This window comes from Phragmites australis, chromosome 1 (assembly GCF_958298935.1).
Source record: "Phragmites australis chromosome 1, lpPhrAust1.1, whole genome shotgun sequence".
NCBI lineage: Eukaryota > Viridiplantae > Streptophyta > Magnoliopsida > Poales > Poaceae > Phragmites > Phragmites australis.
The window spans coordinates 5,359,052-5,428,251 of record NC_084921.1 but is presented as its reverse complement, the minus strand read 5'-3'; the positions used below and the strand labels follow the sequence as shown (position 1 = coordinate 5,428,251).

The 69,200-nt window shown below is 41.4% G+C and overlaps 8 protein-coding genes and 1 long non-coding RNA gene across 18 annotated transcripts in view; 2 read left to right on the top strand and 7 right to left on the bottom strand.

The window, feature by feature from the left end:
* Positions 1–3,749: 3,749 nt before the first annotated feature.
* LOC133887686 (cadmium/zinc-transporting ATPase HMA2-like) lies at positions 3,750–10,880 on the top strand. Of its 4 annotated transcripts, none has more exons than XM_062327762.1 (10): positions 3,750–4,159; positions 4,238–4,494; positions 5,619–5,882; positions 6,648–6,745; positions 7,256–7,511; positions 7,607–7,744; positions 7,882–8,209; positions 8,290–8,492; positions 8,871–9,067; positions 9,172–10,880. In XM_062327762.1, exons 2-10 carry the CDS (start codon positions 4,296–4,298, stop codon positions 10,579–10,581), a joined length of 3,093 nt encoding a protein of 1,030 aa, XP_062183746.1. In that variant the 5' UTR covers positions 3,750–4,159; positions 4,238–4,295; the 3' UTR covers positions 10,582–10,880. The 4 variants fall into 4 exon arrangements, with proteins under 4 accessions (XP_062183746.1, XP_062183812.1, XP_062183672.1 ...); XM_062327828.1 differs by having other exon boundaries at positions 3,750–4,494; positions 9,172–9,885; positions 10,069–10,880; XM_062327688.1 differs by having other exon boundaries at positions 3,750–4,494.
* A 6,303-nt stretch (positions 10,881–17,183) lies between these two features.
* LOC133887364 (PHD finger protein ALFIN-LIKE 1-like) lies at positions 17,184–21,446 on the bottom strand. Of its 2 annotated transcripts, none has more exons than XM_062327332.1 (5): positions 21,224–21,445; positions 21,101–21,133; positions 20,774–20,996; positions 17,719–17,839; positions 17,184–17,633 (listed from the first exon to the last, which is right to left on the bottom strand). In XM_062327332.1, the coding sequence occupies exons 1-5, from the start codon at positions 21,336–21,338 to the stop codon at positions 17,412–17,414; spliced, it is 714 nt and encodes a 237-aa protein (XP_062183316.1). In that variant the 5' UTR covers positions 21,339–21,445; the 3' UTR covers positions 17,184–17,411. The 2 variants fall into 2 exon arrangements, with proteins under 2 accessions (XP_062183316.1, XP_062183381.1); XM_062327397.1 differs by having other exon boundaries at positions 17,490–17,633; positions 17,719–17,792; positions 21,224–21,446.
* A 2,533-nt stretch (positions 21,447–23,979) lies between these two features.
* Positions 23,980–25,339, bottom strand: LOC133887594 (uncharacterized). 2 transcript variants are annotated; one of them, XR_009903627.1, is made up of 4 exons: positions 25,215–25,339; positions 24,942–25,104; positions 24,605–24,805; positions 23,980–24,143 (listed from the first exon to the last, which is right to left on the bottom strand). It is a non-coding gene; the product is annotated as an uncharacterized LOC133887594 (long non-coding RNA). The 2 variants fall into 2 exon arrangements; XR_009903636.1 differs by having other exon boundaries at positions 24,942–25,339.
* Positions 25,340–30,151: 4,812 nt separating this feature from the next.
* LOC133887496 (protein DOG1-like 3) lies at positions 30,152–31,177 on the bottom strand. The gene is made up of 2 exons (XM_062327508.1): positions 30,621–31,177; positions 30,152–30,542 (listed from the first exon to the last, which is right to left on the bottom strand). Exons 1-2 carry the CDS (start codon positions 31,119–31,121, stop codon positions 30,261–30,263), a joined length of 783 nt encoding a protein of 260 aa, XP_062183492.1. The 5' UTR covers positions 31,122–31,177; the 3' UTR covers positions 30,152–30,260.
* A 5,239-nt stretch (positions 31,178–36,416) lies between these two features.
* Positions 36,417–38,398, bottom strand: LOC133887268 (fasciclin-like arabinogalactan protein 11). The gene has a single exon (XM_062327234.1). The coding sequence runs from the start codon at positions 37,442–37,444 to the stop codon at positions 36,662–36,664; it is 783 nt and encodes a 260-aa protein (XP_062183218.1). The 5' UTR covers positions 37,445–38,398; the 3' UTR covers positions 36,417–36,661.
* Positions 38,399–38,553: 155 nt separating this feature from the next.
* LOC133887121 (probable E3 ubiquitin-protein ligase RHG1A) lies at positions 38,554–43,879 on the bottom strand. Of its 2 annotated transcripts, none has more exons than XM_062327156.1 (7): positions 43,678–43,879; positions 40,817–42,806; positions 40,067–40,729; positions 39,397–39,803; positions 39,212–39,310; positions 38,980–39,126; positions 38,554–38,885 (listed from the first exon to the last, which is right to left on the bottom strand). In XM_062327156.1, exons 2-7 carry the CDS (start codon positions 40,905–40,907, stop codon positions 38,760–38,762), a joined length of 1,533 nt encoding a protein of 510 aa, XP_062183140.1. In that variant the 5' UTR covers positions 40,908–42,806; positions 43,678–43,879; the 3' UTR covers positions 38,554–38,759. The 2 variants fall into 2 exon arrangements, with proteins under 2 accessions (XP_062183140.1, XP_062183072.1); XM_062327088.1 differs by having other exon boundaries at positions 40,817–40,939; positions 43,678–43,878.
* A 2,581-nt stretch (positions 43,880–46,460) lies between these two features.
* Positions 46,461–51,980, bottom strand: LOC133887034 (acyl-coenzyme A oxidase 4, peroxisomal-like). Its single transcript, XM_062326970.1, has 13 exons — positions 51,803–51,980; positions 51,587–51,697; positions 49,900–50,006; positions 49,583–49,660; positions 49,049–49,172; positions 48,858–48,931; positions 48,703–48,762; positions 47,810–47,919; positions 47,571–47,730; positions 47,406–47,482; positions 47,160–47,331; positions 46,971–47,063; positions 46,461–46,877 (listed from the first exon to the last, which is right to left on the bottom strand). Exons 1-13 carry the CDS (start codon positions 51,816–51,818, stop codon positions 46,749–46,751), a joined length of 1,311 nt encoding a protein of 436 aa, XP_062182954.1. The 5' UTR covers positions 51,819–51,980; the 3' UTR covers positions 46,461–46,748.
* Positions 51,981–58,539: 6,559 nt separating this feature from the next.
* On the top strand, positions 58,540–60,593 carry LOC133887164 (transcription factor bHLH30-like). Of its 4 annotated transcripts, none has more exons than XM_062327125.1 (3): positions 58,540–58,836; positions 58,959–59,352; positions 59,803–60,593. In XM_062327125.1, exons 2-3 carry the CDS (start codon positions 59,062–59,064, stop codon positions 60,283–60,285), a joined length of 774 nt encoding a protein of 257 aa, XP_062183109.1. In that variant the 5' UTR covers positions 58,540–58,836; positions 58,959–59,061; the 3' UTR covers positions 60,286–60,593. The 4 variants fall into 4 exon arrangements, with proteins under 4 accessions (XP_062183109.1, XP_062183116.1, XP_062183094.1 ...); XM_062327132.1 differs by having other exon boundaries at positions 58,540–58,861; positions 59,037–59,352; XM_062327110.1 differs by having other exon boundaries at positions 58,540–58,861.
* A 7,657-nt stretch (positions 60,594–68,250) lies between these two features.
* The window catches only part of LOC133886934 (pyruvate decarboxylase 1-like), a 4,215-nt gene continuing 3,265 nt past the window's right edge, over positions 68,251–69,200 (bottom strand). The window contains exons 4-6 of the mRNA XM_062326877.1: positions 68,959–69,076; positions 68,683–68,871; positions 68,251–68,611 (exon numbers count right to left, since the gene is read on the bottom strand). Coding sequence (XP_062182861.1) covers positions 68,441–68,611; positions 68,683–68,871; positions 68,959–69,076 — 478 coding nt within the window. The 3' untranslated portion in view covers positions 68,251–68,440. The remainder of the gene's footprint in view (positions 68,612–68,682; positions 68,872–68,958; positions 69,077–69,200) is intronic.

Below are 69,200 nucleotides of genomic sequence, written 5' to 3'. Positions count from 1 at the left end.
TAGGAAGTTTTTTTTTTTTTTTTGCAACAAGTCTTTGACAGTGGCATCAGACCTAAGGTTATCATCATTGAAAAGCTAAAATATTTAAACTTAGAAGTTACCTCTAGAAAAATAGTTGGTACAAAAGATAAAATTAATATAATGTGTATAATTAATTTTTTCAGAAGATTAGTTAGCAAACTTCACATAGTCGAATAAATTTTGTTGTGAACCTATTATATAATTTCATATTCTTTAGAGCAAAAGACAGGACAAATTAGATTTAAAATTAGAAATGTTGCATCAAGAACATGACCTGCCTCTGTCTGTGTCTTCTGCCACGTCCGCATGCAGTGTAATGACCAAATAGCCATGCAGTATTTTCGCAAAAAAAAAAAAGCCATGCAGTAGGTAACGACGGCAGATTTGAGGTGGCACTGCACGTGGCCATTTTGGTTTCATGCACGCACTGCACGTGTGCATTTTGGTTTCATGCACGCGTCTATGTATCTTGGTCACCTTCTTTCCTGCTAGCTGTTGTCTTGAGCGCACGTCCAATACCTGTGGTCAAGACTCTCGTTGACCACTGCAGGCTGAGAGATTAGATATACTAAAATCATAAGCATCCAGCATACACGCATGCATGGGTGATGGGACAAATCTACCGAGAGCACGTACAATGGAGCGTCTAGAAGAAGTGTTTATAAAAAAAATCTACAATAATATAGATGTTTAGATAGAGGTAAGATGCTTATTTAAATACCATTATTTATATTAGTATTAATAAAAATAATTAACTATATTTAATCACATGTAGTTCTTATATAGAAATTACAATTTTTAAGCATATATATTCTTTATTTATACTAAAAACTATAATTATATAGATACTTAACACTCTTTTTCTTTAAACATCTAATATTATTCATGTCCTTATACGCACCTGCACCGTCCTCAACAACTCCTGTAAATTAAGAGTTAGTGTATGTATATATATATATAGCAGCCTAGTAGGTTAAATACCAGTATGAAATATATATACACTTTAATAGCTTAATTCGTCCTAACATGTTTGGCATGACCATTCATTCACCTTTGAAAGGATTCTTCACATCGAAATATTCGAAAGGATGTGAGATTATCAATTGTACGGATGGGTCTTTCTTCTTCATTATTTCCGCCAGCAGCCAGATAGCCAGCGATTAATGTACATAAACTGCTGTCCACGTGCACGCCACTATCTGATTGGATATTTTAAATGTCATTAGCAGAACAGTAATTAGATTCCCTGTCTGGCCGCCGTTATTGATCCTCGCACATAGGGATACAAATTTTATATTTGAATGGATCTAAAACTTAAAAACTAAACTAAAGATTCACTCTTATCTAATTAAATTAAAAAAATAAACCAAGTAATAATACAGAACTATCAATTGAGTACAACTTATATCTTTACCCAGATAACTCTTATCTCTACTCAAGTCAATCCCGTTGCGTGACACGTGTTGTCTCAACGACTCCTTATCGTTATATGTCCTATGTATAACTGAGTCAATGTTCATTGACACTGTATGCATGAGGCTACTCTCAATACTCCACAATAGCTACGTCTTAGACATTAAATGCATATCCATGTAGGATAAAAATGATATAGCAAGTAATTAATAAGTAAAAGAATAAGTTAGTGTCTTATAGAAGAAACAAGCTAAGCTTAAACAACCAAATACGCATCGTGGGAAATTAGTGTCATTGATACATGTTCTCTCATTTATCTATTGTAGATATAATTAATAGGCATTATGTACTAGGACGATTGTTTCTTAGCATGTATTTCTTATATTCTCTCCTCTGAGAAATAGTTATAGGCATTATTCATTGGGAGCGGCCTGAAATCCCATCTAGCTGACATGGAGACAGGATGCTCACCAACGTAGTACTGTTCATGCTATAATATAGTCGCCATCGTTCTTAACCACATGCCTGCAATGCTATTACCTAACTAATTAATTCTTTTTTAGAGGATTCTACTACTCAATTGGTTTACTATTCATGCATGTGCAATTTGCACTACCACGTGGAGACCCAACTCACACCGCTCGAAAATCCTCATCTCACACAGTTTTCGAGCCGTAAAAGATTATTGTTCACAGATAATCGTCTTATTATCTCCGACGGATCTAAAGCCATGTGTGATAATACTTATCTGAGATATTGACGGTTACAGTCTCGAGTCGTGAGAGTTACTATTTCTAGAAAAATCAACATTTAATGTTGAAAAATTGAGGAAAAAAAACTATTTTAGCTAGGAAGCTAGTCATGTAATTTTTCGCGCTAATATGATTCTAAAGACTCAAATCCCATGACCTCTTGACTCCACACAATTGACCTAACCAAGTCACCTAACACACATTGCTAACTACAATGGGACATGTATTCCTTTTTTACTCTTGTTGTCCGAATCTTTCAATAATTATTTAGGCATCTAGATGGTTTTAAATAAAAATATTGTCAACTATAAAATTATAGATCTTATCAAGATCTACAACTTTCATATAAACTTTTTTCATACAACTTCATATGAATTTTTATACAATGTTAGTCTCATTAACTATGCCGATATTAATCACCAAAATCACATTGTCCTAATGCTAGAGTCAATGATCTTTCACGTATGCGATAAATCTACTGTATTTATCTATGGTTTACATGTTATTTTTATGGTTTATGTTTGACTATCTGCTACTAGGTTTAATTTACATAGCATTCTCAATTATTAACGAAATGTGCCTCCTAGTAGAATATGATATTAGAATAATATGCTTATTCCAACACGTGCCGTCCTGGACTGTCATTTTCGTCCACATTGGCGACACCATCTCAGCGACCCAAATCGGTAAGAAATTGACCGATATGGTGCCTTTCCCTTCCTTCTCCCTCTTGCTTTCCCTGCAGAATTATTTCCCTTATCTGAAGAAAAAATCTCTCTTTTTTGACATCCTGTTGTTCAAAAATGGTATGTATTTGTGACTGAAGGAAGTAAGATATATTAAGAGTTTTATTGTTTGGAAAGAGGAAAGTGCACTTATAATTCTTGACATAGGAGGAAATGCCGTGTAATTGCGTGGGCTAATCAAGCTAGTTGGGTAGAAATGAAACAAAAGTAAAACTCAAGTGTATAAGATTTACAATATTTCCGCTCTCCACGCTCGCCATGAAATAGATTAAGTGGTCGTAACAATTAATGGAGCTATGGTTGTACTAACTCAAATTTTCATGCATGAATTTAGAACCATGCATAATGAACTGGACATATGTCGTGAAACAGAGGGAGTATTAAGAGATTCTGTTGCCCTTAGGCACTATGTTTAAGCAAGGCATAACAAGGGGAAGAAAAGGAGAGAAAATGAACATTAAAATGCAACTAGCACTCAGTGTGAATGCTGGCATTTTACAGAAATTCCACTGAAAACAGTTTGGTTAATTTCGAAAGAATATTTGGAAGATTTCATGTTGGAAACAGGTCGAGGAGGCTGAACGAACTTTCCGGGACTGGATGAAACTGAACGAGGTAGTTGTGGGAAAGAAGAAGCGGAGGTTCCATGACAGTTTCCTGCGGGAATTGGGTTAGTGCTGTACAGTGGTCTCGATTCTCAGTAATGGCCATTGAATTCGTTTGCCTTGCGTCTCCTCTTTTTCCTCCATAAAATTTCACAAACAGACCCTAACTCTCTATCCTCTTCGTCACCTTTGGCCTGTCCCTCCCTCTCTCTCTCTCTCTCTCTCTCTCTCTCTCTCTCTCTACCCTCTGGGTCTGGGCCACCATCTCTCTCTTCTCTCTCTCGAGCATGAACCATGTGTCTCTGTCCAGGGGCAGGGGCAGGCACAGGCAGCCCGGCACTGCTCCCAAATCGCGACGCATCGCAGGATTTCAGGGCGCCATCTATTTCTTTTTACCTGGGATGGGACGATCGGCCTAATAAGCGCGGCTGGTGCGTTGCTCGTCAGCGCCCACACCACCCGCTTGTCCAGTGCCCGACGCCGAATCCTTAAACACTCGCTCGCCCTCCCCACCAGCCCCTCACCCTCACAAGCAACTTCTCCGTCGTCCTCCCCTCCCTCTCCCCGACTCGCATTTCTTGGACTCTTGCTCTTGGTGACCTCCGGATTGATCAGTCGCGAGGTAGGTGATTAACTATTGCCACCAACACCTTGCGCCGGCACGCCAAGATTGCCAAGGTTTGGTTTGTGTAATCGCCAGAGAGAGAAGGAGGCACGCAAAGAGAGAGGCTGCTGCTACAAGGAGGATCGGAGGAGAGATGGGGGACGCGGCGGCGGCCGCCGGCAAGTGCCAGAAGAGCTACTTCGACGTGCTGGGGATTTGCTGCCCGTCGGAGGTGCCCCTCGTCGAGAAGCTATTGGCGCCGCTGGAGGGGGTCCAGAAGGTGTCCGTGATCGTGCCGTCCCGGACGGTCATCGTCGTCCACGACGCCGACGCCATCCCCCCGTCTCAAATCGGTACGAAAGTGAATGATTGATGATTCATCTGGTCTGATGCCTTTCCCCTCCTCCCTCACTCCAACTCCTGCAGAATTCTCAAAAAAAAAAAAAAAATCGAGAAATCTCTCCTTTTTGACACCCTTTTGCTGGGGAAATTTGATCCGCTTGTGTCGGTTTACTGGATTTGTTTCGCGACTGCTGCCACTCGTGAGCTTTTCATGTAATCATGTGCTCGATTGACTGGACGGTGACTAGAGTACTAGAAGATCCGACCGGAGTCCCAACTGCCGCCAGGGGAAAAGGGAAAAAAATCCGATCTTTGGATGGTAACGCTCATTAAAAATGTGATGCCGCCGTGAACCAAATGCACAATCTTTCATGTCTCCGGTTTGTTTGGGGTTTCTCTTCTAAAAAAAGACGATTCGTTCACACTTCACGGCAACGCAACGGCATGTCGAATGCTGCAGACAAGCACGCAAAGTTCATTTCTTCCTTTCGTGTTCTTATTCTTTCAGGAAATTTCCAACTTGTTTTGAACGAAATTTCTAGAACTTTAGCGGTGGATGGATCAGTGTAGGCTGCATTTTTCTTGATTTGACTATGGGGACCACTAATCGTGTCATAAAGAGTTGTGAATTCCGGGCTGCGATGGAAGTATGGAACATGCTTGGCGTGAGCATAGCGACAAGAGGACGGTCCCGGTCGATCTGCACCGCTTACCATGCTGTGACGCCCGGTCCATTTCAATTAGAAATTCCTTTCAATTATGATTGCGATATGTGATGATTGAGAAGCTGAAGCCCTGCACCGATGCAAAAAAGTTAGGTGACCCTGACCTCAGTCCCCTGAAATCCTACGATTTTTTTGGTAGTTGCTGTCACGGGGAGCCTGACGTATTGAAACCTCTGGCTGAAGACCAGAGTTTGACTCGCACTGACTGCGATTTTCCGAGTGGGTTGTGAGCCTTAAGTTAACTATGCTAGTCAGTTGTCACCACCCTAAAAAAAGTACTTCTGAGATGTACTACGCAAGAACTGTTTGTTCTATGAATCTTCCAATTTTACCTGCATTTCTTGCAGCAGTCATCACAGTTGTAATATGGATGGTGGTGGAACATTCACTCTGATCTTTGCTGTTTTCAGTCAAGGTGTTGAACCAGGCGAGTCTTGAGGCGTCGGTTCGAGCTTACGGCAGTGGCACAGAGAAAATCACGAACAAATGGCCGAGTCCGTTTGTTCTTACCTGTGGAGTTTTGCTGGTTGTGTCGCTGTTTGAGCATTTCTGGCACCCACTGAAATGGTTTGCACTGGTGGCAGCGGCTGCTGGCCTGCCACCGATCGTTCTGAGAAGCATTGCCGCTGCCCGGAGGCTCACCCTTGATATCAACATACTCATGCTGATTGCAGGTAAAGAACTCCCGCTGACTCACAGGCTGACAACTCCTTTCATTGAACTGGTTTTCTTCCAGAGATAAATAAATATATAACACTAGATTCACAATCATTTAAATATTGAATAATATCCGGTGCTAATAGACGAATCTGTAATTGGTACTTATCTTTAGTTCCTTACAACTGAGTCATGTTAAGACAATAAATGTATCAGACATAAAAAGGGCCATGGTAGTTGTGTGCCAGGACCTATGGTGTTTCTTAGTGGGAGAGAGCAGAATCGATTCGGCACTTAAAAGTTTATGTCTCATTTGCCCAAACTTTCCCTTCCACTTTCCAGTGCATTAAAGGGATATGTCGCCATGATGTTTATATATATATATATGCTAAGTGAACAGAATTCTTCTTGTTTTCTTCAGTGTGGTAATGTGACCTCAATAGCGAATTTATTCCTTTTGGAAAAAGCAACGTATTGTTCGAATCATACTTTCTAGAGATTTTGTTTGTGGTATCGAGATGCTCTATTCCAATATGCCTTTAACACAGATGAAGGAATCGGTACAATATTTTGCAGTCTATATGTATAGTCATCACCACATTTCCTTGTTGGCACTACCTTCTCATATAGCTATCTTGTTGTCACATATGCTTTTCCTTATTATCATATTTATATCCGTTTATTTTTAGGTCCTGCCATGGCATGAAACCCTGGCAATTTTGGTACGAGATGATGACATGCCAAAGCCAAGAGTTTACATGTTTTATTTGCTTTAATTGCAGTTTCTGGGGCAATAGCTCTGGGGGACTATTCTGAGGCTGGGTTCATCGTCTTCCTGTTCAGTACAGCTGAATGGCTTGAGACCAGGGCAAGCCGCAAGGTCTGTCCATCTCTTTCAGCTAGTTTACTTTGCCTAATAAGTAAGAATAGATGCTGGATGGCTGAGGCCACACATGAACCCACTAACCAGTGACCAGAAAATGACATAGTTCTTTGTGATGTGTCAAATTTACGAGCACATGTTCATACTTACGCAACATAACAAGGTGTATGGATTTGGATGTGCACTGTCCCCCTGATGGATTGGTAAACAGATTCTGGTCTGCCATTTGGGACATGGGTGGACCAGAGTCAGGCCCACATTTCTGATTGTTCCACCATTTTGACATAATGATGAGGACATGATGCTGATACCCACCCCAATATTCTCAAGGGAAGACAAATAAACATGCATACACACTCAAACATATGTATAAATCATGATTAAGAAACCTAAATAAGCAACAAAGCCAACCTATTCTAAAAGAATCAACACTAATCAGTGCAGAGACACTAGTTGCATTTTTAATTTGTCTGGAAAAAATCTGATTAATGCTGGTTTGACGTGTAGGCCACTGAAGGGATGTCATCACTAATGAACATGACACCACAGAAGGCTGTTCTAGCAGAGACTGGGCAAGTGGTTGCGGCCCAGGATGTGAAGATCAATACAGTAATAGCTGTGAAGGCGGGGGAAGTTATTCCAATTGACGGTGTTGTTGTCGATGGACGGAGTGAGGTTGATGAGAGTACCCTCACTGGGGAGTCCTTCCCGGTGGCAAAGCAGCCAGAGTCCGAGGTCTGGGCTGGCACGCTCAACATAGATGGTAATATATATTGCACCACCACTTGAATTGACATGTTTGAAATGCCTAAAATGAGCTACTGATCTTGCGGTGATTCTGTATTGATGTTGTGGCAGGTTACATTGCTATGAGGACAACTGCTATGGCCGACAACTCTGCAGTTGCTAAATTGGCAAGGCTTGTTGAAGAGGCACAAAACAGTAGATCCAATACACAGAGGCTGATTGATACATGCGCCAAGTACTACACACCTGGTAAGCTAAAATATAGGAGGCCAGTCCTGTGTCCTGCTACCATAATTTTTTTTTAATTCGCCTTCTGCAAAAAGTTGCTAAAAAATTGGCATTCAGAAGTTGGACCGTATGGTTTTCTTACTGGGTTGCACCTGCAGCTGTCGTCGTCATGGCTGTGGCAGTAGCAGTGATCCCTGTGGTAGTCAGAGCATACAACCTCAAACACTGGTTCCAATTGGCCCTAGTTCTTCTAGTCAGCTCTTGCCCATGTGCTCTAGTGTTGTCGACACCGATTGCCACCTTCTGTGCTCTACTAAGGGCCGCCAGGACGGGTCTCCTCATCAAAGGAGGGGATGTCCTAGAATCCTTGGCCAAGATCAAAGTTGCTGCTTTTGATAAAACTGGTACAATTACTAGAGGAGAGTTTTGTGTCGAGGAATTCCAGGCAGTTGGCAGACGTGTTCCAATGCAACAACTTCTTTACTGGTGAGTTTGTTTCCTTGTAAATTGCTCGCTGCACAAAGTTTCTTTGGGTGTATGTGTGTTGAATTTCATGGCTGTTGCAGGGTCTCAAGCATTGAAAGCAGATCAAGCCACCCAATGGCACCTGTGCTTGTTGATTATGCTCAATCAAACTCAGTGGAACCAAAATCTGATAATGTTACTGTGTTTCAAATGTACCCTGGTGAGGGGATTTACGGTGAAATCGATGGAGAGGGTGTATATGTTGGGAACAGAAGAATTTTGTCAAGGGCCTCATGTGAAACAGGTCGGTAAAGATGTGTACTCGGTATTTCCCCCAAATATGTTGTTGATGATAGTCTGTTGCTAGTTGCCTAGTTACCATTGAACTTGCTGTTAAATAAGACAGAGAACCTACATGTCATGCATGAAATCACCTCCACAGTACATAGAAAAGGTTTTTCTTTCAGAATATGAATTAGAAATAGTCATTTCAAAACGATGTCTTTGTTCGTTCTTGTGTTGCCTGACTGAAACACGTTTATATTAGTCATTTTAAAAGAATGTTTTGTTCTCTTATATTATCTAGACAAAAAATTGTGTCTATTGAAATTTTGTTTTGCAATAAACATTACCATTTTCTTACTGAGCCCTTTAACACTTATGTGTCCTTCTTTTGTTGTAGTTCCGGTCATGAAAGACATGAAAGGAGTTACCATTGGATATGTTGCCTGCAAAAAGGAATTGATCGGAGTATTTACACTCTCGGATTCCTGCCGAACTGGATCTGCTGAAGCTATCAGGGAGCTGAGATCACTGGGCATAAAGTCAGTGATGCTTACTGGGGATAATGCTGCAGCAGCTGCATACGCACAGAATCAGGTAAAAGAATTATTTTAGGGTATGCTGGTGTTGATATTATGCACTTTCCTCGTTCTTTAGGGGATACGGCCACTTCTAATTTTGCTGCTCCTGTCTTTTGTTAGCTTGGGAACATCCTAGAGGAGGTTCATTCTGAACTTCGTCCAGAGGACAAAGTGAGAATTGTTGATGAGCTCAAGGCAAAATATGGCCCTACACTGATGATTGGAGATGGCATAAATGACGCCCCAGCATTGGCCAAGGCTGATGTTGGAGTCTCCATGGGTGTATCTGGCTCAGCTGCTGCAATGGAGACGAGCCACATCACTCTGATGTCAAATGACATCCGAAGGATTCCAAAGGCTGTCCAACTGGCACGGAGGACACACCGGACTATCATTGTGAACATCATCTTCTCAGTGATTACGAAGCTTGGAATTGTTGGACTTGCACTAGCTGGGCATCCCCTTATTTGGGCAGCTGTCCTTGCAGATGTTGGTACATGCTTGCTTGTGATCATGTACAGCATGCTGTTATTGAGAGAGAAAGACAGCCTAAAGGTGAAGAAATGTTGTGCTTCTTCAAATCATGGATCGCACACAAAGAAGCACTGTGTTTCCCGTCACTGCTCAGATGGTCCGTGCAAGTCATCAGACAGTTGCAAAGAATCATCTGCTGATAAGCATGGTTGCCATGACCATGGTCACAGACATAACCACTGCAAAGAACCGAGCAACCAGCTCCCTACAAAAAAGCATGATTGCCATGATCATGGCCATAGCCATAACCACCACTGCAAAGAGCCGAGCAGCCCACGCTTGGGAAACAAGAATGATTGCCTCGACCATGAGCATAGCCACCGCAAAGAATCCAACACTTCGCATTCTTTAAGTGAGGGTGCTTGCCATGACCATGAGCATAGCCGGTGCGAAGGACACAAGCATTCACATTCCTCAGTTGAGCATGAGCATAGCCACTGCAAAGAACCAATTATTTTGCATTCTACTGGTGAGCATGCTTGCCACGACCATGACCAGAATCAAGAGCATCGCTGCCATGCTGAACAGCAAACTTTGCACACTGCAGATACGCACCACTGCCATGACCATGACCATGTGGAGATCGAGGAATCAAAAAAGGACTGCCATGCAGAGCTACAGCACCACCTCAACCATTGCTGCCAGCCTCATGATCAGGACAACATAGCAGCTGACCCAGTTCAAGAATACTCGATATCAATCAATGCGCTGCTCCATCAGCATAGCCAATGCAGCAACCACAGTGAAGAACACAAAGAGGATGACAGTGGAAACTATCTGAAGGTGAAAGATTGCATTCCTCCCACCGACCGAACCTGTTGCAGCGTAACCACCAGCAAGGGATGTGGAAGCAAAGGCAAAGACATTTGTTCAAGCTTGCAGGTTGATCGTGCCAGGGAGACAAGCCGGTGCTGCAGGAGCTACGTGAACTGCCCCAGGACGAGCAGCTGCTGCAACCACAACATACTGAAACTGCCTGAGATCATAGTAGAGTAGGGTGGAAGAAGTATAATAAACTCATCTCAGCAACTAAGTAAACGCATCGGCGTAGTGTCGGTCTAGTTATATAGCTTTGCTGGAGAAAATGGTGTAGAAATGATCTGGATTTTGACGAAGCAGGTGTCTGAAAGGGACTCTGGTTGGTTGTTCCCATGCTCCTTTTGCGTCTTCTGTAATGATTCGAGGAGTTGCAAAAGAGACTAGTATTTGATGAGGTGCAGTGGGAATTAATTCGGTGTAAAGCTTAATAAAGAAAGTGCAACACAGATCAGTTCGTATCTGTGCATTCCTTTTTAGTTTTTACTCTTCTTTTTTATACCACAGTGTTGTGCTTATGTAATGAAACCATACTGCCACAGGCGTGTATTGAGTGTGGAATTGTAGATGTTGTATTCTCATTTCTGAGAGTATTTTAGCTGATACAGGCAGACACAAGGTGTGCTGCTCAAAAGTCTGAACTGTAAACTAGCTCTACAAAACAACAATGCTCTGTTTGATAACTAGTGCATTATGTCCGGGGGTTTTTTTGGCACACATTTATGTGCACTGTGGATGGACTAAGGTGGTTTCATATCAGTCGCTAATGGCGTTATAGATCCATATTTATGTAGAAATTTGAAGATTTAGTTGCTCCATTGTTTTAATGTTCCTGTATATATGCGTCCAACTTATGCTCATCTTCTGTTGTTTGGCTGTTTCGAACAGGATTTGGAACCCCTTCCGATATAAGCATGCTGCTGCTGTGCATAAGTTATCTTGCCAACATCTGGATTGTAAGCCCATCTACTTAACCCGAATGTGCATAAGTTATCTAGCATTCAAAGCATCCAAACAAAAAGAGGCTTTCATGTCGATTTTCATCCGTAACCATTCTTTAATCCGCATCAGGGTTAAAGTTACCGAGCGGAGCTTGGTTACCGAGCTCCGACGGTAACCGAAAATTCGCGATAACCGCTGTTACCGGTCAAAAATTCAAAAAAAAAAATCGGAGAAAATTCATTTGGCAAAATTTGAAATTTGGAAAAAAAAAATTGCGATTTTAGCCGTTCGGTAACCGGTCGGTTTGGACCGGTTACCGAGTGGTTTTTGCGATTTATCGAGTGGTTTTCTCGAATTTTCCGCATTGTCGGTAACCACTCGGTTTTCTCGATTTTCAGTGAAGTTCAACAAAAAACCTAAAAATTATCGCGATCTTTTAAAATCAATAACTAATTCATCTGAGCTTAAAATCAAGTGAAACAAATTTTGTTGGTTTCCTTGTGACATGATCTACATGATAAAAGTATTTATACTCATAAAAAAGTTCAAAATTTTCTGTGAAAAATTGTATTTGTTAAACCAAGTTAAATGCATAGTTTACTCTTTGCTAATCCAAAAATCATGAAACTAATTTTTTAGTCTTCTTACATGATCATATGTCTTTTAAAAATACATGAACTCATGAATTAGTTATTGTAACATGCATGATTGTGTAAATATGTTGCGACTAGATTAATTCATAACTGACCCATCACACCTCAAAAATTAGTGAAATCACTTTCATTAGCTTATTTATACTATGATTTACGTAGAAAAAATAATAGTAGACATGAAAAAGTTAATTACAATGCTGTTTCTTAACATATTCACTTTATGCTTGTGAACATTGTAAAAATCATAGAGAATTTAATAAAACTCTAAATAAAGTGAAATCAATTTTAAAGATTCTCTTAAAATATGTTTTACACACACAAAAATATGTGTTTGCATGTTACACTTTTCCTTAACATGAGTTAATAACTGAGCCGCACGTTTCAATTTTTTTCATTTTTTTTTCAAACTTCCTCCCTATAGAATATGATGCAAACGATATTATTTTTGAAAAAAAATTCACAGAATGTATTAGAATTGTGTATAGTTTTTTTTAAAGATTTTTTTTGAATTTTTTATTAGTTTTTATATTTTTGATTTTTTTAATTCAAATTTCGGTTACCGTTCGGTTTCTGAAACCGGACCCGATCGAGAAGATCGGTAACCGTGATTTTTGAGTGGTTACCGATGCATTTGTGAACCGTGATCCGCATTAGCCGTTGCCGTATTTGGCCTCCGTTCCTTTCATGTCCGGCACAAGGGAACGAGGAAGTTCTTTTTTCCTGGAAAAAAAAAAGATGTAACGCCAGTTCACAAATTACACGCTACAAGCCTACAACTATCTCTCGAGTCTCGATATAAATATTAAAACTTTTCTGTAAGATCCATTTGTCCTACGTGAGCTTGTCCTTTTCCGGCTTATGATTTTCAGTAGCTGGAAGCATTGGACAAGAAAATTTGTGCAGGATCGCAGGCCTAAGCCAGCAACTTTATGCGCAAACAAGGAAATTAACTTGTAGACATAATTCGACAAGTGGGGGCACTGGCGATCAACGGATCAAGCGCTTCGCCCGCCCTTTGACTACGAGCAAAAGTTGCAGTCGTTCGTCAGCAACAGAGCAATAACGCATCCAGATTACAACGAGAAAAATCATATATTAGCAACTTTTCGAATAGCTAGGCATGCAACTTTACACGGGTTTCCTCTTTTTGGTAGATTATGATTTGAATTCTTGTTAAGTTATATAAGGGACGTTTTCGATTCATATTTTGGAACAGTCCGTATTAGATTTGAGTTGTACGTGTTCATCCCTATAAATATATCTTGTAAGCTGCAAGGAGAGCTGAGAGGGTTATTGTAATTTTCTGTATTGTACATATTACTGATACAGTGAAGATCGTCAATTGGCGCTTGTGGTTTTTTTCGAAAGGATTTTTCATGTAAAAATCATATTTTGTGTTCGATCTTATCGTGCTTTATTCTTAACAAGTGGTATCAGAGCCGGATCGGGATACACGAGGAACGGAAAAAAAAATAGATTTGTTCGCCCCGGTCTCCTTCGCTCTCGCCGCTGCGTCAAGTCGCCGAATCCTGCGAATTTCGCGTCGCACTTCTCGCTCGATCTTCTGCAGCTCTGTTGCACACGCTCGCGCCACCGGCATCCATCAGGTCGTGTCGCTCCTCGCGCGTCAATACAGATCAAAAGAAAAAAAGTTATTCCGTGCCGGCCGCTCTCACGTGAAGAAAAGTGTGCATGTGCTGTCCTGTTGTCCTGAGGAGAAGAAAATCAAAAATACGGATCAAGTCCCAAGGAGAATAAAGAAAGGAGATTCTCTGCTTCTAATTGGTTCCTTGCTTCGTGCACACCAAAATTTGTACTAGGAGATATTTTGGCTTCATTGCTAAGCGTACCAGGACTTCTTCAGTTTATTGCTTGATGCATACAGGCTGTACCAGAAGTGCTACAGATTATTTTGTGCTGATTACTCTTCGCTATAACTTCTATGAAATATGATATTCCATTGCTAAATCGAGATACAAAGTTTTTTTTATAGCAAGTCAAGATACGAACTGTTCTTGTGCATACTAATCTGGATGATGCGCTTGATAATTTTAGAAACAAAGATCAAAAGTCTTAGTCCGATGAAGAAAAGAGAAAAGATCATAAGGCTTTGTCACAAATTCATCTTTATTTATCAAACAATATTTTGCATGAGTTTTACAAGAGAAAACCGCTGCTGCTTTATGACTAAAGCTGGATCGATCTGCATGTCCAAGGATCTAACCAGTAAAATACATCTGAAGATGAAGTTGCTCACGCACAAATTACATGAGGGTGGTTCTGTGTTGAATCATCTTTCGGTCTTTAAGGAGATCGTTGCTGACCTACAGTCTATGGAGGTAAAATATGATGATGAGGATTTGAGTCTTATTCTTTTGTGCTCATTATCCAGTTCTTTTGCAAACTTCGAAGATACCATATTATACAGTCATGATACACTAACTTTAAAAGAAGTTTATGAGGCCTTGCATGCTAAGGAAAAGATGAAACAGATGGTGTCTACTTTCAATGGAGAATATTTGATTGTGCGTGGCAGGACAAGGAGAAGAATTTGCATATTAGCCAAAGAGATAAAAGTTCGAATGGTTACAGGAGTCGTTCAAAGTCCAGAGGCAAAGAAAAATTCTGCAGGTATTGCAAGAAAAATAATCATGACATATCTGAATGTTACAAGTTTAAGAATAAAGAAAAGAGAAAAGGTAAATCTAATGAAAAAGGTAAAGCATTTGTTGCTGCTTCCGATAATAGTTCTGATGGAGAGACTCTCGTTGCTTTTGCTGGATGTGCTAGTAGTGGTGATGAATGGATTATTAACTCTGTTGTGTCTTTTCATATATGTATACATAGAGATTGGTTCACCATTTATAATTCTGTTCAAGATGCTGGTTCTGTTAGGATGGGTGATGACAACCCACGTCTAATTGTTAGAATTGGATCAATTATGATAAAGATGTATGATAGCATTGTTAGAACTTTGATAGATGTGAGGCACGTTCCAGGTATGAAAAGAACCTTATTTCTTTAAGTACTCTTGATAATAAAAGGTATGATTGGTCAGACGGAGATGGTGTTTTGAAGGTGAAAAAGGGTTCTCTTATTGTAATGAAAGGTGATTTAAAGTCTGCCAATTTATATCATCTCCGAGGCACTACAATCACAAGTGATGCCGCTGTAAGTTCACATTCATTATCAGATTCTGATGCTACTAATCTTTGGTATATGCGTCTTGGGTATATGAGTGAACTTGGTTTGACAGAATTGAACAAGAGATGTTTTCTTGATGGACATAGTATCGGCAAGCTAAAATTTTGTGAGCATTGTATTTTTGGCAAGCATAAGAGGGTGAAATTCAACACTTCGGTTCATACAACAGAAGGTATTCTTGATTATGTGCATTCTGATTTATGGGGACCATCTCGTAGATCTTCACTAGGTGGTTTTCGTTATATGTTAACTATTATTGATGATTACTCGAGAAGAGTTTGACCTTATTTCTTGAAGCATAAACCAGAAACATTTAAAGAGTGGAAGGTTATGGTTGAAAGGCAAACCGAAAAGAAGGTAAAGAAGCTTTGCACTGATAATGGGATGAAATTTTGTTCTAATGAATTTGATTCATGTTGTAAGTCTGAAGTCATTGTGAGATACTACATTGTTCCTGGTACTCCACAATAAAACAGTGTAGCTAAATGTATGAACAGAAATATCATTTCGAGGGCCCGTTGCATGTTGTCTAATGCAGGTATGCATAGATGTTTTTGGGCAGAAGTCGCTTCCACTGCTTGCTATCTTATTAATCGATCACCCAACATTATCATTGATAAGAAAACTTTAATTAAGATATGGTCTGGTTCTCCAGCTTATTATTCACAATTGAAGGGTTTTTGGTTATCCTGCTAATACTCACGTTGATAATGATAAATTAGAGACTAGAGCTATTAAGTGCATCTTTCTTGTTATAAATCTGGTGTTAAAGGTTATAAATTGTGAAATCCTGCAACACAAAATGTGGTGATTAGCAGGAATGTTGTCTTTAATAAATCTGCTATGTTGCCAAATCCTACTGTTCAGAGTCAGCAGAGTTCTAGCGTGCAGGTAGAGCATTTTATTAATGCAGAAAGTACACCAGATACCGTTATCCAAGATACACATATTGCTGAAAATTTATTTATTGATCATGATTCATCTAATGCTCCACATTTTTCATCCGTTATGCAGCCTACATAACATTCTATTATAGTTGATAGGCCTAGAAGGTAAATTAATCCACCTAAGAGGTTAATTGAGGAGTGTAATATTGATGTTTATGCTCTGAGTTGTGCAGAAGAAGTTGAAGGTAATGCAGAACCTTCTAATTACAATGAGGCTATTACTTCTGTTGATTGCAATAATTGGATGACTGCAATACAAGATGAGATGAAATCACTTGAAAAGAATGATATTTAGGATTTAGTCAAATTACCAAAAGAGAAGAAGCATGTTCGTTGCAAGTGGATTTTCAAAACAAATGAGGGAATTTCTCCTAATGAAGCAGCAAGGTATAAAGTAGGGTTGGTTGCTAAAGGCTATAGACAGATTTCAGGTATTGATTATAATGATGTCTTCTCCCCTGTTGTGAAGCATAGTTCTATTCGCACTTTAGTCAGTATTATTACTATGCATGATTATGAACTTAAATAATTAGATGTTAAAACTGTATTCTTACATGGTGAGTTAGATGAAGACATTTATATGGATCAACTTGAAGGTTTTGTTATTTCTAAAAAAGAAGATTTTATCTGTAAATTAAAAAAATCTCTTTATGATTTGAAACAGTCTTCTAGACAGTGGTACAAGAGGTTTGACTCTTTTATGCTCTATAATGGTTTTAAGCGTTCTGATTATGATAGTTGTGTCTATTTTAGACTATTAATAGTTTAACTATTTATTTATTTCTCTATATCGATAATATATTGATTGCTGCAGAGGATAAATCAGAAATAGACAAATTAAAATCACAGTTGAATAATGAATTTAAGATGAAAGATTTAAGTGCAGCAAAGAAAATTCTTGACATAGAGATCATTAGATATAGGAAAGCTAGCAAGTTTAAATCCTAGAGATTATTGGCATCAATAATATTTATTATTGAAAGATGTTTATTGGTGTTAGGAATAAAACATGATAGGATCGAACACGTAACACCTTTAACCAAGGGTAGTCGAGTTAAAGTGAATTAATTGTCAAATGTCAGTTCACAACTGATATCTATTGATCTTTCCTCACATTAGCATCATGATAAGGTAAGCGTGAGGTACAACAAAGACAGCACGATACTACTAATCTTGCAAATGGAGCCTCAACTTTGAAATGCCGCCATGCCCCGCGCCACTGCTGCTTGCATACCTTTGCATTCTGCAGCAGCCATAAGTTCTGCTACTGCCTAGATCTCTTAGAGCTGCAGCTCGGGCACTTGTAATGTTTTATACTTTCCGCCTTCACAGGAGTTATCTTGACGCACCTGCCGTGGTACCACCTTTGGCAGATGTCACACGCAATCCAGAACTCATCCGCACCGCTATATATCCCACCGCAGGTTCCGCATAGGGTTTCACCGTGATCACTGTCATCTTCATTTGCTTTTCCGTTATTTTCTATCTGCAGATCATGTGTGTGTTGGGATGTAAGAATAAATTGAACGTAGAGAAACCGATCAGTAACAGCAACAATAAATATCTTTTACCTTTATTGCGGGCTTGGCTCTACCAACATTGTCCATACTGGACCTCTCCTTAGATTGTCTCACACCAGAGACAACTTCAAAAACAGTTTTCAAATCATTAATCATACCAAATAAACGCTTCCTATTGGATGATAGTGAAAACAATGAGATATCAGCATCGGAAGCCATCTTACGAAAAAAGGAAATGAAAACAAACTAATGGTAATGCAGCATATCTATCCTTTCAAATTTACACCCAAAAGCATAATCTAAGACTATGTTTACAATACTTAGATCATTGTGACAATATTACCATCATCGAAAGAACAGACCTTGTAGAACTAAAAAACCAGACTATTGCCAAGTCCGAATCCATAGAAGCAAGTCATGGGAAGGCCTAGTCTGAGGTGCTACTGTTGGTGCAACAGGAACTAAAAATTCCATGCTGGTGTGGGTTCACATTGATTTAAGATGATTAATCCACAAGAACAAATAACAAGAGCTCTCCCATTAACAAGAAGCAAAAGGTTATCCTCCAAATTGCTAGTACATTATTCTCACATATTACAGTATTTCTATGGGTAATGTCATGAAACAAATAACTGCAGATTGCAGGCACTAAAATCCTGTGGGCATGTGCATTTGTACACTTATCGCAATGTGTCAAAACAGTAATGCAAGTTCACATGGGTTACGTTCGTAATGCTGCAAGATATCTCCATGGATGAATTTATGATGAGAATAAATATAGAAATGAATAACTGCAGCATTGCAAAACACAACTTAAGAACTTTAAATCCGTAAAATTAAGGATTAGAAAGTTATATAAGATAACTGATCATGAATGCCAGCTATGCGCTCCTCTTATTTCCACAAACATCTCGACCAAAGTAAGCTTTACTATTTAGTAAATATAATTAACTGCATCTTAGCTCTTCACAGCACACCAGCATAGCATATATTTCAGTATGATCTATTTTTTTCCAAAAAACCATTGCCCTTCGGATCAGAGAAACTTGTATTGATGAAGATACAGCTTTCAACAAATTGCACTTTATGTGTTGGTTCTCTTTGCAAAAAGTAATATGCACAAAAGGTGATGAGATGGGGGGCTACTTGCTGTTTCGAACTTCAAATATATAAAAAACTTCAAGTCCTTCACTTTCAGTAAACACTATGCACTGTTGCAATGAATAATCAAAACTATCATATGATGTAGTGCTACAGGTGCCTCAGAATAAGAGTTGAGTTGCATATAAGAAAAGGAGATGTTAAAAAGAATAACGGAGACAATATCTGCATAAGTGCAAATTGGTAACCACAATTGGCACAAAAAGTTATGATTCTCCAAATCCATACCAAGCATAGTTGTTATGGCAATGTGGCGAGGCATGACGACTCACCACCTTCACACCTTTACATCGCTTATGACACGTCATGGCGACACCATACATACATCGGTGTGGCGAATACAAACATCATAGTACATGATAGATATGCATTAAATATATTATATATAAGTAAAAGAAAAAGAAAAGAAAGGGGAAACAAAGACAAGGCGAAGGCACTAACTAGTTAAATGGGTTGTTAGCCTATCCAACCCACTAAACCGGCCTACAAAACAGCTTAATCATCAAACCCCTCTACTATCTATAACCTTAGCCCATCCAGCCTAGAGCCCACCAAACCGCCAGATCATGCAATCTTGAGGTTTGGACCGTCCCATCACCTACGCACGAGCTGCACCCCGCAGCAGCGCCGCCTCCTCCTTCTCCCCCGCATCGAGGAGCTCCTCGCATCGCCACCTCCTTCTCCCCAGCACGCATGCCCCCGCAACAGCGCCGCTACCTCCTCTCCCCACGCCACTGCATCATCTCCCTCCCTCTTCCTCGCCGCGCTTCTTCCCGCCGCCGTCGCCTCCTCCCGATTCCGTCACCGTCGCGAGCAGCCGGATCATCAGTGGGGGTGGATGGGAGACGATAAGGCGGAGGAGATCCAGACGGGAGGCGAAGCGGATGGCACAGGCCGCAAGAGCGACGGCGGACGGCGCAGGCGTGGCGAGAGCCAGAAAACCGCCACGCCGATATGGCGACAATATGGCATCACTATACCGACGCCATAACAACTATGATACCAAGAGCTTTAGGCTCTACGCATGAAATGCTTCCATTGACAAAAATTTCCTTACAGTAGAGAGGAACCTTTAACTGTTTGGACATAATCCATATCATCTCTAATTAACTGAAGACCTCATAAAATGTTTCAATCAGCTAAGAAAAAATATCGCATAAATTTAATAAGATGCACAACTAATGGAAAATTAGTCAGATTCACAGCTTCCACCGAATATTATTTCTCCCTGTGTAAAGGGCCTTTTGAAAGTTGGCATAAGATAAACATTGAAGCCAACTTTCAAGTAGCCCAAGTTCACACTGGGAGTCTGGGATCACTATTACAAAGCTAGAGCACAGAAGATTTCAGTACAAACATGCGGCTACCAAAATTCGAAACTCACTATCATCACAGAAAACCATGAAAGCAACCACCTTTTTCACCAAGTCATTACTTTACGACCTCATAGCCACACCTTTCTCCAACTACTCACAGTAAACAACCGAACTTATTTATTTGTCTGTGAGTCTCTGGAGTTGTGTGTTTCTTTAGAAAGCAAGCACACCCAACTTACCCAAGACTTCGTAACACACATAAACTATCACAGTAAACACTATCAGCAGTGCCCTTTGCGTCAAAACTACTACTGGGTAGAGAGGCAATAACATTTACCTTCTCCACTTTAAGTGCACAAGTTGAAATCCTCTTAAGGAAGGAAACATCTATCAAACTACGCATGCCAGTAACATCATTGACAGCAACGAAAGACATCTCCTTTTTTATCAAAACTATTGCTCTATGAGGCCCACTACCTGACCACATACTCCAGAAACCTAGTTAGTTCATTGTGAAATTGCATAGATATTTTTTTTGTAAAAGGAAAAAAAGGAACAAAGCTCCCAACAGCAACACCATGATGATAGGATAGGAGTAAGACAATGGGGATCGATCCGGGGCAGCGTACCGGTCGTTACTACTGAGCCGGGCGGCGTAGTAGAAGGCGACGGAGAGGAGCCACGAGTCGGATTGGGCGGCGACGAGCGCGAGCCAGTCGCGGCGGTTCATGCCGTCGCGCGCGAAGTTGATCCCCAGCGCCGGCTCCGGCAGCTCCGTGGGCACTTCCTCCGCTGGCAGCGCCACCTCCCACGCCTCGTTCGCGTACCCGTACAGGCACAGGTTCTCCTTCTCTGCTCCCCACACCACCCCCAACCCAAAAAAATCACACCGAAGTCCGCCAGGAACAAGGAAGGGATCGCGTCGGGATCGAGAGGCCACGGCGATGCGCACTCACCTGGATCGCACTGCACGTAGAAGTCCTCGACGTCTGCGACGGAGCAATCGGGCGCGGTTAGGTCCCGCTCGGCGAGGGTTAGGGTTCGGGGAGCGAAAGGGGGAGGAGAGTCCATTCACTGACCGTGGGTGAGGGCGCGGAGGATGGCGGAGCGGCGAGCGCGGTAGTCCTTGAAGATGTCCTCGACGGAGCGGGGAGGGTAGACGACGCGGCCCCGCCCGGAGGCGGCGTCACACATGGCGTTGGCGGCGACGGGGTGCGCCTCCTCTCCTCTTGCGATCTCCGGCGAGGTGGCGGGTGAGGTGGCGGTTCGCGGAAGAAGAGTTATGGAAACAAATTTTATAAGAATTTGTCCCGTAAAAACTTCTCTCTTATACGATGACATATATTAATTCTCTCATCTCCAGTTTAACTATTAGATTAATATAGATAAAATCTCATAAAGATTTTTTTATAGAATATTTATAAAATTTGCTTTTGTGAGGTGAGGTCAGAGACAGTCCAGATTAGATTAGGTAAAACCTAGTTAGAGATTGCTGGATACACGATCGTAAGATCATCTTTAACAGATACTTTAAAAATTTATCCATTATAATATTATTATAGTATCTCTTAATACTATTACAGCATCATCTATTTTTTTATCTCTAACAGCTACTCTATTTCCCACCTTCCATTACTCTAACTTCTTCCCTCAAACCCATATACATACTGTGTGAATAGTGATACGGATGCTATAGGGTAATAGCAAATTTAGAGTAGCACATTCTCACTTCGTAACACTGTTCATCTTAATACCATAATTGTTGAAGGTAAAATTCTAACGCAACAGTATTTTTCGGGTTTCTGTAGCAATGGAAACCTCCCTCGTTAGAGGTGACCTAAGTTAGTTAAAATTTATTTTGAAGAGCTCTCTCTACGCTAGCAAAAAATACAACTCCACATCTCCTTACACACGCGTAATTATCGTCTATTACTCTTATCTAATATTTATCTTTTTATTGATCCTATTATTTATCTTAATTTTTTCAGATACTCCTTTTAATCTAAACCTCAATGCAAATAAACTTTCTCATATGCATGTTCGTACGCTATGCTATGCATGTCACGAAATTTATGAGCTTTTTTTATTCAACTCCAAGTACGTTTGTCACGTGTCACGGCGTGTTTCTTTTTCCTTTTTGCTCTATTTTGCCCTCCGCCTTGGATATTAAGAACGATAATGACACGGGATTAAAAGTACAACCTCGAGAGCTCATTTAGCTAGATGTGTCATCTCGGTTTCGAAGGAAACGTCCTCAACCAAATGCCACTATCAATTAAGGAATTATTGCATGTTTGCCACTGCCATGAGCCTACGACCTCCAATTGTAGATGCTAAAACAATATCTATTTTAGGCCCAAGGGAGCACCCATGAGCAAATGATTATTAACTACAATCATGCAATGCTAGCAGCAGTGGGTGACACCGTGACAGCACAGGAAGCATAGAAATGCAGTTGTCTATATCGTTTTATGTTCTAGTAACTCACAGAAGTGATAACGAATATATTATGACAGCATTTGTTCATATACAAATTACAACAATGCACGATGCAGACAGTTGTTAACTTATAATGATACAAGAAACAAAACAATGAAATCATTCACTATCATGGCTCCAATCCTCCAAATATGAATCCCTAAATTGCTATTTTATTGTTCCACATCTTGATACCGATTATTGGGCGCAAAAGAACTCTATAAGGGTATGTTTGGTTCGGATTGGTGGGACGGGATGGGACAATCCTATTTTTGTGGTGTTTGGTTCAAAGACAGCAGGTATGAGATCATCCATTTTAGTAAATATTCTCTTAATATGCTAGATAAAACTATCCCTCGAAATCGGTGGAACGAAGCCATTCTACTTTGCTAATCGTGCTCATTAGTAAAATGATTAGTGATATTAGTATATATTCTATAAGATTAGAATTTGTAAGGGTTAATGTGCTAATTAGTGGTAATCAATGAGCTAATTATAGTATGATTAGAAGTAATTAGCATATTTTGTGGTTAATTACTAATGACTATGGAAAAAGTAACATTAATACACGTTAGTATGTGTTGATTAATATATTATTAATGATCATTATTTAAAATTAAAAGATATAATTAGTTGATAATTCTCGTCCTTATCCGTTCTCGTCCCTCCAACCAAATAAAAAAAAGATTTATCTCATCCATTTAGCTAAAAAAAAAGAAGATCATCGCATCATATTTTGCCACTAACCAAACACACCCTAAACTTATTTTTACAACATCGCAGTCCTCGGATGCCTTTGCCTGGCTCCGTTTGGGCACATTTGCAACTTCCACAGCGGGGATCTAAGCGGCAAGCACAGGAAATGAGCACAACCAATAACTACAAATTTGGTTGCTTTATGGTAAACATTGCAAAGAATAACAGAATAAAAAACGATGTTATGCTACGATGGAAATATATTGTACCTTGTTCTCCTGATTTTTCCGGAAATGCAACTCTGAAACTGGCACCTTGACATTTTTTCATACAGTTTCCACCACATGCAAGTAAGCCAACTCCAAACTGACTTTTTGGTACTTCTTTTGGATCACGACCAGACTTACGATATTCCTTGAGGAGAGGACACCTTGACATATCCACTCTTGTTTCAGAGTGTTGCACGAACAACGGACATTGACCTTGATAGATACATGATACAGGTAGTGGAATAAATATGACTTAACAAAATATAATTTAACTACATATTTAAATTGGAACTGAACCTTCTACTAAGCAAAATATATCCAAAAACTTCTCAAGGTACTCCAGTTCCAGCAGATGAACATTGTAGTACCACATATCAAGCAATGATGGCTAGTTGGTTACCGCTTGCACGTTACTTCAAGTTATTCCACGCTAAACAAATGTGAATATAAATATGTTGAGAGCCTCAGACCATATCTTCTTCATGCACTGATCAACCGAAGGGCATGTACCAGGGTGACATACTTCCAGCACATATGGGGGCAATTTGGTAATTTCCTGTTCAAAGAACATGCTCAAATACTTGATACAATATAAACCCAGTTATGGAAGGAGCAACAGTAGAGAAGTTCACCAACATTCAGAACAGAGACAGTTAGGAGCCAAGAAAAGATTTGGTAACTGACCTATGACATGGGCCACCACATGACTTTGCTTTAAGCTGTTCCTTACCATTTAAGTTGTTAAAATACACACACTCAACAGCATGTACCATAGCACCACAGTGGCATATATGGTCTTTTAACAAGGAATTTGCAAGGTGGACAATCGCTCAGATGGCAGGGCAAAGGGCAAGGATGTGAACAAGGAGGCTCCCTAACCTGAACCAAACATACTAGTAAATATCCTGCACCGAGCTTAATCGAAGTATATGAAACCATGGTAGCATCGTCGCATTAAACTTTATAAAAAGAACTAAACTGAAGTTTTTGCAAAGGAAAAGAGAAAGAAAAACTGACCCTTTGACAAGGAAGATCACATTCTTCACATGGCTCAGCAAGTTTGTTCTTTCTACTGATAGATACTATAGTATCTCCTTCAGGCTGATTCAATGGGACCTCTAACACATGGCAAGGATTTGTGCAGTAATGGTTGCCACAAAGGAGAGGATTCCGACATAAATTTTGACAGGGAAACGGCCTCCAATTGGAACAAAGCATCTGCAAGAAAAGGAAATGAATTGTATGTTTTCTGTAAGTTGGTTTGCAAACAGGCGCTCGCGTGCACCACACACCAGAGGGAGAGGCGAGGGGATAATAAATCGACCAAAGGATTACAATGTCACTGAACACTTACAGCACGTTCTTGGCTAAGATGCTGTCCCTGGCATGCCACCAAAACAACCTCTTTGCATGGTGGGCACGGTGTTCCAGGCATGCATTCTATGTGCTTTATAATTTTCTTTTTTGTTGGTTTCAGTGTGAACTCAGGGTTTGGAGGAGAAATAGGGCCATGACACCTGGTTAGTGTGTGAAAGATTGTTAAGACATCAGAGAAAGTAGTATTCATTTCTTTACATTGAATCAATGGCACATTCAGTAAAGTTGAAACACAGAGCTTTCTTTACACCTGTGGCCACAAGAAAGTTCTTCTCCGCAGGTCAGTTTGCAAGGTGGACATCCATAGTGGCATTTGTGGGGCTACAGGTAGAAATTAAATATCATGTAAATTCTGTTAATCCGTTTGTAACAGCAAAAGCAACCGAACCTACTATCATTACAATATATCTTTGATTCGAAGTGCAGAGTTCAGAAAATACCTGTGGCAAAGCGAAAGGCATTTATGGTTGCCACATCTGAGCTTCCTATCACAAATCTATAAACAGATATATATTTCTTTTAGTTCTTGATAGGCATGTAGTATCATGGCCAAAAAAAAGATGTACCTCTGAGCAGGGTGGGCAATCCCCAGCACAGCAACGTCGTTTACAAGCATGGCAGCCACAGTTTCGCGAACGCTGACATTTCTCAAGAAAACTTAAGAATTTGCATCCTACTAATTAATAGCATATAAGTATACCTAACACGCTATGGCATTCAATATTAAGAGAAAGGATGGCACATAGTTAATACTCCTCCGAATCGAGGAGAATGGAAAATGAGAAATCGCTACTTACTGTTACTCTGTTAGGTTGTTTGCATAGAAGGGTCAAAAAATCAATTACCCAAAGCAATTTGAAGCACAGAGGCCTCTAAACGTCCAATGTAGGTCCATTGAGCTAAAAAGAATTGTATGTAAATTATCTACAAAGTTCCGGAACTTAGTCATTACATCTAACAATTACTTGACATCGGCATTCTAAGAACTATCCTTAACTGTCACTAATTGATTGTTGCGTTTTAGACAACCAAGGAATCTGTTTATTCAATTCATCTGCTTACATGGTTTGATTCATCAGAAAAATGTTGTATAAGATATGTACCTCCTTCAGACCCCCACAACGGCAGGACTTTTTTTTTTTGGCGGAAGGGCTGGATTTATATTGATATTAAAAGGATATTACAACCCAGCTGTTACAAAGAGGCCCCTGCAAGAACTGGAAATTACAAAGGAAAGCAGCACAGGGCCTCCTGTTCATCTTCTCCACCTCCGACCCGTGCTTCCCCCGCTGCCATACCAGGAACCGAGAGAAACAAACGCCGAGGGTGAGGAAAGAAATCTCCTTCCAAGCCGGTGAAGAAGCTCCAACCCTTGGAAACGCCGCAAAAGACAGCACGCCGAGCTCACCATCGACGCGCATAGAGACCACTAAACAACCATCGGCAGCTTCGTCACTAGAGAAGAAGACGGAATCCGCCGCCGTCAGACCGAAATCCACCGACGCGGAATAAAGTCCACCCAAAAGGGGGAAGCATATCCACCAACCCCACCGCATGAGATTGAGGAAAACGGACCTCCCAGAAGGGTCGCCCGGTAGAGCGCCTTCACAGACGCCATCGCCGGAGATCCGCTGGAGGAGCAAAAGCCGTCGTGGAGTCGTAGATGCCTGGCCCTCCCGGAAGCCGGACGAAGCCATCATCACCAACGCCACCGGTAAAACTTAGAGGTAGTAGTAAAACCTAGTACCTATATACAGATCGGCCGAGACCGGGCCGATTCCCTCCCCTCCCGGCGCCGGAGATGACGCCGGGGAGGAGGAATCGGCCGGATCGCCGCCGAAGGAGAAGTCGCCCTCTTTTTTCGCCTCTCCTTACTGTAGCACCGAACAACGGCAGGACTTTGTAATCACAAGCCGGCAAGTCTCATCACAAGGACCACGATGGCACCCCTCAGGGCACCTGTGTCGCCCGCACCCAAGCACCTCCTCGCAAGTCGATCCCCATGTGGCAGCCGCCGCATCACAATCCATCTTTCTTTCCACACGGGCAAGTGCGCCGACGGCCGACCTCGGAGCGGGCATTCCTCACACTTCCCCCATGGCACCCCTCTCACACGGTTGTCAGAATCCTGATACGGATCTTAGAACCTTACAATACTATAAAATCAAAACGATATTGATCTTACCATATATCTTGTATCATCATCATATATGAGAGTTCTATATAATTCTACAAAATCGTTAAGATACTACATAGACTCCTAATCCTAGATCTTATAGGAGAGTTCTGTAGGATCCCACGTAATCGCTAAGATCTATATATAATTAAGTTTTATTAGTTTAATGTAACATATTTTATTAGTTGTATCTTGGGAGTATAGATTTAACGATGTTTCATACTTGTTAAATATATTTTTAACATAGAAAATAAATTAAACTTTAAAAGTAAAAAACTTATAAGATTGTTATCCTATATCCGATCCTGCTCGGCAGAAAAACATCCTAACTAGGATCCTGCTGCTTAAAAACTTTGCTCACGACATCCCACCACGCTGATGCGCGCAGCGACGGGGCTCCCGGTGCGCCCCACAAAAGCACCGTGCGTTAGGGACAACAGCCGGGGATGGTGGGCATGGCCCTGGTGGCACAGCAGGAGGTAGGTGTGCTCACAGCCAGAGTCGGGATTTGCATTGAGGCGGTGACCGCAGACGTCGCCACAAGAGTGCGGGAGGATCCAGGGGTCTGGAGCCGGGTCGACGGTCTTTGAGCAGGGGCAGAGGTAGGGGAAGCGGTACTTGGGGCAGCCCCAGGTTGGGCAGGGCGCGGCGGTGGCGACTGATGGGCCCATGACTGGATGCAGGGGAGGTGGATGATGGCAAAGCAGGAGGAGGAGCGGGACCAGACTGGGTCCGAAGGGCGAATGGGATCGAAGCAGATCAGACACGGCGGCGTGTATCCGGCTGGGACTCTTGCCCTCTTTGCTTCGTCTCCGGTGATTGCGACGGCTCCGGCGTGGACTTCTGAAGACAAGCTCTGCAGGTTAACTTCCTCAGCCTTTATGCGGAAGGGCTGGTTGGATTCGATTTCCCCTGGTTGGGATTTGTTATCTGGGCTATCGATTTCGGCGGCGCCGGTTTCCTGCCTGCCTACGGTTTCGACGACGACGGCCGATGTGCGCCAGAAGGGAGACGTTTTGCGATATACCAATGTTTGGAGGTCTCGTCGAACACCTTGGGTGTGGTTTCTTAGCACCGGTCTGAGTGCTTCGTCTTCATCTCCGGTGAGGTGGTGACCAACCCCACCGCATGAGATTGAGGAAAACGGACCTCCCAGAAGGGTCGCCCGGTAGAGCGCCTTCACAGACGCCATCGCCGGAGATCCGCTGGAGGAGCAAAAGCCGTCGTGGAGTCGTAGATGCCTGGCCCTCCCGGAAGCCGGACGAAGCCATCATCACCAACGCCACCGGTAAAACTTAGAGGTAGTAGTAAAACCTAGTACCTATATACAGATCGGCCGAGACCGGGCCGATTCCCTCCCCTCCCGGCGCCGGAGATGACGCCGGGGAGGAGGAATCGGCCGGATCGCCGCCGAAGGAGAAGTCGCCCTCTTTTTTCGCCTCTCCTTACTGTAGCACCGAACAACGGCAGGACTTTGTAATCACAAGCCGGCAAGTCTCATCACAAGGACCACGATGGCACCCCTCAGGGCACCTGTGTCGCCCGCACCCAAGCACCTCCTCGCAAGTCGATCCCCATGTGGCAGCCGCCGCATCACAATCCATCTTTCTTTCCACACGGGCAAGTGCGCCGACGGCCGACCTCGGAGCGGGCATTCCTCACACTTCCCCCATGGCACCCCTCTCACACGGTTGTCAGAATCCTGATACGGATCTTAGAACCTTACAATACTATAAAATCAAAACGATATTGATCTTACCATATATCTTGTATCATCATCATATATGAGAGTTCTATATAATTCTACAAAATCGTTAAGATACTACATAGACTCCTAATCCTAGATCTTATAGGAGAGTTCTGTAGGATCCCACGTAATCGCTAAGATCTATATATAATTAAGTTTTATTAGTTTAATGTAACATATTTTATTAGTTGTATCTTGGGAGTATAGATTTAACGATGTTTCATACTTGTTAAATATATTTTTAACATAGAAAATAAATTAAACTTTAAAAGTAAAAAACTTATAAGATTGTTATCCTATATCCGATCCTGCTCGGCAGAAAAACATCCTAACTAGGATCCTGCTGCTTAAAAACTTTGCTCACGACATCCCACCACGCTGATGCGCGCAGCGACGGGGCTCCCGGTGCGCCCCACAAAAGCACCGTGCGTTAGGGACAACAGCCGGGGATGGTGGGCATGGCCCTGGTGGCACAGCAGGAGGTAGGTGTGCTCACAGCCAGAGTCGGGATTTGCATTGAGGCGGTGACCGCAGACGTCGCCACAAGAGTGCGGGAGGATCCAGGGGTCTGGAGCCGGGTCGACGGTCTTTGAGCAGGGGCAGAGGTAGGGGAAGCGGTACTTGGGGCAGCCCCAGGTTGGGCAGGGCGCGGCGGTGGCGACTGATGGGCCCATGACTGGATGCAGGGGAGGTGGATGATGGCAAAGCAGGAGGAGGAGCGGGACCAGACTGGGTCCGAAGGGCGAATGGGATCGAAGCAGATCAGACACGGCGGCGTGTATCCGGCTGGGACTCTTGCCCTCTTTGCTTCGTCTCCGGTGATTGCGACGGCTCCGGCGTGGACTTCTGAAGACAAGCTCTGCAGGTTAACTTCCTCAGCCTTTATGCGGAAGGGCTGGTTGGATTCGATTTCCCCTGGTTGGGATTTGTTATCTGGGCTATCGATTTCGGCGGCGCCGGTTTCCTGCCTGCCTACGGTTTCGACGACGACGGCCGATGTGCGCCAGAAGGGAGACGTTTTGCGATATACCAATGTTTGGAGGTCTCGTCGAACACCTTGGGTGTGGTTTCTTAGCACCGGTCTGAGTGCTTCGTCTTCATCTCCGGTGAGGTGGTGGGCGGCGCAAGGATTGTGTTCGATGGTGATTGAGACCCAGTTATGCTTACGTGCAAATTCTGTGTTTTCTGGGGTCTTCGGTGAAAACGTGGGACTGGGAAGCTTTGTTTGTGGACTGTTCTGTAATTTCTTTCTTTCCCAGGGTGCTGTGTGCAAATCAGGCGTAAGCACTGTGCTTTCTTCAATATAATATAAACGGGCTTCCAGCCTCTTACGCAAAAGAAAAAAAAAGTACACGACAACGAGCATGCGCGCGTCACTCCAGCGGCGGCGGCGTGGCGGCGACGTGCCCGTCCTTTCGCTTCCCGAAGTAGTGCACGGCGAGGTGGAGCTCCGCGGCGGCGAGGAGGAAGTGCACGGCCTGCGCGGGGCGGAGCAGCGCCACCACCTCCCGCACCGTCTCCAGCCGCAGCGCGTCGGCCATCTCAAGCACCTGCTTCATCCCGTCCGCCTTCGTTTGCATCTCCTGCTCCATCCCCTCCGCGTCCATCCCGCCGCCGCCGGCGAGCTCCACCATCTTCTCCGTCATCAACGCTTCCTGTGTACGCGTTGAGCTCATTGAAGCGGGGAAAACAAGCTTGGATGAAAGTTGAAAAGAAAAATGTACTCAAATCACCTGTACGCTCGCGGCGGCGTCCTCGATCTCCCGTTCCCTCTTGATGGTGCGGCGCTGCAGCTGGTCGGCGGCATGGAGCTGCTCGGCGGAGAGGTCGCCGAGGTTGGGCTCGAGGCTGGCGCCGTTGAGGAAGGCGGGGAGCTGGCTCTCGAGCTTCATGCCGGACTTGGTGTACAGCAGGTGGAGCGCGGCGGTGGGGCGCCAGCCGCCGCACCAGAGGAAAAGGTTCTCGGTGGTGGAGGTCCAGGACGGGGAGAACATGCGGAGCACGTCGTCCGCCGCGGCGGCGGCCTTCGTGCGGTAGTAGTTCTCGTAGTGTGCGACCACCTGGTCGACGAGGCGTCGGAGGTCGGCTTCGGGGGTGGCGGGGACGGCGGCCTCGGCGGCGCGGAGCGTGGCGAGGTCGCGGGACTGCTCGGTGATCCAGCACTCGAAGAACTTGGAGAAGGAATCGGTGGAAGGGAGCGGGGCCCAGCTGCCGTGGGAGGAAGGCGTCGCCATGGCGATGGATGTGGTGGTGGCTGTCACGGATTCGAAGTTAACGAGAGGAGGGGCTGCTTATAAAGGTGGTCCAAGTCGGCATACGGAAATTTTCTCATGGTCTTCCCACACATTTTATTAAGACTCATATTAGAGAAATACGAGAAATAATTGTAGTATATAAGAGGAGAATTAATATATATATATAAGTATTTAGTGAAAAAGATAAACAGTTATGATAAACTATGTGTATAAGTATATGTAAATTTACACAGCTTCTCTCCATGTCGGCCCTCACATCACATGGGGCTCCGGCTTTTGTCTATACAAAAATACTTATGCATCTTAGGAGCAATGTTCCATGTAAGCATGGGCATGGAGTGGGACCCAGGAAATCTTTATCCGTGGCGTAGCTGGGTACATCACCCTTAGCCTCTTGATACTATCTAATTCCTTTGGGCTTTATAATAAGCGGATTTTCTTGGTTATTTGATCAGTTTTGATATCAATTTCTCTGACCTTGATGGTCAAGGTAGTCAGTCCATAAAAATTCTAGTATATTAGGATTCGTCTGAGATCTCCACTCCTTCCTATAAGCACCCTTCTCGAGTGACGTGGCAAAAAATAATTTTAGTTTCTTTAACGTAAGAACCGCCTCTAAACATCTACATGCCCAAAATAACATGTATTTATAATGAAAAGTAATATAAGTAGTGCTGGGATGAACACGGTAGGTCTGGTTTTATCGTGTCTCATGTCCGGTTGTGTTATATTTATTAGACATAATTGATCTATCGTGTCGTGTCGTACTGACATAAATTAACTTTAGAAAGGTCTTAGCATGGCTCTCGACACGTCGTATCGTCATCGTGCCGTATCGGTCTAGTCATAATCCTACTCCATATGTATAATAATATATACATATTTATCTCTTACAATCTCATATTTATGTCTGTCATGTTCACACATGTCCTATATCATCTGATATATATTTATCTTTTATTATCTCACACTTGTATCTCTTATACTCACACATCTCTCTTAGTGTCTCACACGTATATTAGAGGTATTAGAGGATAAGTACAAGAATAGTCATACAGATTGTGTTATATTTTTTTCATGCCATGTTGACACACCTCCCATCCTAAGGTCTTAAACGCGGTACGGTCCTTGTGTTCGCGCTGTGCCGATCTAACTTAAAATAGTTTGTGTTGTGCTGTGTTGTAGATGGTACCAAAACTCATACCATGAACAGCCCAAGAATGAAACGGTTAAATCCTGACCCTACTTTCGGGTTTATTGGTTTGGATCTCTCGACTTCCCGTTAATATCAAGACATTTTTATATCAATATTAAGACATTGTTTTTTGAGATAAATATCCAGACATTTTGATGAGGATGGGAAACCGTTATCACTGTTTTTTCCTGGAGAGAGTTGTCATGTGCTTTTTTCTGCCAGTGTTCACACCAGCCACCGTCTGCAATTGCGCGTCGTCACTGCGCTGGTCTTTTGCGATAAAACAAAACTAAAACGGATCAAAGAGTTTCCCGATGCCGCGTTAAAAGAGTCTGAAAAAGCGGATGCACCTTGCCAAAAGAAGTAGCTCTCGTTTCTTCCAGAGTCCAGACTCGTTGGTTCCTTGGCAACGAAGGGAGAAGAGAGAGAGGACGAGAGAGTGAGAGACGATGAGGTACTCCACATGCTTCCAAGTTCCAAGACGCGCTGCGCTGCGCTGCATGTTCCTATGCTCCAGCAGTCCAGCGTGCCTGCCGACAGGGTAGGGGTCGGTGTTTCCGGCGCAGCAGGTCGGCGACAACAGAAACCGGCTCCGCCCACAGACGTAATGCGAGGACGGCGCCGGGAAATGCAACTCGGAAACGTGGTGAGTACACCCGGTCTATTTCATCGCTTACGATTCTTTTTAGCGCTCTCACCTTATGATTCTTTTTACCGAAAATTGCATCTATACCATCACTTTGAAGCCCATTTTCATCCATACCACCACCCCGTACCACTAACACATGGGCCCGGGCCTATTTGTCATGGACACGGGTGATGGTATGGATGAAAATGGGCTTCAAAGTGATGGTATGGATGCAATTTGCCCTTCTTTTTATATATCCTACGGGTTTTTTCCGCATATCACATCTAGCATAAATCTCACTGTAAATAAATAATTTTAATAAATTATACTTGCATGCCATATTATAGAATTTACAACTCTAATTAGAGGAGCTCTGTTAAACTGTAATTTATATTTTTAGCTCATATAATGATTTTATGAAAATGATTTCTTAAAATAAACTGAATGCTGAAAGTAAAAAACAAACTTATCTTAATTCACTTCTCCTATAAAATTATTTTCAATCACAAAATCACTATCCATATACCATCGTTTCTCTAGAATGGTCAGGGTTTTCGTTACCGACCAGAGCTCGGTAACCGAGCTCCGATGGTAACCGAAAATTACTGATTACCGCGGTTACTTGTCGAATTTTCAAAAAAAATCGGACAAAATTCATTTGAATAAATTTAAAATTTGGGAAAAAATCGTGATTTTCGAGCGGTTACCGAACGGTTTTTGCGATTTATCGAGCGGTTTTCTCGAATTTTCCATATTATCAGTAACCGCTTCGTTTTCTCGATTTATCGAGCGGTCGATTATCAGTGAAGTTCAAAAAAAAACTCAAAAATTATCTCAATCTTGTAAAATCAATAACTAATTCATCTTAGCTTCAAATCAAGTGAAACAAATTTTATTAGTTTCCTTGTAACATGATCTACATGATAAAAGTATTTATACTCATAAGAAAGTTCAAAATTTTCTGTGAGAAAATGTATTTTTTAAACCAAGTTAAATGCATAGTTTACTCTTTGCTAATACAAAAATCATGAAACTAATTTTTTTTAGTCTTCTTACATGATCCTATGTCTTTTAAAAATACATGAACTCATGAATTAGTTATTGTAACACGTAGGACTGTGTAAATGTGTTGCGAGTAGATTAATTCATAACTAACTCATCACACATCAAAAATTAGTAAAATCACTTTTATTAGTTTATTTATACTATGATTTACGTAGAAAAAATAATAGTAGACATGAAAAAGTTAAATACAGTGTTGTTTCTTAACATATTCACTTTATGCTTGTGAACTTTGTAAAAATCATAGAGAAATTAATAAAACTCTAAATAAAGTGAAATCAATTTTAAAGATCCTCTTAAAATATGTTGTACATAAGAAAAATATGTGTTTGCATGTTAAACTTTTCTTTAATATGAGTTAATAACTGAGCTGCACGCTTCAACTTTTTTCATTTTTTTTCAAACTTCCACCCTATAGAATATAATGCAAACGATATTATTTTTAAAAAAAAATTCACATAAGATATTAGAATTGTGTCTAGTTTTCTAGAATTTTTTATTTTTTCGAATTTTTTGAATTCAAATTTGATTATCGTTCGGTTTCTGATACCAAACCGGATCAAGATGGTCGGTTATCGTAATTTTTGCTCGATAACTGTCGAATTTTCGAACCCGTTCTTGGTTTGGACGGTTTAATTGGTTTAGGCACGTTGGACGGTTGTGTTGTTGGTTTGCCGCCATCTCCATGAACTCTCGCGACTCATCGTTTCCGTAGGCCCATCTGGACGACCGGTGCGTAGAACGAGCTCCCGAAGCAGCCCGAGGCTGAGCATGCTCATGGACATGGCCAGAGACGCCAAGGCTCGTGGGTTGGTTCTCTGCAGCGGTCTGAAGCTCGGGTGTTGGAGTGGACAGTGGACGAGTGGTGGTTTGGTCATTTGCAGAAGAGAAGAGATGAGAAGAGAAGCCGTGGATTGTGAGTCGGTTTCTAATGGGTTGAACCCATTGTTTGGTTTGGTTTCTGCTGAATGGACATCACGGTTTGGGCTGGTTTGGTTTCTGCACATGGAGGAATGGTCTAAGCTGGACTGACAAAAATTGCATGCTTGAAGTGGGTTGGTGTGGGTTCAGATTGGATCCTAAACCGTTAGCAGGGTTGCACACGAGCATACCGTTGCTCCTCTTCGGCACGAATCTTGTAGCAGTGCCAAGGGTTAGATATAGTGCATGCTCGGTAAGGTACGTCGGTTTTGCATTCCCTCTATGGAGAATCTATTGTATTATTATTTAGTGTTAAAAGTAGCTGCCATGTTCACTCTTATAGTCACAAAATTATCACATTAATAAAAAAAATAAAAGAATCTGTATCACTCGTTATTACGAATATCTAACGGTCTAGAAAACCAAAGAGTCAATATAAAATACGATTAATAAATAGCTAAATACAGAATTAAAATTTATGAAAAATTAGTAGTTCTATTTTCATACAATTTGTGAAGCAAAATATCTAAATAAAGAGTCTAAATAAAAATAAAATAAATAATAATTAAAATCATGGTTAGAATAGAAAAAAGAAGGACCCATATCAAATATAGTCTTAGAAAAAAATTAAATTATTATAAAAAATAAATACCTAAATAAAGAGTCCATGTAAAATATAATTAATCAATAGTTAAAATTTATATTAAAAATAATGAAAAATTTCAAAATTCTTATGAAGATAATAGGTTAAGAACTATCATGTAGCTTAAGGTCGTCGTATCAAAGCAGGTAGCAGATAAGTCACAACACGCAAGTAAGGCAAACATATTTTGATCTTGATTGGGTTGCTTATACCTGACACACGTTTTTGGCAATTGATCAAAATGTATACGAATCGAACTAATACATATATACGATTCAGGTACAAGTTTGGAGCATAGTTAATTTTCTCATCCACTAACATAATTTTTATCTCTTTTTCTAATATTATGTGTTTTGTAACTAAATGACAGTAACATCATAAAAAAGCTAAAACGATTACTCAAATGTTATCATGATAAAATATTACAATGCGGCTAGCCATTCTATTAGGGTGGGCACCTTGCTAGTTTGGGTCTGCTAAGCAAAGCTCTAACTCTAAGAATTTTTGAATTAAGATATTCCCAGCTACAGAAATTCATGAAGTTGAAATTAAGAGTACACTGAAGGTGTTTAAGTGAGTAATCTGGTTTCTATTCTAAATTAAAAATAATTACTTAAACCACTTTATATTAACTTATAAACACCAAATTTTACGTGAAACTGGAAACTAGAGCTCTGTCAAATGAGACCTTTATATATGAGTTGTCGGGTAAAGTGGGAAGATCCACTAAATGTAGATCTAAAAAAATAGAAATTCTATTTTTGGCACAAAATCTCCGAGCAAAGGGCTTTGACCAAACAATAGAGAAAAGGTATCCACTCAAAGTAATCCGGAAGACCCTGCATCTGCATGACTGCAATATACACAACACGTATTAATTTAGTAGCATTACGTAAAAATGCGACGCCAATATAACATGACGTACTCCTAGCTATTGCAATGGCGTTGAAGAACAAATCATCCAAAAATGGCCGAAGGAATAACGAAAAGACCAACAACACCTTAGAAAAGTAGACAAAAAGAGAGATGGCATGCGAATTAACCACCGAGACCTCACACTCTCATCGACGTCACAGCCCCCACCACACTCCGGCCAACGCAAGCACCGCCGCGAGGCCACCACCCGTCACCCTCGCCGCCGCATGCGACGCGGTTGCGTCCGGGGACGCGTCGGCGGCGTCGGGCGCGTCAGCGACGGACGCTGGCGTCTTCCCCTTCTTCTTGGCCGGCGCGAGCGGTGCGGGCGCGGGAGCGGGCGACCCGAAGAGCGCCGCCGGCAGCAGCACCTTATTCACCTGGTAGACGACGAGGTTGTCGCCGGAGTAGAGCGAGTTGTCGACGGTGGCGTTGACGACCCCCGTGGAGATGTTCACCTGCTGGCCCTCGGCGGTCACGTTGAGCGGGTACTGCCCCGGCGAGTTGTTGCCGGCCTGCGTCCGGAGCGGGTTGCTGACGGTGTCGAACTGCGACATGGGGATGAGCGTGGAGAGGACGTGGAACTGGACGAGCGCGTTCTTCTGCTGGTCGGAGAGCGAGTTGAGCGTGCCGGAGGGGAGCGAGGTGAAGGCGTTGTCCGTGGGCGCGAAAACCGTCAGGCCGTTGCCGGAGCTGCTGAGCTGGTTGTCGATCTGCTCCGCCACGCCCGTCGAACGGAGCAGCCGGATGAACGTGTTGAACTGCCCGGCCTTGGCCAGCACGCCCGTGATGTTCGTCGTCCCGGCCACAGGAGCCGGCGCCACGGGGGTCGGCGTAGGCGTCGGCGTGGCCGGCGCCGCCGTCGGGCCCTGCGCCGACGCCGTGGTCGCTACGGAGAGCACGGCGAGGAGAACCACAAGCCTCTGCATGGCATGCATGGTGTGTTGGTGATCACTACCGCTCGTGACCGGCTTTGTGCATGCAACCAACACAACGCAGTGAGTGCAGTGCAACTCAGTGTGACAGTGTTGAGAGAGGCTTGTGATGCTGCCACTTATAACAAGGTGGTTGGGTTAGGGGAGAGCAGGAAAGGAGTGAGCTGTAAGTCTCACAGTTACAGGGCACCAAACATTCAGGTGAGCTGCCATGCCAAGGTGGAACAAGCTAACAGCCGGGTTGCTTCAAGCAGCAGCAAGTGTATGCGGAGGGGCCAATTTCCTCTCCATTTTCCTCTTCTTTTTGACGATCAGAGCGGTGATGATGGTGATCTATTGTGTGCAAGGGCCACTGATAAGCTGTTCTTTTGGTAGGACCGATTAAATGAAAAGATCTCCCGATTGACGAAACATGAAACGGGACAGATGTTCCGATCTTAGGCTCTTAGCCGGGTGAAGATCGAGCAGAGATAACTTCAATAAATTTCGCAGATCAATCTTCAATCCTCCTCGTGAAGCCAGAGAGAGTGCAAGCCAGGATCTACCAATGTTCCTCACCACAAAGACACTCTGTCCGGTGGTATCATATCACCAAACCAACATGAAAGATCAGATCGATAACCAGGGAATATTTCTACGGCCAAAGTAAATGGAGCAGCTGGTGCATTTCTTTCAGAATGAATAGCTGGTGCATCTACCGATTATTCCGGAGAGTAGCAATGGGCCTTCGATTCATTCAGCTTGACAACAAAAAAAAACGACTACGATCGAGATGCATCATGCACAGTAGGTTCCGGTATGCTTTAGCCTGCTAAGATGCTAACATCTGATCCAACCGTCCCCATCAGCAAGGTGGTGCGTCCATGTACATGTACATAACCACATAACATGTCAATGGCAAATAGAACTGTTGGTCCAAAATGCCAATGACGAATACAGTTGGAGCTTAAACATCTTGAAACCCAAGTTGGCAGACACCAATGCAATGCTGCCTGCCCCCTAAGCAACTTCAGCATCGAGTATAACTTGTGATATCAGAATTCTTGCATCAAACCTATCATCCAGGTAAGGCTAGCAGAGAAGTACCTCTTAACTAATTCGAAGTGTCGACATGAACATGTAAACCACTTAATGGTTAATTGCTTTCACAACTGGCTTGTTACAGTACAACAAAAGAATTTCGGTTACTGCCACCGACAAAATAATTTACCTTAAACCATTAATTTACATGACTAAGAGCAAAAGAATACAATTGACATAATTTGAGACGAGCCTAAAATGAATGGAGAGGAACATAATTATCGCTCCCTCTGGTGTCCTAAACCGCAGCTGCTTTGCACACTGGGCATGAGTTCTTCACCTGCAACCACTTCTTGATGCAGTCAGCATGGAAGTCATGACTGCATTTCAGTACTCCTAGTAAATCCTTGTCATTGTAATCCTCCTGCCATAATTTAGTCCATCAGTCAGAATACAACAAAGTTTTTAGCCATGGTTGTAAATTATTAAACATGGAACTACCAGTTTAAGAAATATACCAGACAAACGACACAGCTCCCATCATCTTGATCGTTTTGCGTTGGATCGGAACTGCAACAGACTACTTCTCTGACACAATTTGAAATTTTTTCGTCAGCCAAGCCTGTGTTGACATTACCGATAAATTCTCCCAAGGCCAACAGGTCCTGTAGACAGCGGAAGGGGAGTTAAGAAAAATGCCTCAAATTTCTGGGGCAGAGGTATGGAGAAGCAAAGTGCAGTCTTCTTTACCTCGTAACTCATGTTGTCAACGTCCAGCCTCATGTCCCTGTGGGGGTCAGCTGTTTCTCTTGATTCATAAAAGACCAACTGGTCCAACATCATAAACCGCTTCACAAATAGCAGCTAGATAAGTTCCAATTCTAAATCAACACTAATTTAATTTCATGGAAAACAGGAAAGAAAAGGCCATCTACCTCTGCCTCGATCATCGAAGGATGTAAACCATAGTAAGAGCTCCTAACCCTTCTGTTCCTTCCATTGTTAGCATGCCCTACGGCTACATGCCTTGCATATCTAGAAGATGCAGCAGTTCGGGTTGGAAATGGCTGACCGATGGGCACGGACATAGGGGTAGCTGCAGAGGTAGCAGGTGGATAGCCCCGAATGACCGTCTCATGGGGCATTGCTCTAGAGCCAGAAGAAGCAGCAGAAGCCGGATGAGAGAATATGGGAACAGTGTCACTATGAACAGCCCTAAGAGCATAGCCACCATAAGCAAATGTTGCACTGCCAGATGAACCATGCACAGTTGGGACAGGAGCACTTCCCATGGAAGGATAGTAAGGCCTCTCCATCAAAGCCCTAGTGATTCCTGGTGCACCTGCAAAACCATCAAAACATGTGTGCTGTGAGTATGAGCAACTGTAAACAAACAATAACAGACTGTTATCATATAGAACACAAGTGACTGTTCAGTTTAAATTTTAATGTAAAACCGCAGCACAAGACTTAAATCAAATGGCAGGTAAGTATCATGTTTTCAATCAAGCCACGAAAGCAACTCCCAACCAAACTTAGAAGGGCCATCCTGTGTTATACGAAGATTAGACATCTAGCATATTTAACTAAGAATTTAATACTAACCTGAAGGTACAGTACTTGTTGGCACAGAAACAGGTGCTTGGTTCCTTTCCACTGATGTACTCAGGGAAGCACTTCCAGTTGAACGGAATGACGGCGGATAAATGCTGTTTGCTGTGTAAGTTGAAGCTGGTCTAGGTTCCAAAGAAATACTATAATTGTGGCGTGCTCTCACATTCCTCTGAAACTCTTCTTGCTGAATTAATTGTTGGCCTTCCCAACCGCTATGGCCAATTCTTAAAGGCATTTGAGGATGTAAGGGCTCAGTAAGTGCGGTAGGATTTGCCTGCACACAGTTAGATAACTCAGTATTGGAAGAGCTTCCAACATAATAAGCACCAGCACTGGTCCCATCCGCAGGATAAATAATGGGAGTTTTTCGTTTCATTGAAGCCCTTCTGTTGTCCAGATGGGAACTCGCTGGAGCAAAGCCTTCCTCCGATGGATAACTCAAAGCAGATTCTGGTAAACGGCTTGTGGAACTTCCAGAAGGACATTGAACAAAGGAAGCATGTGCGGTCCCTGGGTTCCCAACTCTATAACCTGGGCATTGCGCAGCACGACTTGAAGATGGAAGGTCATTTGATCTAAGTGCCATACTACCGTGACTTGAAGGAGCGATTCTAAGCGGTGCATCACTTTGATGATGCACTAGAAGCTTCTGATCTGAAATTAGAATGGAAAACAGTATTTATCTTGTCACAATTCTGATAAATGTACACAAGTATAGAGTATTGAATTAAGTCCAGCTACCTAAAGGCAGGGGTTCATTGCGATGGCCATTCTTGGGTTGAATATGATCCATCTCGGGCAGCTGGAGATGGTTGTGATTATTTCTAGCCATAAAACAAGCAATCTGGTCTGGATGCCCTTGACCTGGAAATGACAAACAGAATCAATATCAGTAGTACCAGCATCACATAACATTGAAGACCCAATGAAACAATACATTAACACGAAATTCATCACAAATATTACCAGGTTACTGATATATGTTGTGTCAAATATCACAGCATGGAAGTAACTACAGAAGTACTGAAATAATTCAAGTTCATCCCATATTTCATTGTTTGATACAATCATGAATCAAAGAAACAAAACACAATTCCAAATGGGCATTACGATGCACAGCAAGACAAATCAGCACAAAAGTACAATAATCCAGAATATCCATCTACTCATAAAACTGCAGAGGTCACCCTGAAAATATGGAAGAACCACACTTACAAGATATTAACCTAATGGAACCACTGGTACACAATCCAAATGATAACTCATTTACTTGACAGATAAATGAAACCACCGGTAAGTAGACTATGGAATACAACTCTTACACTTGAGAAGTGTCCTTATCATTCACACTGATAAAATAATAGATATAAACTAACAAAGGAAGAAATCTTATTAAAATCAGGGACATGGCACCTAAAAGACACAAAATGCTCTATGATAATGGCAAATAGAATTTCAAAATATCATAGTGGTTCGAGAAACTCAGAAAATAATAACAATGTTGATGTTTTTGCCCTTCCAGCAACAAATCTACTTTGAAAATTTTAACATTTGCTGGAAAACATGTAGATCGAATAGAGTTTACAGTACTCATTTTCTCCTATTGCAGGCTTGCAGTACTTGCTCTACATGAATTTATAAAAAACATTTTAAGTGCCAGAAAGATAAAAAAAAAGGAGCTCAGGATAATAACAGGTGAAATAACCAATCTACCTTGGAAAAAGCCAAAATAAAAACAACGGTAAATACTAAATATTTGTACTGCTGAAAAATAGGAAGTCAAATGTTAAATAAATTACAACCACATTGTATATCATATCATTCCTTCCAATCTTTTTCATACATTCTTAATATACAAAACAAATCTAACTAAGTTATTTATACTTTACATAGCAGGAAACACAATATACAAGAGAAAAGAGAGGAAAAAAGAAAGATTGAGTGGATTGTAACTGGAAAAAAGATATGATCCAAGCAATATAAGCCCAAAGCCCCAAACTCTGCCATTTCTATAATCCTCCAGTGGAAGTGCTTCTGTCCTTCCTCTGTTCGTTGGTAAATCCACCTCACTTCAACATCAATGCCAATCTAGCTTGGATTTCTTTCAAACAAGATTCATCTTGCAAATAATAATCAGAAACTAACTTCCTCAGCATGCAAAACTGGAGACAAACGCAGTTTTCTAGTGTACATTAGTTATCCTCATCCTTTCCAGTTCTAAATAACTGAGTGGTTAGATAAATGGTAGTGCCTAACCTTTAAGCATGTCCCCTTCTCCTGACCATTTTAATCAATCTAATTTATCTAGATTCACTACAACCTAAAAACAGGCTACAAATGATAATGTCCGGTTCAAGGTTCAAAATATAAATAAAGCACCAATATAGGTTAGATTCAAGGTGCTAAGGCATCAAATGTAGTATAAATCTAAGTCCTGAAGAGGACAAAGTTAATCAACTCATCACATAACCAGCTGAATATATGACTATCAAATAACACATGTCTCCATAAAATAACATGACTCCACCAAACAGCATAGACCAACCAAAATTGCATTAAAGGAACGATTATTCATCAGATGTCTAGTGTAGAAGTATCATAACTACTGCATTCCCTTGCTGTGAGGACAAATCCGATGATGTTGAAGTATGCCTAAGACAGGTCTTCAAAAGGCACAGTAGTAGAAATTGGAAGAACTCTTCCACATATCCGATTGGAGTAGCTTCATGTCCTATTGGAGACTTGAAGTAGTCAAGAACAGAGAGGCGTAAACATATCCAAGCACCGATATCGATCTATTTGAAGTTAGTACATCCTCAATCAATGGAAATCAAGATGTCAAAACAGAAACTACATATCTAAGGGCTCTAAGGATTGAAAATAAAACTCTAGTAAGTCTGAAGTCACTGATTATAATGCAGTATTAAGTTTCCTATTGCTAATGCTAAATCTCATCGTTGATATGCATTTCAAGTTTCAACGCAAGTAATTTTTTTTTTGTCATTTTAACAACACAAAAGAATTAAGTGGAAGCTATAAAGTATGGAACAAGGAGCAGTCGAAGATACAGAAGACGTGAAAAAGATTATTGGACCAGAAAAAATTGAAAATTTGAAGAGGTTCCACACAAATGCATACTAGCTAAGAAAAAATATAAATTTGAAGAGCTACCACAAAAAGGAACGCTATACCCTAAGAGGAAAGTATATGCTCACTTCAAACAGAGCAAACTTTGGCCGTAGAATTAAGTACATCGCGTTCTATCATTTTTTTTTTTTGGGGGAGAAAACAATCAAGATGGCTTATGGGACAGGCACATCTATCTGTAATTATACAGGGCCTCTCGATTTACAAAACACATCAAAATCCCAACCACACATCATCTTTCATGGCGCGTCAAATCGTCTCCCTATCGCTAGCATCATACCATCTCACGCGCCAACTCCCACAAACATCGACGCCTAGATACGGACTCCTCGCTACACAAAAAAAAATCTAGTCAAAAGAAACCGCCGATCGTTTCACACCACCGGTCAATCGCGCCAAAACGAGACTAAAACAGCAGAATCACCCGAAACCAGCACCAAATCGAAGCGCCTTACCTCGCGGGTCGACCGATCCGGCCCCCAAATCGGCGCCGATTCCCTCGGCTCCGGTGGAAATTTTGGGGGCGAGTCCCTGTACGGCGGAAGCTTCGGGGCGGAGACGCAACTCGCGCCGCTGCGTTGCTGTAAACAAAGAGCAATTTTTTGTCCGTGGTGAGGAGGGGAACAGGGCTGGGAAGGGGAGGGAAGGGGGTGGAAGCAGACGGGCTATTTATAATGACTTGGCAGGCGGAGCGGGCGGAGAACGGTGAGAAGGCAATTATAGGGGGTAAGAGGACGTGTGTTTTTTTTCCATTTTTTGTTAGGTCTATTTGGTTGGTGTCTAATTTTATTTTAATTAAGGTTAGATAAAGTACGTTTGTTATAAAAATATTGCGAAGAAACATCACTTTATTTATGATTGAATTTAGTATGAAAATAAGTCTAGAATATATAGAGCAAAAGACTACAAATATTTGGTAAATTATAATTATAACGTTGAACAAAACATACTTATCAGAAGGTGTAACACGCCTCGCATGTGATGTAAGTTGTGGCGAGTATCAAACGCGCCCTAATAAGAGCATCTCAACTATATTTCTTTTATTTTATTTTTTTTCTGATTTCTATTTTTTTATTTTCTTTCATAGCTAATAGTTTTTTTCGAATAGTGTTGTAAAGGAAAAGAAGAGAAAATTATGTCTTAGAGAGAATAACCTTTAGAAGTTATTCTTAACGGGAACCATTAAAAAAATTGTTAGAGCGTTAAAAGGAAAAAATTCTTTTGTAATGAGATTCTGACCCACGAAGTGAATCGCTTAGATACTATAAAAACACATGTTGGTATACTGTATACGGTGTATGCATCCCATGTACGTATTGTGTTGGCGATGGGGATAAGACGAGACGTGAAGCATGGGCACGTTGAGTAAAATGTTTGTTTCACTCACGCGCATGCGCCGCGGCAGAGTACCGGTGCCTTATTTGCTGCGATTTTGTTCTCTTTAAAGTGAGCGTGGGACAGATGGTGGTGATCGAATTTTCTGCACGCAAAAGCTGGGATATCGTGCGGGGATATTCTGCCTTCGTTCCCAAATTTCAAACTTGGAGCAGGGTGAAAACTGGCATTGGATTCCATCCTGACGGGAGGAGAGAAAAATAGAAAAGACTCGGTTTCTTTCTATCGATCGATGGGACCGGAAAACCGATGGGCCGCGGCCGGCGCAGAGCTGCCGAGTGCTATGTTGACCTTCTACTCCCTCCCGTGAAAAGTCCCATCGATCACCTACGCGGATAAGCTTTTGGATGTCCATTGGCTCTCCTCGAGTCCAGTCTCCTCTCCCCAATACATGCACGCACCGTTCTCCTGAAGGTGGGCCCACGCATCCACGAGCCATGGGCAGGATCGCTTGTTTGAATCTTGTGTCCACCGGCTGAATGGTTTTTAAAAAATTGAAAAGTTAGTTTCTAAAGAAAATAACTAAAAAGTGATAAGTTAATTGAGACAGGTTTTTTAGTTTTTCATGCGCTTAAAAGCTTAAAATGTATTATAAAAATCAATAGAAAAAAGCTAAAAACCAGAAACCAAAAGCAAGAAAAATAGCTTTGAAAAAAATAAAAAACCTAAACCTAACCAAACAGAGCCCTATATACTATTTGCCAAATGGGACGTGCTGTGCAGAAGACGGCAAGCTTGGCCCGCCAGGCAAGGAGCGGTGGTACAAAAGCGGCGAGAGCCGCAGGGGGGGAAAGGAAACGTGGCCGGGTCCGGGGCAACGGCACCAACACGAGACAGACGCTATCGCCCACCGCAGCGCCACCCCCCGCGACCGCGTAGTTATCGCGGCAACCAGGCAGGCGCGTCACGCCTTGCGACGCAACGGCTCACGTGGAGGAGGAGTAGGACCACCGGGGCAGCGGGCCGGGCACGCACGCACGCACGCGAGCAGCGGCGCGAACTCCACATGGGCTTTTGCTTTTCGCCATGTGAGTCCACCCGTCCGCCTGGAAGCCTGCAGCGCCAGAGGGCGCGTCGTTCACGCCGGCACGCGTGGGATGGGGATGTGGGCTGACCGGCCGCGTGGAGAGGTCGCCGCCGCCCGCCTGCTCCACGGACACGGAGCCACCGAACCCACCCACCTCGGGCCCGAGCATCCACCACCAATGGGTCCTGGTTGCTGGCTGGATGCTTGGGTTGATGTAGATGGATGCCGCCACGAAAGGTACTAGCCCGTGCGGCTACAAACGCAATTTGCTTTTCCTTATCTATATACTACTTAAAAAACATCTACACTTTCTTTTCCGCTCACCCAACGTTTTACTCCGAAAATCCCGCTCACCTTTGTGTTCCGCTCCACTCTCCCGTCCACGCTCTCGCACTCCCGTGTGGACCCGCTTCCCATGTGCTGGCGGCACACGCTCCCGCCTATATGCGAAGTATGTACATCAAACTAGTAATAAAAAAAACGCAATTTGCTTTCGCACCTGATATACTTTTTTTAAGATACGTATCTGTATTACCCTGCAAGGAAAACAAACACCGACGCGTACAAATACAGGTACAAACTAAAAGGATACAGAGTAGATATACTTGCAAGAAAGTATATAGTTACTCTGTAGCTCAGATATACTTGCAAGAAGAGATGGAGGGACAGGCGCTCACGTCACCTTCATCGCCTCTGGTTTGGCGCATAAAGCTATCGCCTGCTTGCACTCAAATGGGGTTAGTGCTGTCAGGTCACTCTCGCACGTTAGCCAAAGCATATACATCATCTAGCCAGAAAGGCGAGATACACCATCTATACTCCTGTATTTGACCTTTTTTTTATTCAAGCTCACATGGTGCGCAGCAATAAAACACACGAGATTGGCCTGTGAGGCCAGGTTCCCTCCTATCCTAGTTCGGGGGAAAGAAGGAAAACACAGGAAGATTCAGTTTACAAGGCGGAACTAATATCTTTGAGCATTTTTTTTTATCCTCCACCAGACACAAATTTACAACGCTTCCAACCATCAGAACGTTGGGAGGCCCTGATTTATTTGCTTCTCACAGCTGCAGGATGAGAAGGATGCCGTTTATCTTTGGAAAATTACAACCGGGCTTTCGCTAACGCAGCAGGTTTGAAGCTGGCGATCCCGGTGATCTCTCTGCCAGTCACCAGGCTATTGATGTCGTATGTGCCTTCATATGAGTAAATAGGCTCCAGATCGCAGAACGCCTGTAAAGATTGTGTCAGTTATGAAAATAATTAGAAGGCTTTATGAATGGTTGGGGTATAAGGCGCGCATATTTCAATATCAGGTCTCTCTACCTTCGCTACTAGGAAATCGGTCAAAATTCCATTTCCACCCAACAATTCTCGACCAAGAGATACCACCTCACGGGCCATTCTGGAGTTCCAAGCCTAAATTGACAGCCAGGAATAAAATGTTAAACTTCTGACGTATCAAAGCAACACATAGTTAATAGGTCGAGTGCATTTGCTAGCTGAGTCACAAACCTTTCCTAGGCTAGCATGGCCTGGTGTCATTTTCCCTGACTCATAAAGCTTGCATAGACGCCAGCCAACAAGCAGCATTGATTGGATGTTACCAAGTATCCGGACAAGTTTTTCTTGGTTCAGCTGAAAAGCGGCTAGAGGAACTCCAAACTGTTTCCTTTCTTTCAGATACCTGTTTCAATTTAGATGAAAAGTAAAATAACTGCCATTGACAAAAGAAGTACAAGATCATATGGTGGTCCGTACCGATGGCACACATCAAAGACCCCCATTGATATGCCAATTGGTTGCCATGCCACCATAATACGTGAAATAGCAAGGACCTGATTGAGTAGTGAAAAGTTTGCAAGGGAACTGGATTACTACACTGAACAACATAGTAATTTAAAACCAGAAAAATGTGACCAGTACCTTGCTTATATCTTGAAATGAATTAACGCCTGGCAATCGGTCTTCCTCAGGAACAAACACTTTATTAAAAACAATATCACCATTCTGAACCATCCTAAGACCAATCTTGTTCTCGATCTTTGTAGCTTTCAAGCCTGGAGCTCCTCTCCTCACAATAAATCTAGACACATTTAAATGCATTGCTCAGTTTGATGCTTCAAACAGAAAGTTCATCAATGGTCCAAGACAAGATGATTTACCCATTTAGTTGTTTTGTATCTGCATTCCTAGCTAATACCACGAGCACATCTGCAAAGGTACTGTTACCTATCCAGCGTTTTTGACCATCTATGTGCCATCCACCATTTGCCTGTTCCACAATAAGCCAACATTTAAGGTACATGCTACAGCTTGCCAATAAAAATAAATAATCCAGAAATATCCGAAAATACATCAAGAATATCAATTTTAATAGTATTGCAATTGAGGAGCATGACAAAAGAGTCAAATATGGAATTGCAACAGGTGTTCAGTCATTGCACATTGCAATTTGCACCCCAAAACTTAACCAAGCAATACCATCTGAACAGGCTTGCAGTGTGTTCCTACCAGATCTGTAGGTTTTGGGTTTAATAAGAGAAGTTTATGGTCACATTCTTATGTTCATATGCTTTTTCGAAGAAGATGCTTTTTATCTGATCTATGCATGCAGGCAGATCAATGGCCAGATGTCAAAACTAGTGCTGGGCTTTAGGGCTCAATAAGGAAAATACATTCAATAGTAGTGACCTTATAACTGTATATAATCCTGTTCTTCACTTTTGCTGCAAGAAGGCAGCAAATGAAAACTAACCTAAATCCCTACAAAATAGGAAGGAATGAAAATATGCCCATACATTGTGGTGTCTCAATTGGAAGTGGAATAGAATGAAATACAGCCACTTTGGTATCTTGAGATCCTAATTGCCATGGTTTCTCTATATAAGGGTTTGCCGTGGGCCAAATATCATAGGCCATCCTGTGAAATGCTTTGTCATGCTCCCCTGCTGCAATACATCTATAAACTGAACCAAAGCAATATACTTGTATAAACTGTATTGGAAATCCTTCTTTGTAGATTATTAGAAAAATTCTAATGCTTCAAAGGCTTAACCTTTGTCGCTGTAGTTATCAAGGAACTTGCATCACTTCCATGATTTGGCTCTGTCAATGCCTACAGAAAGGAGAAAGAATTAGGAGGAGACTCTTGTCATTTAGTCATTTGTATGAGTTGGTATGGGCATCAGAATGTAGAGTATTGTAACTTACCCAACAACCAACAGTAGTAAGTTGAGCAAGGGATGGCAAGTACTTCTGCTTCTGAGCCTCAGATCCACAAAGAGCTGTTCTCCAGAAAAAACAGAGCAAGAACGGTTCAGCTCTAGCATAATCGATCTTGGTAGTTGGTAAAACTTCTTAACCCGGATAGTATCAATTAAAAAGAAATGCAGCTTTTGAACCTATTGTCACCATTGCAAGAGAGGAGTGCACCAGTATAAATGTGGAACAGCTCGCATCTACCCGTGCAATTTCTGCCGTAGTAACAGCGCTTGCTGTAATTGAAAGTCCTGGGCACCCATAACCCTGTAGTAAGCCAAAGACTCGCATTAAATTTGACAAATGTTGGAGCATTGAAACATCGAAACAACACAACAAACGTAAACAATCATGTTTATATTAAGTGATAAAAAAATGTGAAAAGGTTTGGCAATTGGCAATGTTATCCTCATGAAAAGTAATGGGTCGACACCATTTCCACATATGACTCTTTTAAAAATAGTAAACTTTTCTTAAGGTGGCGTACTGAAGCAAACCCTCAACATACTTGCTCCATTCAACTTAACAGCAAAAAGACATGGTTCATAGATATATGCTGAGCTTAAATTGACTAACCCACAGATTGCAATAAAATTATCCATACAGGGAAAGCTAATTTCCAAATAAAAAGGTAACTGCAATGTAAAAAGGTAACTGCAATGTAGAGAATTCATTACCTTTATTGTACCTCCAGCAACACCAAGGCTTGCAAGGTTAGGAATGGCATTAAATGGAAACTCTGCCTTTTCCCAGTACTGAAGTAGCAAATCAACAAAAAAACTATGTTATCGTATATAAAAGGATAACCAAGAACTGTGTTAATACAAACTATAGTAAGAATGTGATTTATGGATAAGTAAACTGCGATGCAGTCTAACAAGTTATCTAGAAATGAAGGCATGTCTGGCTATGATTTATGTGATAAACAAACAATTCCAGACAGTAGTCATTACAGAATGCATAGACAAATAGACTAGTTAAATTTTTAACATACCACTGCCATAATGGGCGCAATTTCTTTCTCCATAATACCCCTGACCTTCTTTCTGATAGACCGCTCTTCACTGGTTAGCAAATCATCAAACTGGTAGTAGTCCGATGCTGTGGATGAGGGTGGAGATAACCACCAAAATTATCACACAATGCTGAACTTTAGGATCATGTATCTAAGTTCACATTGTCAAGCCACATAGAAATGTTCAGTAGTCTAGTCCCTGCCCAAACATGGTCAAGGTAATGCTACAATTAAAGCAGAACAGGTCGGGAAAGAAGAGGACGTGATTATACGGTTATGGTTGCACATTTAAGCTATGAAAGCAACCCATCCAAGAGTGAGCCCACTGCCCACCCAGAACAGCAAATCTCTATTCATGCCATGCCAACGCGATGCCAAATTGCCAACTCTAGAAGTCTAAAACTATCTAGAAAAGTTCAGCAGCGGTGCCATTTAATTTGAAAGGAAGCTACACATGCTATTTCCGATGGGACCTATGTAATAATAAAAGAAGGTGATTGGAACTGCAATAAAACCACCAAACAGTACTAAAACTAGACAACTGAACCAGTAGATAAAAATGACCAGGCAATTGAATAGTAGTTAGCCAAATTATACTACGATCATAGGGAAAAATGCAAAAAAAAACCCCAAAAGTCACTTGGATTTTGACTTTCCCCCCCAAAAGTTGTTTTGTTGCAAAAAAAAAACCCTAAAGGTTTGGTTTTATTGCAAAAACACCTCAAAAAATTCAAAAAAAATTAAACAAAATCACAAAAAATTCTAAAAAGAATAGAGACAATTCTAAGACCTATTGTGAAATTTGTTTTCAAAAATAATATCCTTTGCATCATATTTCATGGAGAGTAAGTTAAAAAAAACGTGCAGCTCATTTATTAATTCGAGTTAAATGCATAGTTAATTATTTACTAATCCAAAAAACATGAAACAAATTTTTTTAGTCTTCTTACATGATCCTCTATCTTCTAAAAATACATGAAATTTTGAAATAGTTATTGTAACGTGCAGAATCGAGTAAATGTGTTGCAGATAGATTAATTCATAACTAATCCATAACACCTCCAAAATTAGTGAAAACACTTTTATTAGTTTACTTAAACAATTATTTGTGTAGTAAAAATAATGGTAGACATGACAAAGTTAAAATAACATGAGTTAATAAATGAACTGCACATTTCTCTTTTTTTTCCAAACTTCCTCTCCATGAAATATAATGCAAATGATATTATTTTTGAAAACAAATTTCATAGAAGGTCTTAGAATTGTCTCTAGTTTTTTTTAGAATTTTTTGTGATTTTTTTTTTGAATTTTTGGGAGGTTTTTTGCAACAAAATCAAACTTTTGAGAGTTTTTTCAAAAAAAAACAACTTTTAGGGAAGTCAAAATCCAAGTGACTTTTGAGGAGGTTTTTGCATTTTTCCCACGATCATATCATCAAACTTGAAAAAAAAAATTCTAAAGCCTGCTAATCTCCACAAATCCGAACAAAAATAGTTGGCGAAAAATTATGCAATACATGGATCCAAAACTTGGCTGGCAGCCACATCCGCAGTTCTAGCAGGAACCCTTTCCATCTCATTCCGTATACCACCCACAATTTAACAGCCCAAAGATCACGATCTCCTTAGTCCTTATCCCAACAAAATCGAAGGGGGGAAGTTCTCACCGGAGGGCGGGAAGATGGAGGCTGGTGTTGCCTGCGGGAACGCGAGGGCGAGGTCCATCGCCGGGATCCCGGCCATGGCGCTGTCCTCCTCCCGCCCATCGCCGCCAGTGGCTGCACTAGAGAGACCAACCAATCAACCGAATGACTCGGGCTCAAGTGAGATCACCCAACTCCGCACCAAATCGAGCCCGTTCCAGATCGCAGAGGCCGACCCACCTCGATTCCCTGCCATCCCGGCGGCGGGAACGAACGATCGGGGGTGCTCCGCTGGGGTTTGGAGTTTTGGAGGTGGGAGGAGGAGAGCCGGAGAGGGAGAGAGAGAGCACGGTGGAGAGTCGTCGTGTAAGGCTGGGCTCTCGGCTTGGAGCTTTCCGCCGTCACGTAGGTGAGTACGGCACGGCGGTCTAGTAAGCTCGGCCCCACACGTCAGTGGGTGCTTGACGAGTCGTGAGGACGAGATACGGCAGGAGAGTAGGGCAGGTTTCAGCAGAGTGGAATCGATCAAGCTCTGTCAAACTATGATTTATAATTTTAAGTTTTTAAAGTTATTTTATATTATTTTATAGGAGTTATTTTTTAAAATAAATTAGATATAAGGTTAAAAAATCAGTTTTCTCTGATTTATTTTTTCACAGAATCATCTTTTTCTAAAATTTACTTAAAGAATCATAAAAAAATATTTTTCCAAAAAAATATTTTCTTTAAAGAATTTAAATCGGAAGAGTTCTAACAAACAAATCATATAAGATCAGTCCCATATGTCAGGGTAGAGAGCTCATAGCCCATCTGTTAAATAAGCACAACTGTGCCAAGCAGGACGCACGCATGTATTCGTAAGGAGTATTATCTCCAGTTTTCACGAATGTGCGGGATGATAATTGTATCCCTTCTAACTTTTATCCAAGAGACTACTTGTGAAATTCCCTACAGCACTTGTGAAACTCCCTACAGCGATGGTCAAGAAGGTTACTGATCTGATTGATTTGAGCAATAGGGGTTGGAACCTAGAGGATCTAAAATTGAATATGGTGCAACCGAACATTGATGCTATTAAGATGATCAACCTGGAGGGAATACAACTCATGATGTCTTAACATTTCAATCTACGGTGAGAAGAACAATGATAACAAGGTTAAAGGAGGGGGTTTAGCTCTAGAGGAGGATTCATTGTCACCAAGCTTAGAGAGAGGGTCTTAAGAAGACAGGCTACTGACATAAAGGTGGTGATGGGTGGGGCGGCGAGGACACCACCAGTTGGGAAGGGGGTGGGGGCGAGGGCGTGTCGGGTTAACATGGTGACGGCCAACGGAACACAAACGGGGCAAGGGACCAAGTGCCTGCACGAGGATAAAGAAGAGCATCGTTAGGCAGAAAGGGGTGAGGAGGAAGAAGGAAAACGGTGCTAAAGATAGGATGTTTGGTTATATCGGTGATACGGATATCTAGTTAAAAACCGACTGGAACGTAATGATAAGGCCGTAGAGCAAGAACTGATCATCGTCATAACTCCTGACATAATTACTTTTTTCAAAACCGATCGTGATGACGGACGGTTAGTGAGCCGACTGGATTAAAGGTTTTTTTTACGGTGTTAGACCCTGACCTTTACACGAGAGGTCTAGCATGACGGCATGCATGCGCGCGAGCACGGTGGCTTGGCCGTGCCCGCTGCCGGACGCTTGTTGAAGAGGATAATGCTTTATCGAGACGGTCAACGTACACAACTGTGCAGGTTTTGCTTGGCTCGATTGGAAGCGCATCCTTAGGTTATTATACGGCCTTGCTATTCATGGCCCGGCACACTTGGTTGGTCTTGCTGTTTTCTTTTTGGCAACCTAGTTTTCTTGATCCGGTTTCGCGTGTAGTCACGTAACAAGCAAAAAAAAAAAAAAGTGTTCTGACTTAGTAAAGAGCACAAAAGGTTAGTAGTCTCGAAAACCCGTAAAATAGGTATAGAAAGTTCAAATATCTGTACTTTCATAAAATAGATAAGTTATATTAAATTCAAATGATAATCACCGTACATGGTACATTATCAAACAGTCTACAATGAAAATTGGTCCCCGTCTCCTCCCCTCTTAATTGTTTAGAAACTTCTAATCAATTTAGAAACCTACAATTAATAGATGCTATAAAAAAATATTGATATATAATTATTCTTTCTATCTATATCCAATAGCTATAATCAACCTATATCTTCTATAATAATTAGATATAGAATACAAGAGATATACATGAGCTTTTTATATCTACCGCATATGAGTTTTAATCACATGACTCAAATTTGTCCGTAGAACCTACTAATGATAGAACATAATTAAATTTCTTGATCCTCTCCCCCAAACAACAACTAATCACCTCGCACATCTTGTATGATCGCATCTAACTTCAAGCCCGTTTCGCCATGCTACACGTCGGAGGTTAGCTCGATCTCCTACAGTTTCATTTCTTTCTGTGCCATTTCCTTTCCATGTGCAAAGAAGAGTATGCTTTTGCTATCTTAAGTTTAGAAACTTTTGGGACGCATCCTATTTTAGTTTTTTTCAAATATTTTTTCTATGAATTTTTTAGCCTCCATCATAATATTATTGATTTCACGTGTGTGTAACACATACGCTGTTGCTACTAGTCATATAAAGGGGATGAAAGGTCGTGTAGAAGAACATTTGAAAGATGCAGCTAAGTTTGTGTCGTTGTGAATAAGGCGTGCCATTACCATATGGTTAAGGGTCTGTTTATTTTTTATTACGATTCTAATAATCCAGATTTTGATTCTCACGATCTAGAATCTGACTGGTTAGAATCTAGATTGTGCAATCTAAAAAAACAATACTAAATTATTAGAAATTTTCTCCTCTCTCTCCCTCCCCTATAGACTCGCTCTCTCCCTCCTGGAGTCTCTCTTTGCTTTCGCCATTGGAGGCCAAAGTTTGCCATCAACTGCTGTCTGGGTGACTGGCCGAGATAGTGCTCCTTGACTCCATCATCCACTTTGATTGAGCTTGGCTGACGACGGCAATGTGCTACTATGAAGGAAGGAGGAGGAGGAAAGCCGTGCGACGCTAAGTGGAGCACGACGAAGCCCACCCAGGGCTCAAAGTCGAGGAAGGAAGTCGGCGGCCGGGAGATCAACGGTGAGGTGGAGGAGCTCACGATGACGGCTACCAGAGAGGAAGAGGGAGGTGCGGGCAACAGGAGCTCGAGTCGGCTTCAGTTTGGGGAGGTCATGGACGAGCTTGAGGCGCGGCTCCTCCGCTAGATCGAGGCGGTAGATGGCGAAGAGGATGATCAAGGCGGCTGCCGGAGAGGAAGAGGGAGGCGCGGGCGGCGGGAGCTCAGGTCTACTTCGACTCTGGAAGGTCGTGGATGAGCTCGAGGTGTAGCTTCTCTGTTGGATCCAAGCGGTAGACGGCGGGGAGGATGGTCGAGGTGGCTTGTTGGCGTCAAGTTGGTGCTCTGCTCTACTATGGCGGCTCGGCTGAGTGGCAGCAAGAGGGAGAGAGCAGGGAGAGAGCGAAGGAGTGAGTGGAGAAAGAAGTGAAAGGAGAAAGAAATGAAACGAAACGTTATAATGGTGAGTAAATATGTGTCATAATCTAATAAAAGTAATATTTTTCTGGATTGTAGATTGTGCATCTGGATTATAGAATCGTTCTGTTTATTTTAAATTCTAATTTTACAAGCTAGAATTTATAATCAGAATAAAAACTAAATAGACCCTAACCCTAAGTGTGTCCAGAAGGCCGCAATTTTTCTCGTCACAGAACGTCAAAAGATACAAAGGATCCAAAAAGATCATGAACTAGAGATTACATGGTCCCCATCTTTGAACTTAAGCAACAAAGCCAAATGTTGCAATAAGCCAAAGAGGTATGACTAAGATGCACATGCAACTCTGAATTAAGTATCACCCACACTGTCTCTATCAGCTTCATTTGGCACTGTGTTTGGCAAATGAAGTTTATATTCATATGATAGTGCCTCAACCAATACTAATATACAATATGTAAATATTATTTCTTTAAGAAAATGTAAATACTTCGAGACTCGTGAACGTAGGAATAGGGGAAATACATAAATTAAGTGATAATACAAGTGCAAAACAGAAACCACGAAACATAATAATTACAAGAATAAAGTAGAGAGATATTTTGACAAGACTATGTCTCATTGCTAAACCCTAAAATATCAAACAAGAAAGAACATTTTCCACTCTAAACACATATAGCCAAAGAGAATCCAAATGGCATAATATACTATTTTAACTGACCCTATCCGTTTAACTAAAAGAATTGAATGGTCTAGAATCTAGTAAACTTTCTTTGTAAAGTCGCTTTATGCACACGCAACTCCATGCAATTTATATAGTTAAGTAGAATTAAAAATGCATGAATTATCTTACAATGTCGCGTGCATCGTCGTGCAGACTCAATTTTTTTTCCATTATCTAAAAAAATGAATCATGGCACAAAGGAATTTCATATGCCAAAGTGTAGATTCAGATACAATATGTAAATACTATTCCTTCAAGAAAACGTAAATACTTCGAGAATCCTGAGCCTAGGAATAGGATAAATACAGGAATTAAGTGAGAATACAAGTGCAAAACAGAAACCACCCAACATAATAATTACAAGAATAACGTAGAGAGAGATTTTGACAAGACTAAGTCTCATTTCTAAACCTAAAATATCAAACAAGAAACAACATTTTCCACTCTAAACACATATAACCAAAGAGAACCCAAATGTCATAATATACTATTTTAACTGACCCTATCCGTTTAACTAAAAGAATTGAATGGTCTAGAATCTAGTAAACTTTCTTCGTAAGTCGCTTTATGCACTCGCAACTCCATGCAATTTATATAGTTAAGTGAATAAAGAACGCATGAATCATCTTACAAGACTACATGCATCGTCGTGCAGAGACTAATTTTTTTCCATTATCTAAAAAATGAATCATCGCACAGAGGAATTTCAGATGCCATAGTGCAAGTTCAGACTCAAGGACAAACAGATCGTACAGGGGTTTAGTCATTTCTTGCTCCTAAACAGTGTTCTCGGCGGTTTCTTGGGCAGCTTGTCTTCCTGGTGCACTTGCAGGTCCACATGAAGAGCATCTGACGTGCCAAGGGAAGGAGCCCAAGAGAACCGTCCCTCTGTTTAACCTATTGAATCATGCATAGTTTTGTCATCAATCCTATCCTTGTTCATCGGTCAAACAAGAAACCATTTCAATTGTGCCGTGTCAGATCTTCAACTACTCTGAACAAATAAAATGCCCTGCAAGTAATATTTGTTATTTTTTACTATTTTTAACATGCAATTTTCATAACTATTTATTTTAGAATATAGTTATAATATCTAATAAATATATAATATTATAAAAATATTTTTCAAGATAAATCTACACGTATGATTTTTATATTTTTCAAACTAATTATTTTTTAGGCTATTGACACACAAAAATTAAAATGTTTTATCGAATCTTGATTTTGATCGGAGAGAAGTTATAATCTCACATGTTCCTAGGGGAAAAAAGGAGTGCAAGACGACAAAGATTAGTGTCTGTCAGAGGGTAAATTCGGGCTAACAGTGTTTTTACTGTCTGATTGAGACAGCAAAATTTGTGCATTTTGATGAGGGCGTTGATTGTTGAAACTGAATCATATACAGGAACAAGAAGACCTGTCAGTCGATCAGAAAGGATCCTAAGGCCTCTGCTGCGAAGTTGCTTGCTCAGTAGTGTGAAATGACTGAAATCGAAGTGTGGCTTCGTCTCAATGTGCGGCTGCAGCTAAACGCCAAGCCTGCAGCTGTTGGAGCTTACAGTTTACGAGAACGAGCCAAGTCAAGTCAAGCCAAGTGCTAAATATTAGACACAGTAATATTTATTATAAATTTAAAATATAATGATGTGAATATTTTATGAAAATGTTGTTGAACAAATACGCTAGTCTGAAAAAAAAAAGATTATTCGTTAATTTTTCTCTTAATTTTTTTTATTTTTATTAGTAAAAATGGTTGCATATCTGTAGCCGGTAATAAGACGTGAAGGTTGAAAAATAAGGATAAATGGTAAAAGTGAATAAATTATTCAAATTAAATATTTTTTTTATTAGATAAGAGAAGAAGAGAGAAAAAGTTAACACAAGAAACAACTCATATTTTATATAGTAGAGATTTATTTATTTATTCCACTTGTTCATGAGGTAATGCACGGAACTCTTGTCAATGGATTGCAAATACTTCTTTTCATGACCTTCCAATTCCAGAAGAGGAATCCTGTGGTCTGCCCTCCGTACTTTCAGAAGGTTTTGGAGGGTAAGATGTCCAGGGATTTGTTCATGAAATTAGGGTCGGTCCACAAGACACTCAAATGTTTTGCTGGGGCAAAGCACTCGATTTTTGGACCGTCCAATCTTTGATCCGACGGCCAAGGAGCTTCTTCTTCCTCCGGTCTTGTTCACACAAATCTCTTCGTCCTCCCGATCTGCTCACCAGCGAGCTTCTCCACGGCACCGTCGCGGGCTTCCCTCTAAGCCTGCCGGACTCCGGTGAGCCCTGAACCCTAACATCGCTGGAGTCGGAGAAGAAGCCGCAGAGCACGAATCTCGGATGAATCTGACGGACACGAAATCGAGCGTGGAGGGGCTTCAAAACACTCGATTGAATTATAGTTTTTCCCTAAAATTAACGTGAAGGTGATCCTGGAACAGATATGGTTACTGCTAATAAATTACTGCGAACCATCTAAACTTCTCATCTACTTCTCTGTTTGTCCTGTGTTCTCCTTAAGAACACAAGGACGTTGCAGTTCACCTAACAGTAACTAAAAAAGATTCTTTACTTGACTTTCCCGTGGTGAAAATTGCATGTGATAATTCTGGTAACAGACATATGGTTACAGTCTGAAGTCATCTGAATCCTTATCAGAACAGAAACCTGCCAGGCAGCTACTGAAGTCCTCTATTTGGCAGGCTTTTTCTGCACATCCTACTCATGGCACACTCATGCATGCCACCTCATCCATTGGCCCCAGGAGCACATCCATTCTGATTCGAAGAAATTTCTCCTAGTGGGGACACATGTGGAGAAAGAAAATGCATATGTAGAGGGGTTGGCCAGTAAAAAGTATAGTAAACTGCAACACTCCTATCATACATATCATAAGATGATCACATCTCACATACAAGCATGCCTCCAAGAGATGAGATGAGATGACAAGACCTTGTTGCACCACTTATTGTAAGCAGCATCAGCAGCAGCATGAGTAGCTCTCTCTCTCTCTCGCGCGCGCGCTGCTTGCTTTCATCTCAGCTCCTCTTTCTGATCTTGTTGCTTGATGCATCATTTCTTGCAATTTGCAGTCGCTGTTGATGCTGTTCAAATTTGGGTAGCTGCTTCTTTATCTGATTCAATCAACGCATTCCCCTTTCCTGTCGCAGTGAGGTGAGTAGGATGCTTTGTTGAATGGCTGCATGCCAAGCTCTACAAGAAGGGAACGAACAGCAAGAGCTGCAGCCATATGACGTCTGTGATCCTGCCGCGTACAGAATCCCAGTTCTGCTGCCCCGGCAGGCCAGCTCGGCCCCTCTGGCGATGTCGGTAGCGCCGCCGAAGATGTCGTCCTCGTTGGGGTCCGGTAGGAGCGCGACGGAGGCGAGGGCTCTGAAGATCCACAGCGAGGCCGAGCGGCGGCGCCGGGGGAGGATCAATGCTCACCTGGCTACGCTGAAGAGAATGATCCCTGATACTACGCAGGTCTGTGTAATTCTGACACCTCATTGTTTCACTTGTAAAGCACTTGGCAATATATCTGCAGTTTCTGCACCAATATGTGCCATTTCAGAGTATGTTCACATTTGTTTTACTTTCTTGTCAGTCCAGTTTTCTGTCAATTAGGCTGTTACATGAGTAGTACTTAATAATTGCAGTGGAAGCTAAAAAATTTCTTGAAGTAGAAGTATAAAAAAGTTGATCTTCATTACTATCCAGAAACTTCAGTTTGAGAGAGATATCCACAAGTGCTTGATCAAACTTTTTCTGAGTCAAAATTCATGGAGAACTTTAGGTTTGGAAGGAAACCATGTGAAGGGAACCTTTAGACTCACATTTGTTCGCATTTCATCATGCTTTCACTTTGGAAATCTCTAATAAGACAAAGTGCAATGCTATGACATCTAGGAGCTTTTGTTTTTTCCTGCACTGCAGATGGACAAGTCCGCCCTGTTAGCCAGAGTGGTAGACCAAGTGAAGGCCCTGAGGAGGAAAGCAAGTGAGGCCACTCAAGGCATGCCCCTCCCACCGGAGACCAACGAAGTCACCATTGAATGTTACACCGGCGGCGACAGCGGTGGCGCCGTCGGCACCGACAAGATCCTTTACATAAAGGCATCTATCAGCTGCGACGACCGGCCGGACCTCATCGCCGGGCTCATCCAGGCGTTCCATGGCCTGAGGCTGAGGACAGTGAGAGCAGACATGACCTCCCTGGGAGGAAGGGTGCAACATGTGTTCATACTATGTAAGGAGCAGGGCTGGGGCAGTGAAGGTGCAAGCATCAGGTCTCTGAAGGAGGCTGTGAGGCAGGCATTAGCCAAGGTTGCTTCTCCAGAAATGGTATATGGGAGTAGCCCCTTTCAGAGCAAGAGACAGAGGATCCTGGAGTCACATTACTCAATTAGGTCCATATAGAAGATTTCAGCTTCTGGCGATTTATGAGCTGAATGTCTGTAAGAAATGATAGAGAATTCTGCTTAAGAGTACTAATTGTGTTGTGTATCAGAAATGGCTTTTTTACTCTATTTTTTTTTAAATGAACTGTGGGCACTGCTGCAATAAGTTTGCAATCCACATGGTCATGGCCCAGGGTTTACAACTTTACATGGGGTGTGCTGTAGTAGGACTGTATGCATGCAGAAATGTCCTTCTGCAAAGTCATATGATTGGCTTGACATTTCAGAGTTTGCGTGAAAAGACATTGGCACCTTTTGAGTTTTGAATGGCTCGCCGACTACAATCACGGTTCACAAATGCGTCGGTAACCGCTTAAAAATCGTGGTTACCGAACTTCTCGGTTCGGTCCGGTTTCAAAAACCGAACGGTAACCGAAATTTGAATTTCAAAATTCGAAAAAAAATAAAATCAAAACAAATCTTAAAAAAAACTAGACACAATTCTAAGACCTTTTGTGAATTTTTTTTTCAAAAATAATATCGTTTGCATCATATTCTATAGAGAGAAAGTTTGAAAAAAATTGAAACGTGCGGCTCAGTTATTAACTCACGTTAAGGAAAAGTGTAACATGCAAACACATATTTTTTTTTGTAAAACGTATTTTAAGAGAATCTTTAAAATTGATTTCACTTTATTTAGAGTTTTATTAAATTCTCTATGATTTTTACAAAGTTCACAAGAATAAAGTGAATATGTTAAGAAACAGCACTGTAATTAACTTTTTCATGTCTACTATTATTTTTCCTACGTAAATCATAGTATAAATAAGCTAATGAAAGTAGTTTCACTAATTTTTGAGGTGTGATGGGTCAGTTATGAATTAATCTACTCGCAACACATTTACACAATCATGCATGTTACAATAACTAACTCATAGTTCATGTATTTTTAAAAGACATAGGATCATGTAAGAAGACTAAAAAAATTAGTTTCATGATTTTGGGATTAGCATAGAGTAAACTATGCATTTAACTTGGTTTAACAAATATAATTTCTCACAGACTATTTTGAACTTTTTTATGAGTATAAATACTTTTATCATGTAGATCATGTTACAAGGAAACCAACAAAATTTGTTTCATTTGATTTGAAGCTCAGATGAATTAGTTATTGATTTTACAAGGTTGAGCCCTTTTTTGGCTTTTTTGTTGAACTGCGCTGAAATTCGATAAAACCGCTTGATAAATCGAGAAAACCGAGCGGTTACCGACCCAAACCGCTCGGTAACCGACCAATTCAAAAATGCGAGAAAATCACTCGGTAACCGACCCAAACCGCTCGGTAACCGACCAAAACCGAGCGGTTACTGAACGGCTAAAATCGTGATTTTTTTCCAAAATTCAAATTTTGCCAAATAAAATTTTCCCATTTTTTTTTTAAATTTTTGACCGGTAACCGCGGTTATCACGTATTTTCAGTTACCGCCGGAGCTCGATAACCGAGCTCTGGTCGGTAACTTCAACCCTGATTACAATATAAACACCACGTTTGTTGGTCTCTACATTTGAGTTTTCCTGCTTGCTGCACACAACTTGGAGGCGTGACTTTAAGACTTATCTATGTTGATTGAGTAAATTTTAAAAACCTACAATTATTTTACTATATGTTACAGAAAACTATAAATTTTAATATTTATTTTAAAAACTATAATTATTTTGATACATGTTAAAAAAATTATAACTATTTTGTTATCCTTTATGACATGTAATAGAAGAATTAACCGTGGGCTCCTGTTGTCAGAGGGTGACAGATAGGCCTACGGTGAGAAAGTTATAATTTTTTACAATATATGTTAAAATAGTTATAGGTTTTTGAAATAAGTAATATAAATTGTAGTTTTCTGTAACATATGTCTAAATAGTTATAGGTTTTTAAAATTTACAAATTCTAAATCAATGTAGCAGAAGTGTGGTTCCGAGCAAACATATAAGCATATTCAAATATTATACAAGTTTGGCCCCTTGCAAAAAGAAAAAAAAAGGAAAGGAAAAGAAAAGAAAAATGTTTGCTAGAATTTCGGCCCAACTGTCAGATGCAACGAGAAGCAATCTATTTCACAGAACCAGTCTTCGCTGCAATAAACTTATAGTACTGTACGTTTGTCACAACTTTTGTTAATGCATTTCTTTCGAAATAACTGATGTAATATGCCAGACTGTGGGGCAGCTGCCCATAGGTTCAGAAAATCTGCTTTCTTTCACGAAACAGAATTTGCTTTCTTACCAATGTGACTTTTGCTTTCGATAGGAATTTTGATTATATGCCATGGTAAGGCATATTGCTCTTTCAGTTATACTGTGAGAAAAATGCAGGCCTCAAACTTCTTCGTGACTTCTGACAGGAGGAGTTTGAGAATTGAGACTAACTGAGCTCTGTGCCCTCCTTGCCACTTTGAGTAGTACTTTCAGGTGCGGGACAGAACGTGGTGGATAGTAGATATACAAAGTACAAATGCTGGACTCACTCATGAAACCAATTCGGAGAGGCACAGATCGCTAGATGCAACGAAAACAATCTTCTTCACAGAAACAAAATTTCATTTCTCAAAACGCAACTTTCTTCCTTACTGCAAAAATGTTGCTTTCCCTAAGGGATACCGCTGTCAGACTGAGAGACAATGCCAGCCTGATTTTTATTGCTTAACTCGAGAGCACGAGCGAGATGCATGTTGGATTGTGATCTAAATTCTTGTTGGGTCAAATAAGGAATGTCTTCGGCCCATATTTTAGAATAGTTCGTATTAGACTAGAGTCGTATGTGTCCACCCCTATAAATATATCTTGTAAGCTATAAGAAGAGTCAAGACGTTCATTGTAATCCACTGTATTATACACATCCCTGATACAGTGAAGATCGTCGATTGTCGCCCGTGATTTTTTCCCGAAAAAGTTTTTCATGTAAAAATCGTATCTCGTGTTCGATCCTATCGTGTTTTATTTATAATAAGTGGTACCAGAGCCAGATCAGATCTACACGAGATTAAAAAAAAATCGGTTCATCACGAATTTGGAGTCTGCATCTGCGTTCACGCGATTTAGTGCCATCGATCTTCGTCGTCGCACGCCGCCGCCTCGGATCGTGGCGCTCACAGTTGCGCAAGCAATTTCTCGCCTCTCGTCGAGATTTCAACGTCTCCTGCTGCACATAGTGCTGTCCGAAGCTGCCTACGATTTGGATTCGCGTTGCCGTATTGACATCAAACCGCCGGATCAAGTACCGAGGCACCTCACTCTGATCCGAGCGACACCAGAGGAGGCCCGCGCTGATCCCATCCGCCAAAGAAGATCCCGGTCAGCCTAAATCAATCCAGAACGTGATTTGTGCGTGCCCACGTGAAGTCTGACCGTACTGCATCAAGCCTTTTTTGTCCGGATATTGCTAAGTGCACACAGATTAGCACACAGGGATTTGCTCACAGATCTGTTTTGGCCAGAAATTTCTATACGCACTAGCTCGTGTACCAGGACTTCTACGGTTTATTGCTTGGTACACACAAGCTATTTTTTTTGCTGATTACTTTTCGCTATGACTTCTATGAAATATGATATTCCGCTGCTAGACCGAGATACGAGGTTTTCTCTATATCAAGTCAAGATACGAGCTATTCTTGCGCACACTGATTTGGATAATGTGCTTGATAATTTTGGAAATAAGAATCAAAAGTCTTGATCTGATGAAGAAAAGAGAAGGGATCGTAAGGCTTTGTCACAAATTCATCTTCATTTATCAAACAATATTTTGCAGGAGAAAACCGCTGCTGCTTTATGGCTAAAGCTGGAATCGATCTGCATGTCTAAGGATCTGACCAGTAAAATGCATCTGAAGATGAAGTTATTCACGCACAAATTACAGGAGGGTGGTTCTGTGATGAATCATCTTTCGGTCTTTAAGAGGATCATTGCTGACCTACAGTCTATGGAGGTAAAATATGATGATGAGGATTTGAGTCTTATTTTTTTTTGCTCATTACCTACTTCTTTTGCAAACTTCAGAGATACCATATTATACAGTCATGATACACTAACTTTGAAAGAAGTTTACGAGGCCTTGCATGCCAAGGAAAAGATAAAACAGATAGTGTCTACTGATGGCTCTACTTCCAATGGAGAAGGTCTGATTGTGCGTGGCAGGACAAAGGAGAAGAATTCGCATAATAGCCAAAGAGATAAAAGTTCGAATGGTTACAGGGGTCGTTCAAAGTCCAGAGGCAAAGAAAAATTCTGCAGGTATTGTAAGAAAAATAATCATGACATATCTGAATGTTACAAGTTGAAGAATAAAGAAAAGAGGAAAGGTAAATCTATTGAAGAAGGTAAAGCATCTATTCTAATAATAGTTCTGATGGAGAGACTCTCGTTACTTTTGCTGGATGTGCTAGTAGTGGTGATGAATGGATTATTGACTTTGCTGCGTCTTTTCATATATGCATACATAGAGATTGGTTCACCACTTATAATTCTGTTCAAGATGCTGATTCTGTTAGGATGGGTGATGACAACCCACGTCTAATTGTTGGAATTGGATCAATTATGATAAAGATGCATGATGGCATTGTTAGAACCTTGACAGATGTGAGGCACGTTCCAAGTATGAAAAGGAACCTTGTTTCTTTGAGTACTCTTGATAATAAAGGGTATGATTGGTCAGGTGGAAATGGTATTTTGAAGGTGAAAAATGGTTCTCTTATTGTAATGAAAGGTGATTTAAAATCTGCCAATTTATATCATCTCTGAGGCACTACAATCACAGGTGATGCCGCTGTAAGTTCACATTCATTATCAGATTCTGATGCTACTAATCTTTGGCATATGCGTCTTGGGCATATGAGTGAACTTGGTTTGACAGAATTGAGCAAGAGAGGTCTTCTTGATGGATATAGTATCGGCAAGTTGAAATTTTATGAGCATTGTATTTTTGGCAAGCATAAGAGGGTGAAATTCAACACTTCAGTTCATACAACAGAAGGTATTCTTGATTATGTGCATTCTGATTTATGGGGACCATCCCGTAGGTCTTCACTAGGTGGTTCTCGTTATATGTTAACTATTATTGATGATTACTCGAGAAGAGTTTGGCCTTATTTCTTGAAGTATAAATCAGAAGCATTTAAAGAATTTAAAGAGTGGAAGGTTATGGTTGAAAGGCAAACTGAAAAGAAGGTAAAGAAGCTTCGCACTGATAATAGGATGGAATTCTGTTCTGATGAGTTTGATTCATATTATAAGTCTGAAGGTATTGTGAGACACTATATTGTTCCTGGTACTCCACAACAAAACAGTGTAGCTAAGCGTATGAACAGAACTATCATCTCGAGGGCCCGTTGCATGTTGTCTAATGTAGGTATGTATAGACGTTTTTGGGCTGAAGCTGTTTCCACTGCTTGCTATCTTATTAATCGATCACCCAACATTGCCATTGATAAGAAAACTCCAATTGAGGTATGGTATGGTTCTCCAGCTAATTATTCAGAATTGAGAGTTTTTGGTTGTCCTGCTTATGCTCATGTTGATAATGGTAAATTGGAGCCTAGAGCTATTAAGTGCATCTTTTTTGGTTATAAATCTGGTGTTAAAGGTTATAAATTGTGGAATCCTGCAACACAAAAGGTGGTGATTAGCAGGAATGTTGTCTTTAATGAATCTACTATGTTGCCAAATGCTCCTGTTCAGAGTCAACAGAGTTCTAGCGTGCAGGTGGAGTATTTTATTAATGCAGAAAGTACACCAGATACCGTTGTCCAAGATACACCTATTGCTGAAAATTTATTTATTGATCATGATTCATCTAGTGCTCCACATCCTTCATTCATTATGCAGTTTACACAACATTCTATTGCAGTTGATAGGTCTAGAAGTCAAATTAATCCACCCAAGAGGTTAATTGAGGAGTGTAATATTGCTGCTTATGCTCTGAGTTGTGCAGAAGAAGTTGAAGGTAATGCAGAACCTTCTAATTACAATGTGCTGATTGCAATAATTGGATGACTGCAATGCAAGATGAGATGTAGTCACTTGAAAAGAATGGTACTTGGGATTTAGTCAAGTTGTCAAAAGAGAAGAAGCATGTTCGTTGCAAGTGGATTTTCAAAAGAAAGGAGGGTATTTCTCCTAATGAAGCAGCAAGGTATAAAGCAAGGTTGGTTGCTAAAGGCTATAGCCAGATTCCAGGTATTGATTATAATGACGTCTTCTCCCCTGTTGTGAAGCATAGTTCTATTCGCACTTTACTCAGTATTGTTGCTATGCGTGATTATGAACTTGAGCAATTAGATGTTAAAACTGCATTTTTACATGGGGAGTTAGATGAAGATATTTATATGGATCAACCTGAAGGTTTTGTTATTCCTGGAAAAGAAGACTTTGTCTGTAAATTAAAGAAATCTCTTTATGGTTTGAAGCAGTCTCCTAGACAGTGGTACAAGAGGTTTGACTCATTTATACTCTCTAATGGTTTTAAGCGTTCTAATTATGATAGCTGTGTCTATTTGAAGACTGTTAATAGTTCAGCTATTTATTTGCTTCTCTATGTCGATGATATGTTGATTGCTGCAAAGGATAAATCAGAAATAGCCAAATTGAAATCACAGTTGAGTAATGAATTTGAGATGAAGGATTTAGGTGCAGCAAAGAAAATTCTTGGCATGGAGATCATTAGAGACAGGAAAGCTAGCAAGTTATATCTTAGTCAGCAAGGTTATATTGAGAAGGTCCTTCGTCGTTTCAATATGCATGATGCAAAACCAGTGAGTACTCCATTAGCTACTCATTTCAAATTATCTTCAGCTTTATGTCTTGAGTCAGATTATGATGTTGAGTGCATGTCTAGAGTTCCATATTCTAGTGCAGTTGGTTCACTTACGTATGCTATGGTCTGCTCTCGTCCTGATTTATCTCATGCACTGAGTGTTGTTAGCAGATTCATGGCTGATCCTGGCAAAGAGCATTGGAAAGCTGTTCAGTGGATTTTCAAATATCTGCGTGGTAGTTCTAATGCTTGTTTGCAGTTTGGAAAATCTGGAGATGGACTTGTTGGTTATGTTGACTCAGATTATGCTGGTGATTTGGATAAGAGGAGATCTCTCACAAGTTATGTTTTCACCGTTGGTGGTTGTGCTGTTAGTTGGAAAGCATGTTTGCAAGCTACTGTTGCTTTATCAACTACTGAAGCTGAATATATGGCTATTTCTGAAGCATGCAAAGAAGCTGTTTGGTTGAAATGTTTGTACACTGAGCTTTGTGGAGATAATTCTTGTATTAATATATTCTGTGATAGTCAGAGTGCTATTTGCCTTACAAAGGATCAAATGTTTCATGAAAGAACAAAGCACATTGATGTGAGGTATCATTATATTCGAGATGTCATTGCTTAAGGTGATATTAAAATATGCAAGATAAGCACTCATGGTAATCCTGCTGATATGATGACAAAGCCAATTTCTGCTACTAAATTTGAGCTATGCTCAAGTTTAATTGGTGTTACAGTTTGAGTTATAGAGACTTTTGGTGCCGGTGATATTTATTATTGAAGGGAGTTTATTGATGATTCTTTATTTGCTACATGATGAAATTCGTCTCAAGGTAGAGTTTGTTGGATTGTGATCCGAATTCTTGTTGGGCCAGACAAGGGACGCCTTCGGCCCATATTCCGGAACAGTTCGTATTAGACTAGAGTCGTATGTGTCCACCCTTATAAATATATCTTGTAAGCTGCAAGGAGAGCCAAGACGCTCATTGTAATCCCCTGTATTATACATATCCCTGATATAGTGAAGATCGCCGATTGGAGCCCGTGGTTTTTTCCCAAAAGGGTTTTTCACGTAAAAATCGTATCTCGTATTCGATCCTATCGTGCTTTATTTATAACAATGCACATGTTGGACTAACCCATGAAACTTTACAGAAGTTGTAAAGAAACCGACACAAATTGTTAGTTGACTAAAAACACCAAAAATCGATTTCAGATTTGTTGGCAACAATACAGCTATGCAAGCATCAGTTGATTACATGGATACTTTATTCAGAGATCAACGACATCTCCTTCTCTGAACTTTTAGCTATGGACATCAAACAGGATGATGACCGATTCCCCGTGCAAGCGAGGGGGTCTGATGAACTCACTGAGGATTCGGTGGACGGCTATTTGCCGCGGAAACCCTAGAGCCCCACTCGAGAAGCTCTTTGCTAGTGTCATCCTTGTGCACGATGACTTCTATGAAGCACAAGCAGTCCTTCTTAGGTCCCAGAGCTGCCTCAATTGCCTCCTTCAGCTCCTCCTCAGTTCGAACCTGCAAGTACAAAATGTAAAATGTCATTGCAATGCGGCATTTGTGCCAGACTTCACAATACAGTTGCCAACCTTTGCTGTGTAGCACTTGCCCTCGCCATTGTGGAATGCTTCCACCAAACCAGTGTAGTTCCAGTTCTTGATAACATTGTAAGGACCGTCATGGATCTCCACCTCAATGGTGTACCCTCCATTGTTTATGAGAAATATGATGCTGTTCTGTCCCCACCGGAGCATCGTCGACACTTCTTGTGCCGCCACCTGAATTTCAGTCAAATTAATTTCTCGTTCGCTGCATATTTTGTTAGAAATCCAAATAAAAAATAAAAAACTTTGATTGTTTCATACCTGAAAGCTGCCATCTCCAGTGCAGGCAATGACACGCTTATCTTTAGCAGCCTGTGCGTATCCCAGAGTTGCACCCACTGACCAGCCAATTGATCCATATTGCATCTGAAATTCGTACCTGGTGAAAGAAAATAATGTCTAGTTACTAACACACCGCACAGAAAACATCTTAACACACTGATGAAAATATTGACATAACTACAATCTAATAGTCAATACTTTTACAAGAAAGCAGCTAATAA

Bases quoted from the DNA above. Each gene is read 5' to 3' on its own strand.
- LOC133887034 (XM_062326970.1), bottom strand. The intron at 49,661-49,899 runs GTATGTTAAAAA...TTGCTACTTCAG, and splicing joins TTGCGCCCATTATGGCAGTG to TACTGGGAAAAGGCAGAGTT. The intron at 47,332-47,405 runs GTACGGACCACC...AAATTGAAACAG, and splicing joins GTCTTTGATGTGTGCCATCG to GTATCTGAAAGAAAGGAAAC.
- LOC133887496 (XM_062327508.1), bottom strand. From the start codon at position 31,121: ATGGCGACGCCTTCCTCCCACGGCAGCTGGGCCCCGCTCCCTTCCACC. The intron at 30,543-30,620 runs GTGATTTGAGTA...ACGCGTACACAG, and splicing joins ACGCCGCCGCGAGCGTACAG to GAAGCGTTGATGACGGAGAA.
- LOC133887268 (XM_062327234.1), bottom strand. From the start codon at position 37,444: ATGCATGCCATGCAGAGGCTTGTGGTTCTCCTCGCCGTGCTCTCCGTA.
- LOC133887121 (XM_062327156.1), bottom strand. From the start codon at position 40,907: ATGGCTAGAAATAATCACAACCATCTCCAGCTGCCCGAGATGGATCAT. The intron at 39,804-40,066 runs GTTAGTATTAAA...ATGGTTTTGCAG, and splicing joins AACAAGTACTGTACCTTCAG to GTGCACCAGGAATCACTAGG. The intron at 39,311-39,396 runs GTAGATGGCCTT...CTATTTGTGAAG, and splicing joins CTTCGATGATCGAGGCAGAG to CGGTTTATGATGTTGGACCA.
- LOC133887164 (XM_062327125.1), top strand. From the start codon at position 59,062: ATGGCTGCATGCCAAGCTCTACAAGAAGGGAACGAACAGCAAGAGCTG. The intron at 59,353-59,802 runs GTCTGTGTAATT...CCTGCACTGCAG, and splicing joins TGATCCCTGATACTACGCAG to ATGGACAAGTCCGCCCTGTT.
- LOC133887364 (XM_062327332.1), bottom strand. From the start codon at position 21,338: ATGTGTGACGCCGCCTCCGGGCGGGGCCGCGTCGTCTACCCTCCCCGC. The intron at 17,840-20,773 runs GTACGCTGCCCC...ATCATCCAATAG, and splicing joins CGGCTCAGTAGTAACGACCG to GAAGCGTTTATTTGGTATGA. The intron at 17,634-17,718 runs GTAAAAGATATT...CATGATCTGCAG, and splicing joins GAGCCAAGCCCGCAATAAAG to ATAGAAAATAACGGAAAAGC.
- LOC133887686 (XM_062327762.1), top strand. From the start codon at position 4,296: ATGGGGGACGCGGCGGCGGCCGCCGGCAAGTGCCAGAAGAGCTACTTC. The intron at 5,883-6,647 runs GTAAAGAACTCC...CTTTAATTGCAG, and splicing joins CATACTCATGCTGATTGCAG to TTTCTGGGGCAATAGCTCTG. The intron at 6,746-7,255 runs GTCTGTCCATCT...TTTGACGTGTAG, and splicing joins AGACCAGGGCAAGCCGCAAG to GCCACTGAAGGGATGTCATC.